The following is a 72,089-nucleotide window of genomic DNA, read 5'->3' as shown; positions in this document are numbered from 1 at the left end:
TTGGAAGGAAATACTAGATGTAATACAAAAAGTCACACAGCAATCAATCACAATGGATAATGCACCCACCATATTACTATATGTCCTACCGGAAAAAAATGACACATTATCAGACCCACTTACCTTACACCTCTTGCAGGCAGCAAAATCGCTGATTCCCCAGAAATGGAAGTCATCCTCCTCCCCAACAATCAAAGAATGGCTAACAAAAATAGAAGAAATTAGGAAAATGGAAGAGTTATCTCTACTAATACACAACAATAGTCATACTTACCGTAAAAATTGGTCACCATGGTTAGAATTTCTGAAAAAAATAGACCAATAAGGTATCAATGAACCACCCCCCCCCCAACATTATGCACTAAGACACCCTTTCTTACCCTAAAAACCTCTAAAACTGCTTAACAAGATCACTTTTGTTATTTTATGTGTTAAGAATTTTTATAAGGTTGTACTACAACGACTGACCAGAAGACAACACCATAGAGTAGCAAGAACCTACTGTTAGTCTAGGATTAAATGACTATGAATGTTAATGTTCAATGCAACCCCCTCCCCCTTCCCCTCCCTCTTTCTTTCTGTATCCCCTCCTTAAAGTTGAAATGCAAAAATAAAGAATATATAAAAAAAATATAACTAATGTACACTTCACAGTTGCAATTTATTCTCATTTAGTAAAATGAACTTTCACATGTGGCCATTATCATGCTACAAGATAGGAAAATAAACTAGCTAGCAGTTTGTTTTACTAAGTTCTTCCTTCTACCTTTTAAAGGTATTTAGTTAAATGAATAAATGTCTTGGCGAATGTAAGAAAAAGAATATCTGGTGTGCCAAGATACATTTTTAGTCCCTTTGATGCTATGGTAATTAAACTGAAGGTAAAGGGCCAGCACTAAAGGTAAAGGGCTAGTATACCCCATTTTCAACATGCAATAAACAGGGTTTTTATTGAACATATTATTTGCCTGTTGTTTTAGTTATGAAAAAGCTCTGTTGTTATTTCTTGAGCTACAGAAAAAGATGGATGAAAGATGCTTCCATAATTACAATGTAACTCCAGCATTACATACTATAGCATACTTATGTAACCCCTATTAGGCTGTAGTAGTCAAATTGTCCAGCTAGTGAAAGAGCATGGGGTACATGTGACTCTCTATCTTCAGGATGAGCCTTCGCAAAGTGGAAGCAACTACAAGGAAGGTGTTGTGTGACTACACCTCCCACTGACATGTGTATGTGTAAAGTGCTATAAGCAAATAAGTGGACGCCAGGAGCTCTTGCAAACTGTTTGTTTGTCCAAGACAAATGATGGTAATGCAGGGCAAATCAATACTTACTCTTGAGGAGGTATGACAGGATTTTTATCAATACAATTGATGATAAAGCAGATTAAGTAGTTAAAGTATGGTGTCCACTGGTTTATCCCTCTCATATAGAGTTTGGGCAGGGTAAAGACAACCAACAGAGTGACAGGAGGTAAGTCCACTGGTTTTTCCCTCTCTTGTAGAGTTAGGGCAGGGTAAAGACTAACCTATTCCCTGGCATATGGACACATTAACCCTATGGGTCCCTACATACATTTTTTGTTTTGTGTCTCAATCATCCCCACTCCTATAAATCATAAGCTCTTATGGGCAGGGCTTCCATTACTTACAGCTTGTTTGTATGTTAGTTGTTAGGTACCCCAAAGTACAGTACCATGGAATGTTTTTACTTTATACATTTATATTATAATAATAAATAAACAAAGGGTACCCGATTATGGATGTTTAAACTTCATTTTGTTTTGAATGCCTGTGTTTTAACACAAGAATTCCAGAGGTTCTATCTTTACTATCCACTTAAGTGCAACTTATTAAACCTCACCAACCTTAAACTGAGCAAAATCTAACTACAAAATATTGCACCTTTTGGCATAATGACATGTCAACAAAATAGTGGGGAGAATCTTTATGTAAAACATTGTGAGACTGAAACACATTTTACTATCTTCATTTAGAAATGTGTCCCTTTATATTATTACTTATCAGTTCTCCATAATATCCCATATTTTAAGAAATTACTTCTATAAAAAATCCTCATGGTAAAATCAACATTATTATGTCCTCATTACAATGAATACATGAATGTTAAGCAACTACTTAATTACCTTTTAGTTTCATTTTAGAAAAATCAATTACATCACTAATAAAATGTAATGTATATATGTCCCACATGGCAGATTGTGTTTTGCTTCCTTAAGGAAGTTAGAAATTTTAACCAAGGCAAATCATTGTATGTCTTTATTTTGTTTATAATCTACTGAATAATAACATTTGAAATATCATCTGTAATTTGGATTTTCATAATTTTCGACTATATATATTTTTTTTATATACAGATGCAGCCAAGATCCTTACCATGTTGTTGTGTTATGTCTCTAACTGGTTATCCAGTTAATGCATTGAAAAACACACCAAGATTCACCTGGTGGCACATGGTCTATGGCATGTTTTACTGTCTTATACTAGCAAGGTTCTGGATGGGGGCCTTGACTGTATAGGTTGGGGGTTCAATTCCTTAAAGGAATACTGTTATGGGGAAACATGTTTTTGTAAAAACACAACAGGGTGCTGTTTTCTCCGAACAGGGGCACCAGCCCCGGGTACGAGGTAAGCGGTTAAAGTCACTTGGGGTTGCCTAACATTTTGGCACCCCCAAGTGACTTTGTCTTTCCTTCTCCTTTAATAACACTTTTCAACTAATAGTACACAGTAAACAGTACACTACTCATGCCATTCATATAATTGATTGCTAATATAGTTTTGTTAGACAATAACTCTTATACTGATATATTCTTAGCCATAAAAGAACACAGAGTCATTTTGTAACAAAATAACAGGTTTCTTTATATCTTTGACATTTAAAAAAAGTCAAAATAAGCTGCACAGATATGTTTACATGAGGTAGCATTGGAGGACATGACTTTATGGAGATTGTATTGGGAAATGTTAAAGGAATACTGTCAATGGAAAACATGTTTTTTTCAAAATGCATTAGTTAATAGAGCTTCTCCAGCAGAATCCTGCATTGAAATACATTTTTTAAAAAGCGCAAACAGATTTTTTTTTTATATTTAATTGAAATTTCACATAGGGCTAGACATATTCTTCACTTCCTATGATGCCACAGACATGTGACCTGTGCTCTAATAAACTATTGTCACTTTTTACTACTGCACTGAAAGTTGGAGCGATATCAGTCCCCTCCTAGCAGCCAACCAGCAGAACAATGCTGCTTGACACCTGATTTCAGAACAGAAATCTATAATAAAAAATCCAAGTGTTGGGGCTCCTACAGTTACATGGGAGTAGGAGAAACAATTAGCGATGAGTGAATCTGTCCCGTTTTGCTTTGCCAAAAAATTCACAAAACAAAGTCAAAATTCTGAAAACGGCTAAAAATTTGCGAAACACGGGCACCGCCCACATGTTTTGACATGGATGCTGTGTGTCTTTTTTGATGTGTACGCCTTTTTTTACACAACCGCAACTGTTTTTTTTTTTTACGCAACCCTATTTGCCTATTTTTGAGACAAAATTTTGCTGAAGTTTTGCGAAACAATTTGCCAATGGCGAAATGCGAAATTCACTGTAAATCCAAGCCTGGAGAAAAAAATCACTCATCAGTAGAAACATGTGCTAATGTGTAGCACTGGCTCTTTCTGAAAACACATGGTACTGTCCAGGACACAAGCATGCTCAGATGACAGCAATCCTCTTACATATATAGATTTTTTAAAAGATTAGCTATAAGTCTAAATCTATGTAGACACTCTATTTTGTATGTGTGAATGTTTTTTTATAAGTAGCTTTTTGGTCCATGCATTTCAATAAAAGATTCACTTTAACACAAACTGTTTGCTTGTCATATAAGAAAATGCTGTACATGAATTGGCACTTTGGCAGTCAAAGATAATTTGGAGTCTGGTCTTCATTTTTTATTTTATTTTTTTGAATTTCAATAATAAATTTAGATTTTTTCAGTCTGGAATTTAAACTTCTGTCAGGTTGCCTTCATACCCTAGTAACTAGGTAATAGTCTAAATGAGAGACCAGAAGATGTATATGAGACTTCAACTCATTCAAATTGAATCAGTGAGCAAGGAAAGACTCATCTGCACTGTAATTTCATCAGTATTGATATAATGTGCTGAAGAACATTGAAACATTTAACACTGATGATAGCCTTCTATAAGAGTTGACATCTCAGTTGTTTTCTTGGCAATATGAGATACTCAGACATAGTTAAACAACAGTTTTGATTATTTTGATCAAACTGGCCCTTCAAAATCAAATTGATCAGATTCAATAAACAGCTTGCATAGAATTGCTAAAAAATTCTTAAAAACATGTCTGGAAAATCCTCTAGGATTTAATGAATTTGTACCATAGAGGTTCATTTGCCAACATTCTGATTCTAGTGTTTTTTTGTGGCAATTTAGTTAAATGTATTCTATTATCTGTCCTTCACCACAAGCACACACATATTGAGTAAGGTTTCATAGTTATTGTGTAAGACTCCCCATGCTGTTACTGATTAGGAGTAATAGCCTGTGGGGGGAGCGTTAGCTATTTAATATACTGTCTGGCGTCTATTTGCCTAATATTGGCAGACTTATGAACAGTGCAGGTCCTCCTCTGTCCTCAGCAGGCTCCCTTATAACATCTGACTTGTGCAGTCTCCTGGCATCAACACACTGTCCTCACATGCAGTACTTCAGGTTCCCCAAACAAAGCTGAACCCTACACTTTGTGGCTTCACCATGGGGGTCACTACATCATTCTTCCTCTGTACCATTCAGTCTCATAACCTTGGCCCAACCTTAGGGGTTGGGACATTTTCTGTACATAGTAGGAAAATGCAATTAACTATTTACAAAAAAATTATTTTATATTCCTTACATGAATGGCCTTGATGCTATTAAAACCTGAAATAGCCCTGACATAAGCCTTTCAACACTCTCTTGGATGTCAGATTAAGCTTTTTTTCACTCATTTAATTATGATATAAATTTATAGTTTCCTGTGTAATTCAAAAGTTACTCATGAAAGCAATACGTTGTTTTTGCCCATTACTGCAATAACCTGCCATGGTCTGCAGATTGAGCTATGTGACATTTGGCATGGGCCAATAATGAACAAAATAGGTCATGATTATGTATCTCTAAGTTTCCCTAGTACTGAAAAAACACAAAACACCAACACCATCATCAAGTTTGATCAAATTAGCACATAAAATTAAATATCACAATGCATCACTTTAATCACACTTAAAGGTATTTGCCTCACTAATTTTAAACCAATTTAAATACTAAATTGCCAGGTTCAAGAATCAAATAGTTCACTTTTTTATAACAAATATATATGAGAAGATACAGAAAAGTGGGATAGGTAAAGGAGATATATAGAGGAACAGAATTGAGGGACCTTATGTCAGCAACCTTATTTGAGGAAAAAAATGTTAAATCCTTTCCATCTGGCTTATGGCTGCCATTATGAAGATTATGCAATTTATGTTAGTATCAAATCAGCAATGGAATAATAAGTGTAAAAGCTTCTATTAGTCTTCAAATAAGCACTGAGCTGTGTAAGTCCCAGTGATGATTAAACTAAGCTTTCCTGTTAACAATGTGTGAGAACAGAATTTTAAGTTTATTTTTTTAAATGTCAAGGTTAATTATTACTTGTGAGCTGAAGAACAGCAAACTTTGAATTGAAGACCATTATTTATGGGATTTCTTTGAAGCCTGCTTCAATTACTGGGATGTTTAACAACTTTTGACAATTTCTGAAACTGTATAGAGGATCACTTTCCTATTAAATGATTAGTCTTGTAATTTCAGAAATTTTTCATTTGCTAAAACTGAAAGTATTTTGTTGGAAAAAGTGGCTTTGTACTATTTCAGGAATATTTTCACAAAGTAATGATTATCACCACACATTAGGCGTTATGCAATAAAAAATGAAAAGTTTGCTTTCAAACCTATAACCATCTATAGCAGCTAATCAGCAGGCAGTATTTACTGGTCACCTGTTTACTTCTTACTGTATTTATTACTATAGGTAACTGCACTTGGGCAAGTGCTGTTTAATACATTTGTTTTACTTCACATCTACACTATCACTTTGTACCGAGCATATATATACAAAATATATATATACAGTATATATATGTATATATATATATGCTCCATACAAAGTGACAGTGTAGAAGTGAAGTAAATAATAATAAATAACATATATATTTATATATTAATATATATATATATAAATATATAATATTTATAAATTTATATATAACCGTATATACTCGAGTATAAGCCGATCCGAATATAAGCCGAGGTACCTGATTTTACCTAAGAAAACTGGAAAAACTTATTGACTCGAGTATAAGCCTAGGGTGGGAAATGCAGCAGCTACTGCTAAGTTTCAATATCAAAATAAATACCAGTAAAATTACATTAATTGAGGCATCAGTGGGGTATATGTTTTTAAATATTTATTTCATAGAAAAACAGTAAACTAGCTCTGTAAGTGGAGAAGAGGGTTAACAAAAACAATATGAGTACTACCCCACGCTCATTGCACATTGGCAAACTGGCAGCAGACCCAGTGCCGGAGGGATGTAAGGGGAAATAAGTATTGCTAGTGGGAGCCTAGGCCAGGGCACTGGAGGGTCTGGTTGCGGGTGGCCTAATTTGCACACAAAGGACAGAGGGTGCTAGTCTAGAGGGACACATGGCACCCGACTCAAGTGTAAGCCGAGGGTGACTTTTTCAGCACATTTTGGGTGCTGAAAAACTAGGCTTATACTCAAGTATATACAGTAATATATATATATATATATATAATATAAATAAATAAGCTCTCCCTTTTAAATGTGGTCCTTCATTAAATAAAATATAGAAGAAAATCTATTACAGTGAAAATTTCACAATGATACAATATAGATATATTAATACAGGTGTGTATAATATACATTTTACAACAGAAAAAGGAGTAAAAGTTTGTGTATAATTATCCAGTGCATTTCTTTACCCCTTAAATATATCATGTATCCTGATCACCTAAAGTGAAACCATTATGTAACACATTTCTAGGCTGAGTGTTACTAACTGAGTTTGAGTGTAAGGCTGAGGGCACATGGGGCTTTGCCTCTGCTGCTCTTAGCCTGCATTTGTTTTTGGGTTTTTTTGTTTGTTTTTGCAAGCTGAGAGAAGCAGATCTGCTCCCATATGCACCTCAGTAAAACTTCACTGACACCAAGCAGAGGTAACTTTTAAATATACATTCATAACATATTTGTAATGGTTTTTTAGTTATTTGTATATATAATTGCTATTAAGGGACATGTAAACCCCACACACAAAAATGTAATCAGTGAACAGCCTCTTTGAAATCTTTCAATACCTGCCACACTGGTTGCCCAGAGGTTAATAGTAAGGCTGCAACATCCCCTTAATCACTTAGATTTCCTTCTCCTCCTGTAACCCACTCGGCCCCCTCCCTCTAGAATTTGCTTTAATTCCTGGTTTGCCAGACATGCTCAGTTGTTCTAAGCTCAGATTACTAAACATGCCCTCCAGTCTAGCAGCCAGTGAAGAGATGGCATTGCTGGTTCCCATAGAAACTCAACTTTACCATTACAGTGCTCAAACAAAGCAGAACTTTTATCAAAGACAGTTCTGCCTGTGTGAGCCTGTATTCTTGATGAAATGTATGCTGAATAAAGGTCTTTGTGTGCATATGCTACTTACAGATATAAATTTAACTGATTATGTATCAGAGGAAAAATGGCCACCGGGTGAAAGCTGCTATTTACTTTAGGAAAATGTGATGGTGCTGGCAAGTGGAGGGGATATATGCAGTACAAATGATGCCATTTAAGTGGGGGAGCAGTGTCTGCCTGTCCCTTCTATTCTCTGCTCTGGTGCTCTTTGAAACAATGTAGCAGATTTTACAGACCTGTCTTGCTGGAGGAGCCTGGCATTTGCAACATTGTTTAAAAAGTAACAACCAGGAGTTCAGTAAATGCTGCTTTCTATAGCAATTACATTTACAAATAACTTTTAAAGCACTAATAATATGCTTTAAGCGCAAACATATTGAAACAATGTGATGCAAGTGTAAAACTTTGCAATCTAAAAGCTTGCAAATTCATTGGGAATTGTCCTACGCAAAATGTAAGCTTTTTTTCAGTTGAGTTTTTTTAAAAAGATGAGTAAAATATGAAGTCGTGGCTTTCAAGTTTTTTTTATTACATTGTATTCAATTGTACTGTACTTTCCAACGCTTACTATGCTTTTTTATGTTGGAATTTTAAACATTCAGTTTGACCTGGCTAACGCTAAACCAAACTAGTCACCCGCTGTGACCTACAGCACTTATATTTGCCAATTTGTGTCTGTAAGTTACCTTCCCATCTAGACTGTAAGCTCTATGGGGCAGTGACCTCCATCCTCTTGTGTCTTTGACTCTTAACTTATTGCAACTGTATCTTGTATTTATTTGTATTTATTGTAATACTTTGTATTTATCTGTTATTATCTTAATAACCCCGTTTGTATTAATGTATTCTACTGTACAGCACTGCGTACATAAGTAGCACTTTATAAATAAAGATATACATACATACATATATACATACATACTAATAAAGGAAAAAAATCCATACACTTCTTATATATGCCATAAACAAGCCTGTTTGGACATTTTCCTACCTATTCTAAGTTAAAGAAATTTGGCAAAAAAAGTAAAAGTAAAAAAAAATGTCAAAACATTTTGCCTTAACATATTAAAAGACCAGAATATTTGGTCCAGATTATATTGCTCCTTCCATTATTGTTTCATTAGACCTGCATTTATACCTTTATTTATTTTAAATCAGAGGGTGGTTGTATCCTTCATATAAAAATATCAGTAAATATTTGTTTGGTTAATGGTGGGTGATATGAAAGCTTTATACTTTTGCCTACTAAATACTCTGTTTTCAAATATCCAAAAATCTATTTGTGTCCTAATGCCAATTCACCAGCCGCTCTGTTTGCACAGAATGTAAAAGAAAATCAAGTTAAATAGCAATTCCCCTACAGAGGATAGTTAATTAGCTGTAAGGTGTGGTCTTATGTGGCTTCATGATACTGTAAAGTGGTCTAGCTCAATTCAGTATAACAAAAAAAAATAACCAGGTCTGGATTTACACCACTGGAATTAGCCCAATTCTAAACTATAGAGAACTATAGAGGCATACATTGGCCCATGTCAGTCCATTCATATATTTTGCCATTATTCTGCCCACAAAAAATGTTAAACTTAGTACCTGTTCAATGTTAAATTAAAATATAAAAAATTCCTCCAAAAAAAAGTAATTCCCAACTGGAACCTTATGTACGTTTTGTCCCCCCAAAATTGAACTTTACTAAAGATCAGGTACAAATATTACAACCTATGTTATAAGATTCACTTTTGTATGACCATTTATTTCCATTTAAAGTTAATTTGGACTTTGCCTGAAGTAGAGGATGTAATAAATGGTGTACATTTTTTGCTAGTTTTAGTAAGACATAACCATTTCAAACAGGAGACTGATGACACCTGCAGACAGGTTGCACCTTGGTACATTTAGGATACATTGTTTGAAACACACAGCCTTTCATTTTTTCACCCTGCCATACTCTTTTTTTAGCTAGAAGATTGTGTACATATTTTTATATGCATTTTGCAGGTTGGAAACTATTTTTGTGGATTCAAGGCATTTTATTTGAATGATGCTATAATACACCAGACACTATCTCAGCCTACAAACGTCTGTATATTTCTTTTTGACATAGAAACTCTCCTAGCAGATACTGTTTTCTATCATATGGAATTACTGTGTTAGGAGACAGAGCATCTGTGTCTTAATATCTACTTTTGCACTTAATATCAGCATGGCACAATACTCCATATTTTCTCACCAGTTATAGGGAGAAATGGCAGCATAAAATGTAGAGGTTGTCTTGTGTTTAGTAAACTTTGATTTTCTAAAAACAACAATAACTGTAGAAGCTACAAAGACATTTCCAATGTAATTTTCCTGTTAGTTGATACACTTGTTGAAAATATTTTAATTTGTTAATGGAAAAAATATGTACAATGTTAAAAATTATTGCTTTGTATGAAAAATGTTACCTTTACTCAAATTTAATATAATGTATATTTACTGACCCCAGAAAAAATGAAAACAATAATTTGCTATAAATTTAATATAATGTGTATTTACTGAACCCAGAAAAAATTAAAACAATAATTTGCTATTAAGGATTACTCAATGGCACATAATACTAAAAAAGTATATTTTTCTGAAAACGGTTTATTCAAATAAAGCAGGGTTTTACAGTTAAGCTGTTTGATGGGATATATTTTTATACTGACCTATAGTGATGAGTGATTCTTTTCAGCAGGCATGGATTCTGCATTTCGCCATTCGCAAATTGTCTCGAGAAACTTCTGCATCATTTTGTCACCAAAAAAAAAGGCAAAGTCAAAATAGGGAGATTGCATCAAAATAGGTGTAGACATGTCAAAAAAAGGACCTGGTTACGTAAAAAAAAGGTACGGACGTGTTAAAAATGTAGCTTGAGTAAAAAATGTTGCACGTGTCAAAAAAGTCGAGCGGCTCAACTTTTTCCATGGGACAGATTTGTTCATCACTACAGGCTTACATTGTTTGGGGCTGTAGTTATCCTTTAAACTCATCTCTAAGTTTAAACTGAGTAGCCTTCAGATGGTAATATTTTAAAATACCTATAATTCAATAACAATTTAATGACAAGTAATATACTCATTGTAAATTTAAAGTACATTAAAAAAGCATCTCTGCAAGACTGAGGTTTTAATTACTTATTAAGGTACTTCAATTAATCTAAATCTTGTTTTCAGCTTGCAGTTAGTCAATTAAGACTGGCAACATTAGCATTTTTATTTAGGAAAGATCCCTTTTGAAAACCTGACCAGTTAGCAAATTTTTTTACTTCTTAACATTAGGGAGCTCAGTATATGACAATTTTTCTGACAACCCATGGATATAGCTACATAATGTACTGTATATAGACAAAATACTATTATATGATAGCAGAGGCAAATCCTCACATTATCCTCTGCATTAATTTTTCAATGTATTATTAAAATTCGCCACAATATTAAAATAAATCAAATAGAAATATGGTAGATATATGGTAGCATTATACTGTACCCAGCATTGCAATATTTATGCAAGGAATATTTATTTTGTTTTTTTATAGAAACTCAAATTGTAATTCACAAGTAATGTGAAATGTGTTGAAACTGGAGCAAGAGTGTAGGTTATGGAGTGAGACAAGTTTGTGACAGTCAAGGGGTAGTTGGGGATGGAAGGGTAGGGGGGCTGTTCCACAGTTTGTCTAATACAGTTGGGGTGAGTGGGAAGTAGTGCTAGGATGGGAAGACAGGCTATAGATATAGGGAATTTGATTATTAGGAAAGTGGATAAGGTAATTTGTTGCAAAGACCCTACATGACGAACTGTATGTTGCTTGCCTGGTGCTAGGGTTTGGCATGTGGTGGAATCAGTAGACAGATTATTGGGGGGGGGGTGGGAATGACCCGGTGGTCTTGGTACAAAAGAACGATTTTAAAAAAATTAAAGTTAAGGGCAAGGACTTTAAAAGTCATTCTCAGAGATATTACCTGTGCCGCGAGCAACGTTAACAAGGCAGCAGGAGCTTAGGGAGAATAATGCATGGCTGAGAGATTGGTGTAGAAAGTAGGGTTTGGGTTTCTTGAGAACTGGACTGATTTTTCAATGGCTACTGGCTCTTTGCAAGGGATGGGCTGCACCTCAATTAGTTACATAGTTACATAGTTACATAGGGTTGAAAAAAGACCAGTGTCCATCAAGTTCAACCCATCCAAGTAAACCCAGCACACCTAACCCACACCTACCAATCTATACACTCACATACATAAACTATAAATACAACCACTAGTACTAACTGTAGATATTAGTATCACAATAGCCTTGGATATTTTGATTGTTCAAGAACTCATCTAGGCCCCTCTTAAAGGCATTAACAGAATCTGCCATTACCACATCACTAAGAAGGGCATTCCACAACCTCACTGCCCTCACCGTGAAAAACCACCTACGCTGCTTCAAATGGAAGCTCCGTTCCTCTAATCTAAAGGGGTGACCTCTTATGATCTTATGATGGTGCTGTTGCTTTGGGGGAAAAGATGGCTAGATGGTTGCAGACATTTGACTATTTTTACTCGACAGTGACTTTTTTGACGTGCATCATTTTTCGGCGGCAAATTTTCTAGAAAGTTTAGTGAAAAAATTCAACAATGGGGAAATTCAGAAATTTGCTGCCAATCTATGCGTGACAAAAACATTTGCTCGTTGCCAATTGCAGATTTTAAACTAGGCATGGGGGGGGGGAGGGTGCAGTGAGTGATTCTGTGGTTAGATGAAGTAGTGGACATAGTAGGGGAAAATGGGGGAGGAGACTTGCTTGGGGGTACTGATAATGGACCATAAGCTGTTTATACAACATTCTTATGTTGGTATCAGAATTAAATATATGTTTACAAATGCAAGGAGTCTGACTGGCAAAAGTTGGAGGTGCTGGAGAGTATGATGTGCTTGGCATTGCTGAAATGTGGTTGAATAAGTCACATGACTGGGCAGTTAATATTGGTGGCTATACTTTGTTTTAGAAGGACAGAGGCAATAGAAAAGGGGGAGGGGTGTGTCCATTCATTTGGGGCAAGTGATAATAATGGAGGATTTTAATTGCCCCAATATTGACTGGCTCAATAGTACTGCCAGGACAGTAAATGGGAACAAGTTTATAAACCTGTTACATGACAACTTTATGTCACAGGTTGTTGAAGAGCCAACCAGGAACCATTCTATATTGGATCTAATGATCTCTAATTACCCAGAACGTATAGCAAATGTGCAAGTTGTTGAACCCCTGGGTAATATTTACCATAATGTTATTTCATTTGATGTTTGGGGCAAAAAACAAATTTACACTGGGGCAATGAAGACCCTAAATTTTAGAAAAGAAAATTTTAGCTCCTTAAGGGCAGTGTTTCAGAGCATATATTGGGGAATTATGTTTTCTGATAAAAACACAGAGCAGAAATGGTACTCATTTAAAATTTTATCAAATCATTACCTTGTTAACTTATTCCCTGAAGAAGTAAATGTAGAAACCTTCAGAATTAAGCCACCCTATGTGGCTTAATTCAGAGGTAAATAAGTTAATAGGGAAAAAAGGAAAGCATTCCAGAGGGGATGGAAGAGGAATAAATATAAACACTATAACAAGTGTTGTAAAACATCAATCCAAAAGGCAAAGATAGAAAATAAGGAGCGCATTGCGGAGGATAAAACTAACCCTAAAAAATTTTTTAAGTATATTAATAGTAAAAAGATGCAGGTTGAGAGTGTGCCCCCATTGAATTATGGTAACAATATGGTTATAACAGATACTGAAAAGGCAAATGTGCTAATCCAATTCTTTGTTGGCTCAGCTCATTCTAATCAGTGGTTGATGCAGGATATGGAGCATAAAGGTTTACTCAGATTTAATGTGAACAAGGCACCAGGGCCAGATAGAATACACCCTCGGGTACTGAGAGAGCTTTTACAATGACCTTTGTTTCTGATATTCTTAGACTCGCTTTCATCTGGTATGGTACCTATGGATTAGAGGAAAGCTGATGGCATTCCTGTATTTAAAAAGGTATTACAATCCCAGCCTGACAATTATAGGCCAGTAAGTTTGACATCCATGGTGGGCAAGTTATTTGAAGGCTTGTTTAATGATCACATAAAAAATTATGTTCTGAAAATGCCATTATGAGCAGTAATTAGCATGGCTTTGTGAAGGACAGGTCATGTCAGAAAATTTGATTGCTTTCTATGATGAGGTTAGTAAGAAGCTGGACAATGGGGGTGCATTTGATACCGTTCCCCACAAATGGCTGCTTTCTAAACTAAGGTCTATTGGTCTTAGTGAAGTCGTTTGCACATGGATAGGAAACTAGCTACAGGATCGGGTACAGAGAGTGGTTGTTAATGGAACATTCTCTACTTGGAGTAAGGTTCTCAGTGGGGTCCCTCGGGGTTCTGTACTGGGTCCACAGAAACCTTTTCCATACAAAATGCAAAATACAAAATACACAAGACACAAGTCTATGAGCTTTTTCGCTGCAACTTGATAATTTGCAGAATACATCAGGTCTATGGGGTTTTTTTGTAGTGTAAGTTTCGAAAAATATTTATTCTGGTATGGTCCCACCAATGCCGTGGCTATTGCAGATTGGTGCAACACAACATTGCAGATCACACATCTCTTCTATTTTCTTGTTATAAGAATATCAGCATGACAGTGGCAGCATAGGCAAGGTTTAACTGCAATCAAAGCAATTCTGTTAGATGTCTTGGAAGGTCAATTTATCAAAATTCAAGCTAGGGAAGAAAATGGGAGGAAAAAACAAAAATTATTATGATTATTTACTTTTTTCCCACCTGAATGCCAGATTATTTTTTTTAAACTCAAACCAAATAGTTGAGTTGCATTCTCTCACACAAATAAGAATCACACTGTTTCATTTGTGAAAAACTCAAATGTTTTAATGAACTGGAAAAATAAATAAATAAATTTGCTCCAAAGAGCTCCAGATGACCTCACCAGTGATGATTTATTAGACAAAAACTCCCTGGACCTATTTGGAAGCTAGTAGCAGAGATAAGAAAATACTGTGTTAAGGCTGTAGAAATACAATGTCCCTGGTATTTATTAAAAGCCACAGTCACGGTAAAAAAGGTTGTGCCACATTTTGTGAATTTTTTGCTGTTTTCGCAAATTTTTCTGCAGTTTCACAATTTTTTTAAGCCAAGTTAAACTGGACATATTCGCTCATCTCTATTCAAAAAAACAAAGTTTTCCTTACAAAAGCTTATTAATCAGTATTAGAGACATAACATCTAAATACAAGCTTTTTGGAAAAATACATATGATGCTTACAGTGTTTTGCTATTGTAGAAAAATGCTATTCAATGTGCATTCCCTGTGTGCTATAAGGGTCTCATCTTTGACATAGAGAATCTTTAACTGAATAGAAATTTCTTAAAGGTGCTGCTGAATTAGTCTTCAGTCTGTTATTATGTTGCTTTGAAAAACCCAACATACTGTTCTTTGACTTCAGCTTATTATTCCGGTTCTTCTTTTTCTTATTATTAGCGCCCCCCATTTTCTAAATGCTACTCCTCCTACAGTTTTAGAGGTGCAACACCCAGACCCTCCACACTTCTTTGTCCTATAGTTCTATAGTAACCAACCACCAATCAGATGTTACTCATTGACTTTCAGACACTAATAAAACCAGGGTCCCCAAACTTTGCACAGTGGTGTTTACTATATAACTGTGGTCCAAGGTAGAAGACAGGAGAACTAAGAAATAGCTAATCAGTTGTTCATAAACTCGTAGAGCTGGTAAGAATGCCAATATCAAGCTGTGTATTGATTTTAGGTGATCACATAAAATTACAGTATATAATGCAGCAGATTCATGAAAATGCTGTATAAAACTACTGATCTATTGTGTTTTACTTCATTATCCCCTGAGATTTTCCAATTAACATTAGAGGCTTATACAAAGTCTAAGATGGTGTCAAATAATGGCTTTGAATATGGCAATCAGACCACTTAAAAGTAGATAAACACCCTTATGGTTGCACTATTTTTTAACATAAATCATTTTACACCGTTTGATAGTGTTAAAGAAATAAAGAAAATAGAGGAAATAATATCCTCAGAGAGGGACAAGAAAGAAACATTTAGTAACATACCTTGGCCCTTAGTAAAGGCTGTTGGTGGCGCTATTGTTGTATATGATTTAATTTAGACAGAATACTATATAAACCATTTTGTATATATATAAATTAACAATACTTTAAATCATTTTACACAGGGATTTTTAGTTATAAGTTTATGATCATAAAATTCCCAAGCCATCATACCACATCAAGGTAAACCCCATATGGTGGAAAAAAAAGTATGGCTCTGGTGTAAACAAAACCGATTGTTGGTAAAATAGCGAACAGTTAAAGAATATACACAAAGATGCTATTCCAAGGAAATAAAGTTACAAGGATCATTTAGTTATTTTTACTTATATAGTGCTGACATTTTAAGCAGCACTTCATAGGGATAATTCATCATTCCTTGCCCTAGTGAAGCTACACTATAAGATCCCTGTCACGTTTACACTATCAATGGTCAGTGTTACCAAGAGCCAAATAAACTGCCAATCTGTTTTTTAAAACAGGAGTACCCCCCTAAAAAAAACAACGTAAGTATCAATTCTAGTACCATCGCTGGAATTGCTTCTGTAAGGCAGTATTGCTAACCACTGTGCCACTATTGATCTGTTCTTCTTTTACATTTCTGCCTTATTTTCTGCTGCTGCTGCTCTTTATATTTACTTGCCTGTAATGGAAATATACTCAAGCTGCCTTGTTAAAGCTGCTAGCTAATTTTAAGCTGTATGGCCAATGGTGACGCTGGCATTTGATTCACCCAATGAAATATATTAGGCTCCTGAAGGACATTCCAAATGTTTGCCTTCTTGTGTTAAACTTAATAATTTCACTATAGGTCACTACACAAGAAGACTGTTTATTGGAACATTTACTTTAACTGTGCACTATCCAGTGAAACAAGGAAAGCATTACATTTTCATTGTGAGCCACACTCAGATGTAAAATCTTGGTGAGCCACAAAAGCATAAAAAAGTTACTTGGGGATGGGAGGCTATTTGGTAGCATCATATAGACTGCTAGGAGTATAGCTCTGTGCTTTCAAAACTTGCCTCCAAGGCAGAAATAAAAAGTGTGCATCTACTTTGAGGCCACTGGGAGCAAATCAAAGGGGGTGATGATCAACAAGTTGCTCACGAGACACTGGTTGAGAATCACTGTCCTAGGGTGATAGAAGGAAACAAGCTTTTAAAATCTGTAGTCTATATATTGTGCAAAAGAAGCAATTTTTCCTACTCTCTTACTTTAAAAGTATAAGGACTGTCTATGTGGAATGTTAAGGAGACAGGTGAAGGTAAACCTCTTCCACAAAGCAAGAGAACCCCTGTCAGCACTGGTCTTCACCGACGCCCTTTTGGAGCCCTGGAACTTTCTGCGGCAGTTCTGACAAGGAACCTACAGGCTTCAGAGGTCAACTGGATAGGAAAGATATAGGCAATGGTGAGACAAATATCAAAGTCACCAACTGTATTGCCACTGTGCAAATTGTCTTTCTGTCCAACAGAAAAAAATAGTTCATTGCACAATTCTGGAATATGTAGCTGGGTAATATTTCCTTAAATTTAGCTTTGTGCTCAGCAGTAACACTGGCATTTAATGTACCTAATGAAATACTTTAGGTTACAGAATTATAAGGCTTAGACTTCTGGGAAACATTCAAAGTTACTGCCTTCTGGTAGGCAAAAATAAAACTCAACAGGGCACCATACCAAATGGGTTTGTTGGGCTATTCATGGTGATAAACTATGTGCACTGTCCAGACTGTAATTTCCTCCCAGAAACAATGGTATTTGAATCTGTACTCATTTCTTCAGCTTGAATTGAATGGAGTATATATTTACTCCTCATGCATTCATCTTTTTCAATCAATAATGGAAATCCATCCCAATCTCCCATCCAACCTCCCATTCTATTTTGAGTAGATTGCCTTAAATTCGTTTGGTACCACTAATCTTAAGCATTTCATGGCTCTGAGTGGAATAGTAACATTAGATGCAGGACAGACATGATTAGTGTTCATCCATCTTTTCTTTTGGTCTAGAAATGAAATACAGTGGTGAACATTATATTTCTTATCCTTTGCTTTTCTTGTGCATTCCTTTAATGATCTCGGTGAATATCTTTAATTTGCTGAGGAATCATCTTTTTTTTTCAGATTGTTCAGATCTGCTTGGATCATTTCTCTTTCTCCTCATTCCTTTTGCCCTTACCCTAAACCTTGCCATTATTACTGATCTGACTTATTGTACAGAGGTGCGGAATATGTTGGCATTTTATAAATAAATGTTAATAATAATAATAATAATAATAATAATAATAATCTGGGTGGAAATATATCATCTGATGTACAATCTTCTTTGCCTTGTACATTCTGTGGTTTTGGCTTTGTCTCTAGGGCTTTGGGATGTACCCTAGGTCCTTTGCCCAGTCTCAGCCTAAAACGCTGACCAAACGGTGTTCCATAAAGCTACATCTTCAGGGGTGGTGTCCAACTTTCTCTTCCTTGTTTCATGAATTGGGTTCCTACATATAGGGGAATCTTCAAATGGAGACTGTCTGAGATGTTCCATTTGTTGTTGTAGAGCCACCTGCTGCTGATGTGCTTGAATTCACATTCCCTATCGCTTAACTCTATATATTCAAATATTTCCCTGGTTGTAGTAGAAGGATTTCGAGGGGCTGTGTCATTATTTTGAACATTGCACTGGTTAGGTTTCATAATGTTATCTTGCAGTTGACCAGAATTATCTTCTTTTTCCACAGAAGAACTAATAGTTGGATTTCCAGTATCTGTTGCTGGTAATGGAATTCCAGCAATATTGCCAGTGTTTTAGAAGCGTATTTATCAAAGGCTTACTATTACCCATTGATAATTGCCCTTCTAAAAATCCCATAGGAATGAATAGAGGGTCGGGAATTTTTCTGTGGTGCGCTTTAATTTCACATTGTGATAACTATGTCCCAACGCACATAGCTTTCCAAATTATGAATAAACACTCAGATAAACCCCAGGTCCCAACCATTCCAGGTAATGGTACCTGTGTATATGTATTTTTAAAAACATTTAAATTAAAAGCAATATGAGACATTACACATATTGCACAAATGTCAAAGAAACTATAAACAATAAAGCTATCACATAAAATGGTATTTCAGAAGTGCCCTCTGCATATAGTGTCTCTCACTTCATGGAATGTGATTTCATTTAGTAACAGATATTGCCACTATTAAACTAGAATATGCACTTCAGGAAACTAAATTATTCTAATTAGGCACAAATGTTATTTCATATTCTTAGCGCCCCCCTTTTTCTAAATACTTCCTCCTTTTAGGAGTACAACACCAAAACTCTCCACACTTCTTTATCCTATAGCCAAGCAGGTTTCCTGTACCTTTCTAAGCGATTCCGCCCCCATCTTTTTGTGGAGCCACTCTGGGTAGTATGTATCCTGCTATCCAGAATGCTCAGGACCTGGAGTTTTCTGGATAAGGGACCTTTCTTTAATTTGGATCTCCATACCTCAAGTCTACTTAAAAATAATTTAAACATTAATTAAACCCAGTAGGATTGGTTCTCCACCAATACTGATTTACGAAGCTTAGTTAGGAAGTACAAGATACTGTTTTATTATAACAGAGCAAAAGGAAATCATTCTCAAAAATCTGAATTATTTAATTAAAATTGACTTAATGGAAGATGGCCTTTCAGTAATTCTGAGCTTTCTGGATAATGGGTTCCTGGATAACAAATCCTGTATTTAGATTTGAATTGTAAGATTCATGGGACAGGGATCTCGTTCCTTTAACTCTGAGATCTTAATCTTAGGGGCACATTTACTAACCCACGAACGGGCCGAATGCGTCCGATTGCGTTTTTTTCGTAATGATCGGTATTTTGCGATTTTTTTGGAAAAATGTCGCGACTTTTTCGTTACTAATACGATTTGTGCGAAAAAACGCGAGTTTTTCGTAGCCATTCCGAAAGTTGCGCAAAATCTGGCGATTTTTTCGTGGCGTTAAAACTTGTGCGAAACGTCGCACCTTTTAAGTTTTAACGCTACGAAAAAGGCGCAACTTTTCACGCAAGTTTTAACGCTACGAAAAAAATCGCCAGATTTTGCGCAACTTTCGGAATGGCTATGAAAAACTCGCGTTTTTTCGAGCAAATCGTATTGGTAACGAAAAAGTCGCGACAATTTCCGAAAAGTTGTAAAGACGCCGAAAAAATCGCAAAAAATACGAAAAAGTCGCAAAATGTTCCTTTTCAAATCGGAATTTTTCCAATTCGGTTCAGATTCGTGTCTTAGTAAATGTGCCCCTTAGTGTTAACCACCCGAAATGAGTGCTTTCATGAATGGAAAAATGCAAAAATGAACCTTACCCGCACTCCCTCCGCTCTCCAAAATCCACTCACCACTCGGTGCACAGTGCTTAGAGGGATCGGCACCCTCCCCACAACTTCCAAATAGATAGTAATGGCACTCAGGAGCTTAATACGGGACTCAGCCCTTCAAAAAGTTTTATTGCAGAAAATGCAACGTTTCGAGGCAAAGACAGCCCCTTTGTCAAGCATGCTTTCATGAATGGGCCACTTAATGTGGAACAGCAGAAATGAAATAGTATGTCCAATCTAAAATATTTATAGCATTTCTTTAATTCATAAAGCAGCATAATAAATGAATGTATACTGTGCAAGAGGAAAAAGGCAGAAAAAAACATAATCAAGACATGGATATAAACAGGAGATATATTGCATATTGTAATAGTTCATGGTCAGTTGGTTGTTTGTGTGTATAAAATAAAAGGCTTTTCATATGTTTTTGTATAGGAAAAAAAATGTTAACTTAAAATATGTCCAACTTTTACCAGTTATTCAAACTTGTTTATGAATAATATCTTTATGTAGTGATTGATGTTGTGTCTAAGACTATATGAGTATAATTTGAAACAAACATTCATTATGCAAAATACTTTATTTGAAGGTTTAATAGTCTTCACTTACAACAAATTTCTAAAGCAAATTTGCATTTTAAAATAATTATGTATCCTTAAATGACCACAACAATGTAAATAACTGATTTAAATCTTTACACTTCAAATAAAAGCAATAACTTTTCTCATGTAGAAACAAGAGGTCCAACATCAGATATGGGAGAGGCTCATTTATCATCATTTTCGTGTTAATTTTCTATAAAACCATGAATGCCAACCGGTTTATTAAAACAACCTTTAAAAACAAAAAAAGCACAAAGGAGATTTTTTTTTTTGATGTTTTTCAACAAATGGAGTATCAAAAAAATACAAAAACCTCTAATACCATGAAGCAAGATCTTTCAGTTTTACATGGTTTCGACAGCTTTTAGATTTATCATGTTTCTTTCTACGAAAAAAGTCATTTAAGGACAAAAAAAATACGAATCACGAAATAAAGGAAATAGGAACAAAGTTTGAATGTGTTTAATTTTTGTGGATTCTTCTACTATGAAAATACTCACAAATTAAAAAAGCATACATGTTAACTTAATGTTGACTTATACAATCTGAAAATAAAAAGCAGGAACAAATAAAAATGTAAAGTGAATAAGAATATGAAAACCTCAAATCCTCATTTTTGTAAGAATTTCCAAGAGCTTACAAATGAAAAAAATCACAAAAACCTCTAAAAAGATTGTTACAATTTGCCCAGGGCAGCTTTCTTTCTTTTTAAGCGCATAAAAGTATGATTCAGGGAAATGAAATAAAAAATTAAAATAATAATAATTGTGGCCCTTAAAGTTAAGGAAGACTGGTCTGATCTGCATTTCTTCATTTTTACCCAGGATTTTCACAGGCCCCATCATGAAAATCCAGTAATTTTATATCTGAATTATTTTTTATCCAAATGACCACCTTGTCCTCACACTTACATTTGCTAAGCCAAAACCTGTAAAACATATGTAATACCATACTAAAAAAAAATGTAGAGGTGGTTGTATGTGTTTTAAGAGAGCAAATTGTTTTTTTCCCCAACATATTTCTTTACACAATAGGATTGTTTTGGCTCCAATAAGGATGAATTATATCTTAGTTGCAATCAAGCACAATGTATTGTCTTATTATTATCCTGAATGGGAAAAATTCGGATTGGATATGATAATTTCTGAAGATCGCAAATATCACGAAAATGCTTATGAAAAAATCGTATTAGTCACGATAATATTGTATTGGCGATCTGAAAGTCAACAGAGGCAGAACCTTTCGGAATTTTTTGCGCAAGCGTACGAAAAAGTTGTGCAAGCTTACGAAAAAGTCACGTGGGTGTACGAAAAAGTCACGCAAGCGTGCAAAAACGGTGAAAATACACTTGGAGCGTTCAAATGAACGCTCTGAGTGTTCGTGTCTTAATAAATCTCCCCCTATATGTATACATAGGACTTATCTCTAAATGGCATAGGGTGAACAATAAGCTTTAAACCCCCAAGTTTAAATATTGTGACTTTTACAGTATGCAGATTTAGCTTGGTCCATATTAAAACAGAAAATTATGCAAAATTCTAACAGAAACAAATACCAATTCATTATAAAATACTTACTTTTAATGGTCCTATCATTACATAAAGCTTGTCTGCTTTTTGCATTCAGTAAAAAATAATTGATATATATTCAGTAATTATGAATTACATAACTGTTCATGCTCGATTTAAGATTAAGATTAGGTTTGTAGGCTGCTAATTTGGGTAGTAAATTTTATGGTGATTTACTTTCACCGAAGGCATGGGAGGTTGTATTATTGGATTTAGATTGCTAAAATGTGCTGATCTCAACACTATTAAAGTATAATATCATAAAACTATAGCTAGTAAAAAAACAGCAGGTCCAGTATGGCAAACTTAAAAGGTTTTTGTTTGTTTCTTTAACTAAAAGGTTAAAGAGTTTATTTACAAACTGAAGGCAAAGTGCAAAACCATGTTTTTTAAACAATTATGTGCACAGATGGGTGCAATTTGTATTTTTTGGACACTTCTCAGTAGCATCCCATGCCGTAGACATGAGCAGCTGCAGGTACATTGTGCAACCTTTGCTCTGCGCCATGCGCCTTGCTTCTGATGCCCCAAAGAAGACAAAGACAAGAGTAAATATAGAAGAACAAACTGAAGAATATGGCAAACTGGGGAGTGAAGAATACATTTGGCCCATATTTCTAGGTGCCTAGTAATTCTTCTGAAGTAGATCTTATGACTAGGGATTTTTTTGTCACTCAAATTCACTTCGAGTGAGGAAAAAATTGCGATCGCATCAAAAAAAGTTGTGGTCGTGCCAAAAAAGTTGCAGCCCTGCAAAAAAAAGTTGCGTGTGTCAAAAGAGTTGTGTAGTGGCTGCATTTAGTGATTTTTTTATTGTTTCTCAAATAGTTTTTCTTATTACCCATACTTTGTATAAACCACCATCTTACTGTTTAATGTATTACTCTAAATCCTAAATGAACTAAAGTTAAACTGAGTGTAATGCTTTAAATTGCAGTGCACAATAGTGTATATCATTAATCTCTTAGATTGTAAGCTCTTTTGGGCAGAGCCCTTTTTACCTCTTTTTGGCTATTGGTTGTATCATAAGTGCTGCTGCCATGAGGTAAGTGGTAACTTTAAGAGCCTAAATTTCAGTTTTTTCAATTGCACTCTTTGTGATAGAATTGTGACTCCTGCCCCCCCCCCCCCCCGACCTTCGCCAAAGGCTTAAATGGTAGACACGGGGCAAAGGCGCATTGGAAAGCCGGCTGGGTGTAAAATGACATTCAATTTATATTATCAGTCATCATGAAAACAGTATAAATGGCCACACTCCTATTCATTTGGACAGACTCTAGGGGGTATATTTATCATCAATGGTGCATGTAATTGAAGTCTTTGGCAGGGACACCTGCTTGGGTGTTTCCTAATCTGTTCGTTTTGTTATTTGTATATACACTTCATTTGCACATTATCCGGAGGTTTTTATCTCCAATTTCCCTATCTCTTGAGTTACACATTATGAACACTTATTTAGGTTCAACACTAAAGGGCTCTGGCACACGGGGGAGATTAGTCGCCCGCGATTAACTCCCTGTTTGCGCAAATCGCCCCGCCGCGTCTGCCATCCCGCCGGCGACTTACATGTTCGCCGGAGGGATGGCAGGGGTAGGCAACTCGGGGAGATTAGTCGCCCGCGAACAGGGAGTTTTATCGCGGGCGACTAATCTCCCCCGTGTGCCAGAGCCCTAAGTGTGGGAGGTGCAGCTACTTTTTCTATTTATACCTGTGCGGTATATTTATCATACTGTGTAAAAAGTGGAGTGAAGCATTACCGGTCATGTTGCCCAGGGCAACCAATCAGCAATTAGATTTCAACAGTTAGAAAATTAAAGCAAACCATCTGATTGGCTGATAAAAGTAACATCATAGGTGATATTCTACTCCACTTTTTATACAGCATGATAAATATACCCCTAAAGGTAATTTGGGAGCAGAAAACAGAATCACCGCATGGGCATGGCATGGTTACAATTGCAACCATTGTGCTAGTGTTGCATGTATGAACACTGACAAGATCAAGAAGTACATGGGTAAAATGTTTCACAATTCTGTTTATTTTATTTTAAAGGCTATTGGCCTGTCTGGTGTATCATGCACTACACTATGAACTACAAAACTCACCAGCAGACCCTGACCTTTCCAGATATATTCTGTGTGTTTATCTAGTGGTAACAATATAACGTTTCTGGCACACCCCTTTGTCAGATATACTAGACAGTGAGGCAGTGCAATTCTTGTAGGGTAGCAAAAATGACACTGTGAAATTAATTAACATATTCATTGTTTAACTGCATAAAAGAAAGAAATTGTTCAAATGTATCAGGCAACATTTTACAGTTTAAGAGAAACAACATACACCTATAAGTAAGGAACATGCACATTGGATATACATTTGAAAATAACTTACTATTTACATTACCCAACAGGAGGCGGAGATGGTCCCTGAGTAGTTCTATGGCCTTGAGAAAGGCTATAGAGTATCACAAATGCGGTGGCAGATACTTGAGAAATTGAGATGGAACTGGGCCAGGTGAAGAAAAAGGTTTTACTGCAATGAGTCTTACTAGATTTGGGCTCTTCAATCTAAGGTCCTTAGTTTGTAACAAAGAGTTGAATTTGGTATGTTTTTTTCTAAAACTTTTTAAAGATTTACTAATTATTTAGTTAATTCAAATAAAGTATGTTGCTCTGAATTGCTAGTCATTTCATGGGATTTAGACAGCTTTTTAACTTTTTTTCTGGCCTGCCTTGTGTAGGCAGGGTTGGACTCCTAAGAAACTGGTGCCAAGGACCCACTAGGTCCTATCTATACTAGTCCCTCTTCCTCTGGATCCCTAATCTGGTCAGGTACTGCCAGGATACTAGTCCTTCTCTCTCTCTCCTTGTTGGAGCTCAGCTTCTTTCCTGGCTTTTTTCTAGCTACAACAAGCTAAACTCATCTACCCTTTTATTAAATAACCTCACTACTACTTTTCCTTGGTATCTCTCTGAGGTGGCAGACCTCAGACTCTCCATCTTCTTATCAACCAAAGCGGAGGTAGTGCCCTGCTCTCTCCAATTAGAACTAAAAACACTATAACTTCTAATATAAACTTTATAACTTTCTATATTAATATAAATTAACTTTCTAATATAAACACTATAAACTTCTATATTAATAAGATGAAAATTATATTACCAGCTGCACAATTTGTATTTCAAGATATTAAAAGTGACCTTTATCCTCAGACAGTTCACTGACTAAGACTTTTTTTATTGTGGCATATATGGTCTGCAGCCACTTAGTGGGCTTGCAAAGTTTTAAATAACCAAAGATGGCATCTGGAATACAGTGTCACCAGGAAGAACAAAATTATATTTTATATCTCACAGAAGGAGAAAATGTTTTTGAGAAACATAAAACTGTTTAGTTGTTCATCTGCTTTTTGAACTTTTTTATTAAATATTTATTTGAACAAAAATGTCATTTTTATTTGTAGAAAGAAGAAATAATAGAAAAAAACAGACAATGCGCTACATCAATATTAAATAAGAATAATACATCTCTCTGGTTCAGCAGGTCAGTCGAGATGCAATCCATAATCCTTCTTTTTATATTGCTTTAAATGATAAGGAAAGTTAAAAATCAATATGAGCTCAGTAGTAAGGGCACTTTAAATTACTTTGCTTACAGTCACTGTGCAGCTTTCTTATGTATCTCATGCTGCACTTAATTTTTTTCCCTGCAACATTTCAGTGCCTTTCATTTATTGTAACTAAATGCCCCCTCCAGGGCAAGAGCATGCACAGAGAAATCTTCCTAAACCCTGTGCATGCTTCCTGACTCATAGATTTTTCAAATTTTGAGTGATAACCAGCAATGATTTGCATGTCACATTAAGACTCACGGGCAATGACATAGCAGGCATTAAAGATGGCAGCTGCAGTCTCTGCAAAATAAGCTCGGGTTTGGGTTGTGGAATTAGGTAGACAAAAAGAATATATGGAGTTTTAAGAGAGGATTTTTAGGCCTATGATTGTAAAGTAGCTTTCATACTACTTTAAAAGACTTTTTCCATTCCAAAGTGTTTTTTATGAAGTTTGCCAAAATTGTTGTTAAGGGGGTGTTTCACCTTTAAATTAACTTTAGTATAATGTAGAGAGTGGTATTCTAAGACAATTTGCAATTGGTCTTCATGTTTTATTATTTGAAGTTTTTTAAATATTTTGCTTGAAATGTAACAGCTCTCCAGTTTGAAATTCCAGAAGCTATCTAGTTGCTAGGGTCTAGATTACCCAGGCAACCAGGTACTGATTTAAATGAGAGACTGGAATATGAATATAAGAGGGCCTAAATAAAAGGTAAGTAATAAAAATTAACAGTAACAATAAATTTATAACCACACAGATAGTTTTTTGACTGCTGGGGTCATTGACCCCCATCTAAAAGCTGGGATAACGTTTGTTTAGCGGTAAGAAAGACAATTTTAAACAAGAATGAGGCTGTAAAACCAGAACATGGTTGTATGCTTAAGATACACCACCCACTGGCATCTATAAAATTCAAATGCAAATTCAAATATATCTAAAATTGTTTTTCTCTGTTTTCTTGTATTGTGGAAAAAATGTGGATTTTAATTAAGTTTTGCAATAGTGTCAACTGTTGGAGACCATTTTTAGACCCCTAAAGAGGCAGTGTTAGAGTGAGCGATGTCAGTGAGACCACATGGTTTTTAACTTCATGGCAGCCACACAATGTTGTAATGTCAGGGCTCTTTTAAGTTTCTGTCTGCTATTCTGTTTTTTACTCTTGGCTTATTCTTGAACATTCCTACCATGCCATTGGGCTTTTGCCTGTTTCAGTATGCCCAGTAAAACTCTCATTCTGAAATCCTGACTACCCTATGGCACTGACAATATACTATATGAATGCCAGGTAGAAGCAATATTATGCTACAATTTGTAGATAAAATAGCCTTGAACTTCTAAAGGGATAAGTAAGTGCAGAAATGATTTCAATTAATCACTTGACGTAGGGTATATACTTAAATATTCTGGTCAAAGCAAGGCACTTACCTATATACACGCACATTTTACACACAAGTGGGGTCCAAAACATTGGTTCCTATGCATTAATTATAAATAAACTTTGTCTTTTTTTTTCAGTCCTGTGAAGTTTTTTTTCTACGTGTGATATTTTTCATGCACCCAGGCATTTGTCTCATTATAATAAGCATGTGCTGCTTTATTTTACACATATATTTCTCTATTTCATCTATTAAACTGACTGATTTCTTTATTTTGCGTACCTCTTATGCCGAGTGCTGCAGACAGCAATGCAATTACTACAGCTTTCTCAAGTATGCTGTACATTATGAGATATTATGAAGGTTTCTTTCCTTTTTTTTTGTTTAAACATTTTATGTTATGTTATAGCAGACAAAGATTTTGATTTCTGAAGACAAAGTAAAAATTGAATGAGGCGTGATGCCTCATAGCATATGCTATCCTATAGTGGGAATTCTGATACTACCATTTAATCTGCGCAAGAACAATTAAAGCTGATGTGTCACTTCAGGTGGCTGGGTCAAATCCAGGATGCATAACACATTGGAGTACCAACCAATAATGGAAACGGTAGTCATTTAGTCATTCTAAGATACCCAAGAGTGCACTGGACTAAAACTTTAGTAAATTAAGTAATTTTTCAGTTGTATTGCATTACAAACAACTGAAATCTTTTTATTGATAATTATTTATTATAATTGAATCTCTAAATAGAGATTTTGTGCATGTGCATTAGTTAAACTATAAATGTCCTGCTATGAGCAATTTTTTAGTTCACCTTGAGTCTCAGATATCATTTCAATTTTAAGTATGGGGGGTGGCTATATTTTTGTACTGCTGACCTCATACATTGACTGAAACATGCCATTGTTTGTGTAGGGGACCTACTGTAGTAATATTGTCACCGGCACAGGAGCCGGTGGGAAACAGTACTAATTTTTGTATGACAATATGGCCACCCACACAAGCATCTTCCTTCCATTGGAGATAATATATCACTCTCCATGGGCATTTTTGTCAAAAGTAATATGGTTTTAGTTTTCTGTTTTAGAATTGGGTGTACATATGGTCTTTATATGCTCAGCAAAACTGACTCACACATCTGCACTGGCTATTTTTAAAATAAACAATTATATAGTTCATTAACCACGGTATATCTGCCACTTTTCTCAAGGAATATAACTTTCATAGCAAATAAAAATAATAAGCAATGGAAAAATACAACCAATCACATTAAAGAATGGATTATGTTTTGATTATCTATACGGTCATAAAATGTTGTGTATAAAAGTGAAGCATACAGTACTTAGTCAACATCACTCTCGTTATTAAGCCATATGCTTGACTATCCCTGGAGGGAAAAAAATGAGAAAACAGCTGACTCACAAAATGAGCAAACTAGAATAATATATAATTGAAACCATATGGAATATATCATGTGACAGAAAAGAAATTAGAATTTATTTTGTTTCTCATTTTTGTCCATACATTTTAATTATTTTGATTTGTCGTCTATGCGCCACATGCTGCACTTTTTCTGCTCAATGTGATTATTGTCATAAAAAGCTTACTATTGTTATTATCTAGCTTGCATGGGGATGTTATTATATTTGCAGACACAGCATTGCAGAATAAGCATTTCCGTCTACTAACAACTGTTCAGTATTTTAAAAAGTTTAAAGAGCAAGTAACTACTTGCAGGGGTATGTAACATTCAGAACTCTAGCTATCATTCAACTACAAATTCGTACAAAGAAGGAGACTATCTAGGTCTGGAGCTATAGATACAGAAAGCTGTAAAGTTAAATATAAACAACCTGAAATCGCCATGGGATGTCATGAAAGTGCAACAGTGTATCCTGATCTCCTGTGTTTGCATTATACATTTTTGCACCCTATTGTGAAGAGGAAAAGACATGCATGTGTCAAGGAAAAGCACACAAATAGAGGCAACAGGTCCACATGAATGGCCCATGACATCCACATGCAGGTGGCCCCTGTCGTGGCTCCTGCACCCCCTCAAAGGACCCTCGCTGCCCGCCAACCCTGTCCCCCAGGCGCTTGTATAATATAGTTACTTTTGGGTGCACAGGGGGAGGGAGAACAGCAGGCATCAGGAACTTGGTCTGGGTTCTGGTCTGGGCTGGCAGGGCCCACTGGGTTTTTTTTCCTGTGCCTTGTCATCCCAGTCCAACCCTGCATACTACTATGTTATTCCATTAAAAGGAGGTACATTAAGTGCCCTGTACTTACTGATTTTTGAATCCAGGAATGTACATGGCTCCCTTGCAGGGTACTGCACTTTGTACTTTGAGGTGAATGAGCTTACAAACCACAGATCAGGGGCAGGGCAAGGCAAGGCTTGATTAGAACACCAGCTCACATATTCTTTCATAAATTAGCCTTATATTCCAAATTTACTAGGCTTAAAATAGATTGCAACAACATGCATTTAGATGTAGAAATTTCTGTTCCATTAAAGGAGAAAGAAAGGTAAAAACTAAGTAAGCTTTATCAAATCACTTTTATTGTCACATCATATTACTGGTGCACTGGTACAGTACATGTGAGTGAAATTCTTGTGTGCAAGCTTCACAAGCAGCAGTGGAGTACAATATATAGAATAAATATGCCCATGAGTAGGCATGTATAATGTATGTACAAAATATAAGAATGAGTGCCCATGAATAGTGTCGTAGTGTTGCTCAAGTGTCTATGAAGTGTCTATCAAGTGTTAGTGGTCAGTGTTCAGCAGTCTGATGGCCTGATGGAAAAAGCTGTCCCAGAAAAGGGGCATGTAAATCATAAAGGTCTATGTAAATACAGCAATAAGCACTCACAGAAACGCTGCACTGACTTCTCTGTCAAACGATTTCTTGTGTCTGTAATTACTGTGCCAGAACTCAGCTCTCTGCTCTCTCCTGCTCCCCCCTCCCTCATGAATGCTAAGAACTCACTCCCCTCCTTAGGAATGTGGATCTGATCCAATCAGCAGGAAGCTGACTCATAGTCTAACTAACTGAGCGTGTACACTTGGGGGTATATTTATCATGCTGTGTAAAAAGTGTGGAGCATTACTGGTGATGTTGCCCAGGGCAACCAATCAGCAATTAGATTTCAACAGTTAGAAAACCAAAGCAAAGCATCTGATTGGCTGCTGTGAGCAACATAACCAGTAATGTTTTACTCCACTTTTTACACAGCATGATAAATATACCCCTTGGTTTCAGTCTTGGTGCAGGAGTGAGGCATTATGGGAACTTTCTTTACACAGCTCAGCGTTTTTTCTTCCTGTTTGGCTTCTGATCATCTGAACAGGTGAAATATGGGGAGACTTAAGGGCACTATTGAGACAACTGAAGGTATGCCTGCAGTTTGAGATTAACTCTTTATTAGCCTTTCCTTCTCCTTTAACTGTGTTACTGAGCTGCTACTGAGAAACAGGTGGAGGGGGTGATGAAACCAATTAGTTTTTAAAACTGTAGAAAATGTAAAATAGAAAGCAGTTTTAAAACTGCAAGTTTAAGCAACACTTTATACAGGTATGGGATCCATTATCCTGAAACCCATTATCCAGAAAGCTCAGAATTATGGGAAGGCTATCTTCCTAGATAAAACAGTAACTCATACTTAATCCCAACTAAGGGAAAAGGGAGAAATCTTTACAAATTTCCGCATGTAAATCAAATAGAAATAAACCTGGATTCACAGACAGTTGAAAAAAGCAACCCCTCACTTTCCCTTGACCCCTATAGGTTATTAACACCCTTGTTAACTCCCTTATCGCCACCCAATAAAAAAAGTTGCTTAGGCTTATAAACTAAAAGAGGGCCTTTGATATCCATGCTCTTCCTCACAACCAGTTGGATAAGTCCAGTACACTGCAACAAGAGAGTGGTTTCTATAAAACCACATAAATAAATAAGGAAATAAGAACTAGTGTTAATATAACCATCTTTCTTGTCATAGACTTTTATGTCATTTAACATCTGTCAGACAACTGAAAACTAAGCCAGTTGGAAAACAGTGTTGTCTGACAGATCTTTTTGACTGATTTGATTATAATTTGATTTTGAATGACAATCCACTGTATATATTATGATTAAGACAAAAAATATGCACATTAACATTTGGGGTTGTTTTACATATTCAGTGTCTCTAGAGATACAAGCTTACAAGCAAATTATTTTTATCTTTGTGCTATTGTTAGCCTATTTTTGTCTCTAAAGCTTGTCTTGTCTAATTATATCTAATAACATAATTTTCTGGGCAATTTACTGTAGTTAAGACTATTTATGCACGTACATAACATAATTTTCTTTGTAAAATGCAGAAATTCTCAGTGATCCATAGCACTATTATAATATAAGTTATAGTTTAGACTGTTAGGCAAAGCAATATTTTGCATCTAGAATGTATGCTAGTGATGAACAAATTTTTCCCCAGGCATGGATTTGCAGTGAAATTCAGAGCATTCAGAGGTTTTTTTGCGAAACAGGTGCATAATTTCACAGCAGAAAAGTCGCGCCCATAAAAAAAGTCACGTTTCACAAATTTTTCATTGTTTCGCGAATTTTCTGGCGAAGCGAAACAGGACAGATTCGCTCATCACTAGCGTAAGCTTGTATGCCCTAATCATGTAATGACTCAGCTGATTTATAGAAAGATCTTTGTCTTGGGGTGCTGCAGGGTCATAAAATGTTCTTTAAATGTTTTAAAAAAACAGTTTCTAATGAAATCTGGTGGATTCTTTTGACAAGCTTCTAAGAAAGTTCCATTTGCTACGTGGAGCCCAACACAAGAAGTCTTATTTAGAATTGTGAGCTAAAAATATACCATTCTTAAAATGGGTTGTTCACCTTTCAGTTAACGTTTAGTATGTTGTAGAATGGCCAATAGTGAAAAATTTGCGAAACGCATAAAGTAATTTGAACCCTAGCAACCAGATAACTACTGATATTCCAAGCTGTAGAGTTGCTGAACAAAAAGTGAAATAATTAAAAAAAACCTGAATAATAAAGAATGAAGAACAAAAGCAAATTGTTTCAGAATATTACTCTATACACCATACTAAAATTAGACTCTTTTAACATTCAAGTCTACCTGCACAGCATACCAGAGAAACGTTACTTAGCTGGACATGTGCTTCCCTTTGAATGCCCTACTTTTTACCTTTGTACCATATTTTTAATTTCATTGATTTGCAAAGGAAGATCCGAATATTATCCCCAAGAATATCAGTGCTGTTTTTTTGTTATCCTGTGCCGGAGAGAATGCCAACAGGCACAGGATAACAAAAGGACAGCATGGATATCCTTGGTGATAATATTTGGATCTTCCTTTGCAAAACACTTCTGCATATAGAGACATTGAATATCCATGACTGTAATTACCTATGAACTTAAGATATATGTACACCTGCTGATACTTATTGATACGCAAAACGGGGGTAATTTACATCGAATGTTTATTTAAGTTTGATGTACTGTGTTATGCTTTTTTATGAATTGTTTTTTTGCACTTTATTTAGTATTACTTTGGTACATTTCTTTCTCTTCTCTTTGGGTACCGATCTGTGGTGTCCGTCTGTTTATACGTCACGTCTCCACGTCACCGTTCTGTGTTTTCCACCACACTTTAGTATTTAGGTTTGTTCCAATGTTTGATTTGTAACTTTGAGAAAGGCTGGAAGAGCAGCCGAAACATCAGTCTTTGCTATACTTCTAATAAACAACATTGTTCTGCATAAGTCCTGTGTGAAGCTGTCCATGTGTTTGAATATCTATCTATCTATCTATCTATCTATCTATCTATCTATCATCTTTATATATATAGGTAAAGACAGTCTTTAAGCTGCACACCAAAAACGTGGGATACTACCCGTGTGCCAGTACAATGTTGCAAATGTAGATACAGAAGTAGTAACGACACCCACAGGAATTTTCACACTTGGAGACATCAGATATATTTATAGGTATTCTGAGTTTAAATATGAAAACTAACACATACTGTCAGGTAAAAAATAAAAGCAGTGACTTAAAATTAAAAAAAAAAGCACTAAGCTTTTATGACTCTTATGGTGCATCTGCCATATAAAGGGATCCCAGGAAACCACTGCATTTTTTACATCCCACCACCACCATACACAGATGTAATATTTCACAGAGAGATCATGCTCTGTCCTTCAACCTGAATATAAGGGCATTAATGCAGAACAAAAACAATGTGCATTTTCCAAATTTAGTGAATTCATTCTGCATCTGTCCCAGGCAGATGAATTGTAATTCCATCAGCTTTCATCGAGCAGTTTAACATATGGCTGAATGTATTCACGGAACAGTTCAACTGTGTCATATTGCTAAAAGTGTCAAGACCTAATACCGTATACATTCATTTTATGTTCATGCATAAGTTTTAAGGCAAAACTAGTTCAGGTAAGTATGAGGTTATCCGAATAATCATTTGAAGCACATACATACAAAATATACTTTAATTATTCATTAAATTTTTTATTGTGTCTTTGAAAAGTCACATATTTTTAGGCTCATGATAGATGACAAACACCATTGCTTTTTTGATCCAAGGCCTTTTTCTAGAACCTATTCCTTTTAATCCTTTTATGCCTTTAATAGCTACAATGTTGAAAGTGACATCAAAGAAACAAGACAGAGAGCAAGAAAATGTTGATGGATTTACCTGTAATTCAATCATCAGGTGTCAGAAAATGTGTCACAAATAAATTGGTGATTAAAAGGTAAAACTTCAATCTTTCATACTTATCTTCAACAGCAAGAAAACATAATGACTGAACTAGTTTGATTTTAATCACCTTAAATTCAGTCAACAAAAGTCTTGGCTGCTAGGCGCACCATAAAATGAACTTTTGATGTTATGCGCCCAAGTAGTCTTAATTTGTTTCTTAAATATATCTGTTTTTCTTCTAAAAATATTAGGCTTGTAATTTCTACTTATATCTGGTTAATGAGGCCTAATAACAAAGCATCTTGGCAGTAGTTACAATGGAAAGAGAAGGTCTGAAAACATAAATAAAATGGAACACTAACATTTGTTTTTGGTTGCCAGACTCACCAGCATTTTCATTTGCAGGAAGATACAGTAAGAGCAGAATGAAGAATATACATTCCAAAAACATGCACAATGTATAATAAAATGTAAAGCATAGACCAAAAGTGTCTCAGAACTGATCAATCTATAACATACTAAAGGATTATTTAAAAGTGAATATCCACCTATTGTTGTGTTGTAGCACAAAACTGAAAATGATTACATGTACAAGGTTTGGAAAACATTTTAGGGCAGCTTATCAAATGAGCAGTGGTTTCCTGTGCTGGAAGCGTAGGAAATAATGCCATGTAAATATTTCAACTTATTAATGACCTAGACCCTATACTTTGATGAAGGGCAGTGGTCTGCATCTTAGAAAATGTCATTTAAATGGTAAAAGATAGTAAGGCACTACCCTCTGTTCAGTTATGCTGTACAGAACAAAATAACTGAATTCAACTTAACGTCATAAATTATTAAAGTTTAATAGTTTTTGATTATGCTGTTTTTAAAAAAAGGGTTAGGCTTGTATTGCTTTGTTCTTCTCTTCAATACAATCACTAGCCCAAGTAATGGTGATAGCCTTGTAGGAAAGGTTGGGGATTCTTGTTGGAAATATCTTTTTTTTGTTAAAGGTCAGTTTATAGTCAGGTCAAACTTTTCATATCCAGAGCTACAGTGACATTACTGCATCAAAAGCCTAGCCATTATTATTTTAATATCCATCTTAGGCAATATAATAGCACAACAAAAATTCATGAGCATCCGATACATTTATCACAACACAATATCACAACATAAAAACTAGGACCTCAAATATATATATTACATTTAATTATGATTGTTTTTTCCCACCCACGTAAAATTTAAGATAGCGTTCAAAGGTTAGCTAATTGGTAACAGGTTAAACCAGGTATTACATTGTACTTCATCCTTTAGTCAGCCTTCTGCTGCAGTATTTATGCAAGAATATCCTTAGCTAATGCACATAATTCTATAATCTATGTATGTTCTTTCTTAAATGAGCTAGCGTGATTCATTTTGTTTTGCCACAATGACAATAATAAGATAACTTAGGATTCATCTGTATTTAACCTTTATGTAATTGCAGTGTGTAAAAATAATAAAAGAAAACAATAACATTTTCTTCTATAAGGCAAACAACATGCTGCTCTGAATTTTAATGCACAACATAATAAAACCTCCCAATATGTGTTACCCAACCTCTCCTCCTGGATTAAATTATTCCCTCAAGATACATTCAATATAGATGAGAAGAAAATGTAAAGATGAAAATATGAACAAAAGTAGCAAAAATTATGTACAGGAACCCAAGTAAGCATGAGGAAAACAAATGCAGTCCTTGCAGATCGTGCCCTGGCTGGAATCAAACCTGGGATATATATATATATGGCTGAAATTGAAGCTAAATCTATAGGGCAGATTTATCAAAACACAAGTTCGAATCCCGAATGGGATATAATTCACATTGGAAACAAAAATTTCTAAAGATTGCAAATATCCCGAAAATGCTTATGAAAAAAATTGTACTATTCATGATAATATCGTATAGGCAAAAACAGTGGCAAAACCGGTCCGATTGCGAAAGCACCAAAAAGTCGCTAAAAAGTCATGCAAGCAATGAAAAAGTCATGCAAGCATCGGAAAAGTCACGCAAGGTACGAAAAAGTCGCGGAAAATACTATTGGACCGATCGAACGAACGCTCGGAGCGTTCGTGGAGATGTAGCGAACCTCACAAAAAAAGTTCGCGAACCCGTTCGCGAACTTCTGCCAAAAAGTGCGAACTTTTGCGAACTTTGCAAACCCCATAGACTTCAATGAGAAGGCGAACTTTAAAACCTAGAAAAGCCATTTCTGGCCAGAAAACTGATTTTAAAGTTGTTTAAAGGGTGCCACGACCTGGACAGTGGCATGCAGGAGGGGGATCAAGGGCAAAAATTTCTCTGAAAAATACGTTGTTGACACAGCGTTGCATTTTGTGCTGTAAAGGGCAGAAATCACACTACATTTCTAAACTTAATAATAAACTGCTTTTACAAGGACTATTGGGTTACAGCAGATGAGATCAGCAGGACAGCTGTCCCCAGCAGCTACATACAGAGCAGTAGAAAGTAGATTACTAGTCAGCAAAGCTACCTAAACTGCCCTCAAACCCCTGCACAGCTCTCTCCCTATGCTAACTCATCAAGCACACACAGGCAGAATGTAAAATGGCTGCTGGGCTTCGGTTTATATATGGAAGGGAGTGGTCCGGGGGTGGTCCAGGAGGGAAAGCTGCCTGATTGGCTGCCATGTAGAGAGGTCAAAATTTGGCTCCAGCTAAGGCGAACCCAAAATTGCGAACATCGCTAAAAGTTCGCGAACCAAAACTTTAGGCCAGGGACTCCAAGTGCTAAACCTAAAACAAAACAAAAAAAAAACACAAGTCTGATTTTTAATTCATGGGGCAAAAGTGCACTGTTTTTTGCAGTTTGCTCCATGGGTTGTTTTTTGAATGAATAAAAGAGAATACAGTGGTATTCAGTAGTAGTGTCCTTAGATAGCATAGAGGGGGTAGGTTGTAGGAGGCATGTTAGTGCTCTTGGGATGCCGTTTAGAAAAGTCATTGCCCCAGTGACAAGTATCCTTAGCAATTGCATCTGGGTACATGCATTCTGGAAAATGTGCCAGCTTCACAATTCATAAAAAAAGAAATCATTAAAAAAAAAAATAAAAAGCTCTGTAATATCACTTAAAATAAGTAGACCAGACCTGAACCTCCTAAGGTACAAGAAGGCCCTGAGCCACAGCATGAAGGCCCATGACTAGGCAGGAAAATACTTCCATACAGAAGTTAATTGGTTTGAATGATTAAATAGATTGGTGGGAGGTTGTTAGAATGGCAGGCAGTTGTTATTGTAAAAACACCACACATTTTAGAGCACTTTGTTCCTCTTACTAAGATGCACTTCCAAAACACACATGCATGCAGACATACATTCTTCAACTTCAAATATTTATTTTCACTTTAAACCAGGCCTACATACATGCAGGCATGTTGTTGTTTTGGACCACAAAGAATAACTCCAATTTTCAATATGATTTTTACAAATAGAAATAACTTCTGTTAGTATTTCACTCTTCTCTCCCAATCATATCAATATTTTTTTCCCTGAAAAAGCACCCCCACCCCAACTTAACAGCCACCCCTTTTACAAGGAGCTGAGGAAGAAGCATTAAATAAATAAAAGTAGTAGTTTTGGCTAGGGATATCTAAAGGTTTGGGTTACTGTGAGTTGACATTTATATATAAGGAATTATTTACTTGTTGTTGAAAAAGATGTTGCTCTTTAAAGGAGAACGCAAGTCAAAATTTAAAAAGCATACTGCCCAATAGTCCTCCTTTTGTTTAGTAAAAACGCCACACTTTTGGCTCACCTAATCAAATATTTACTCAGTCACACTTACTTCACATTTTCTAGAACAGGCAGCCATCTCTAAAAAGGTATTCTCCCTTCCTTTCCCTCCTTGCTTCATACTGCACATGTGTTTCATTCCCTCCCCTCTGCCAGATCCGCTTCTGATTGGCTGGTGGGTATGTGTAGCTTAGAACAAGAGAGAGGATCAAATCACACACATGCTCAGAGAATAGGAAGGCTGCCGCTGGCAGCCTACAGGAAGGACAGAGAGATTTCAGTGATGTCACTGTAGTCTTCACACTGCTGTAGGCTGCCAGCACCATATCTCAGAGAAGCAAGCATGGATCTGGGAATTTAGATATGCAGTAAGTACTGTGAGAGATGCAATGGGAAAGAGCGTTATTTGGTGTATTTCCACCAGTGTTTAAGGTGGGATACAAATGGCCCAAGGTAAAATGCCTGGTTTTACAGCAGGTAATGCTGTTTTGGAGTAAATCTCCTTTAAGGTTTGATTTGGCCAGCTGTAGGGAGCTGCCTGATTAGGCTGCAGGTGAGCAGCCAATAAAAGGGCTGTATGATTTACACAGGGAGTTGGAGTTGGAATTGAACGCTGACTGAGTGAAGGTCACTCTCAGAGCAGGGCACAGAGCAGGAGGGCTGCCTGTGTTAGGAACTCCCAGAGGAGCTGGGGGTGCCTCCTGCCACTGATGAGTGCTGAGAGGGCTCAGCAAGGCTTACTGTGAAGCCTGAGGGTTCCAGAGTGTGGGACCAACCCTGGAAGGTGAGAACCCTGAAGGAGGGACATATCATAACACTGAACTGTTTATGAACTTATGTCTTTATGTTTCTGTTGGGAAGAACTGGCCCTAAATAAACCTGAGTTTTGCCTGAAGACTTGGTGTCCCTGTCTCTATGCTCCAGATCCTCTGCATGCCTGCCTGCCTACCATTGCTAATTCCCCCAAAATTGCGTGTACAGGCATTCAGCATGTCACAGTACTTAAAAAGAATGCCTTTAGATTTACTTTTAATTTATATTAACCTTTCATTGTCCTTTAAGTAGATGGTTTTGATCCATAATGATCTGATTTTGTCTTTTGAAGAGAAACGTTTTTTCTGCTGTATCATGTATTGTTTAATTTAATAAGATCAGATCCATATGAATTAGAATAAAGCCTCTGATTTGTTGAATGTTTTTTTTTTGTTTTGTTTTCTATAGTCCTTGATGAACATGTGAAAGCCAGATGATGAAACGATTGGTAATCTGTGACATTAGGAATAATTGTTGTTGTTTCCTGATCCTGTTGAGCAGGTTGGATATTGGAGTTCCTCTGGTTCAACAAATTCTGTTGCTGAAAGGTCCAGAATCAACGTCACTTGCACATCCTCTATGACTGTATTAGAATAAAGATTAAATAATTGTTACTAGTACAAAAATAAAAAGTCTTATCCTAATATGCATACAACATGCAATAACAATAACAACCCTCAAAAGATTTATACAAACATTTTATGTGTATTTAAAATATATAATTAATCCATATTATAGGCAAAACCCCTGATCCTGAGCATTTTGGATAAGAGATCCTATAAATGTATTCACCATTGTGGGGTCCTTGGGATACAAGTATCAGGCATGTCCCTAGAAATAAAAATTGTTTTTTCATACACTGAGAGTAACAAGTTATTTTGTTTGATATTACTGAATTTGAATTTCCTCCCAAAAATCAGAGGTTTACAGCAATATAATTATTCTGGCGACGTTCAGAAGTAAGGGCCACATCAGTAGTAGTATTTGTCCTATATGCACAATGCCAATGCTGCCAATGCTGCCAATACTGCTGTTTAAAGAAATAAATATATTTGTATTTAGATACTAACCCCTTCAGTCAATTGGAGAAAACATGAGGCAGAATAAGGAGAGAAATTAGCTTATTTTAATTAAAAGACCCCAGAGCCAAAGGGGGGTTTAACTCTGGTACTTTGTAGTAAATTCCACATGCAGCCGATAAATATTTTGTAGAGTCGCCACAAGGTTGTGCAGATTTTACATATATTATGCTTGAACCACTGAAATACACAGCATGCTGTGCAGAGATAAAGCATCTGGTGGCTTGGCATAGTTATTGTTAAGTAATGGTAATCCATTGTGAAGTTACATTAGTTATGTTCTACTTGCTATATAACAATTAATATATAGTTGTGTTTACATATAAATGAATTATTACTCCTTGTCATCAGCTTTAATACACTTTAATATGTTAAAGGTTGTGAAACAAGTAGATTTCTATATTACTGGCCTATGCAGACTTGTTGGACAAGGACTGCATCAGCTCATCAATGCAATCCACATCTGATAGGATTTTCAAACCACATACCTGATAAATATTTGGACAGATATTGGTCAAGTAGGCTGATGGGAGGACTCCAAACACAGGCCAATTAGCTGCAGGCTTGCTCTGGAATACTCAGTCAGCTTTTATTGTTTTGTTTTTTTTTATTGTATCCCTACCTTTATTAAAGATATAAAGTCTCACTGGTAATAGGAAAATGGTTTTGTGCAGCCATAGTATATGCAGTGAAAAAGGGTGTGTGCATAACATATAGGGGCTTATTCACTAAAGGATGTTAACGCTTATCGCCTACTTTTTTGCTTTAAAAAGCATGCAATAAATAAGTACCGATTCATCAATGTAATTTCGCATGCATTATCACTCATATTGTATGCGTTAAATAGCGCATTATCACTAAGCGTTATTTTTATCGATTTGCAGTAATTATCGCATAGAAATAATACTAACGCATGATTCACAAACACATATGAAGTGTTAAACGCATAAAATGTGGCGATAATTACTGTGAAACTTAACGCCTCCCAAGAGTAGGCGTAACTGAACAAAATTGCAGCTGGTGATTGTCTGTGGTGACGATGGAGTTTGCAGTCGGATTTTTTTAAGTATGTGATCTTCCTAGAGTGATGCATGCTTGTGTTTTCAGGGAAATGGTAATTTTCAGAACAGTAGTTTTCAGAAAGTAACTGCTACGTGCGTAATAGCATGCGTTAATATCAAGTGCAACGAAAAATATCACACGCGGCGGAAATTATCCCACATGTGTTAAAATATCGCTTAAAATCGCTTATCACCAGATAAATAACGCCAAGAACATCGCTTCTTTATTCAGACAAGTGTCCTTTTAGTGAATCGATAATATTTTTAACGCATGCTATAAATAGCACTCGTTTTTTCAACCTCTAGTGAATCGGCCCCATAGACTTTTGTTCTAATCAACTGTATGTATGTTGTACATTATGCATCTAATTTTATAAAGGACTACTACACTGCTCTGCTTTTTATTCTGGGTTTTTACACTCAGTTTAACTAACATTTTTATGCATGTTCTTTTAAACATAGATTAAAAGAAGGTATTAAAGCAGGTCTGACTTTCCATTTTCTGTTCTGTGCTTACAATACTGTACTACTTTACATTCACATGCTTTTTCATATTTTCTAATTTCATTGGCTTGTCAGAGTTCATAACACATATTTTTTGCCTCCTTTACTTGCTTTAATATTGCTGCTTCCCAGCTTTGCCAGTTTTGCTATTATCCAAACATTCACAACATCACACGCACAAACTCAATTATGCATTGGCTTATCGTATCAGCATCCAGTTTTCTATTACTTACTTTTCATCACCGATCTTTTCACATTCCCTTAACTTTAAGGCAGTGCTTTAACACTGCGTTTTTTAACATACAACAACAATATTTTCAGGGTTCATTCTTTTCGGGAGATTCTCACTGTAGTATTTCTGTCTTTATTATCTTTATCATTACCAGCACATTAAGGTAGAAAGTTTTTAGAAGCAAAATTATAAAAGTTCAAACTGGAGAATCCACAAAGATTTTTTTTAGGATTAATCAAAACTTTCCTGACTGTGAGACAAAAAGATGTATTTACTGTAAAAGTCTCCATTTGTCAGAATGTGTCAAACTGCTCTGAGTAGTAGAACTTTCCCATTTTCTAAGGGGATTTAGTGCACAGACCAGCTCAGCAGTACTAAGTAGCTAACCTGTAGTGTAAGCTGTAGTAGGCTGTATGAGTTTTCCTAGGCAAATGTTCATTTAACAGACTGGTCATTAATGTTCATAACTGTTTGCAGAAGTGCTTTTTAAAATGAGGAAAATAATATAGGGCTTATACCTGTAAATATATGGCAAGATAAATTTGTAAAAAAAAACAGGTCTTTGCCACTGTTTTTTTTGCGCTCAGTGCTGCCAAGCAAAAATCTTCATATCTAATAGTGAAGGGCAAGAGCCCATCTGACCCTGCCAACATATCAATTAAGCTTTATTGGCTGAGACGAATGGTATCTGTATCCTGGAGGTTGACTTGTTAAGCCAACTTTATTCCTTTTACACATACAGTTTTGTAGATTTCAAGTTATCATTTTTGTCCATCAAAATCTTCATTTTGCAATACAAAACAAAAAAAAATACTAAAAGGTAATATAACAAATTTGCTTTTTCAGTGAATTATAGCAAAGAATGGTCTAGCCAAGTTGGATGCGAGAATTGCTATTAAGTGAACAGAAATCGGGCCATAAAACATCATCATGTCACCTTGTGGGGTTGGACTTATTTATGCATAATCTCTATACTATTAATAGATAGCCTAGAATTTGCTTAGATGCACTATGCCCTATATGCCAAAATTAAATATGTTATGCTCTTAGCACTATTTTATTGTTTTGTTGCACCACCTACTGGTTTAGTTAATGTCTTTTAATGTGATTGCCTTTAGAAATGTCCTTTCTAACCTACCATACTTTACCATGTGTAAGTTCAGGAAATGACCAGTATAGCTGCCATTTTAGCAGTTACATATAGTTACATAGTTACAAAGGAACAGTAAGATCAAAAAATTAAAGTGTATAAAAGTAATTACAGCATAATGTACTGTTGCCCTGCACTGGTGCAACTGGTGTTTTTGCCTCAGAATGACTACTAATATAGTTTATATAAACATAGCTGCTGTGTAGCCGTGGGGGCAGCCATTCAAGCTGAGCAACCTGTGCCTTTTCTCATTTTTTCCAGCTTAACTGGCTGCCCCCATGGCTACACAGCAGTTTATTTATGTAAACCAGAGGTCCCCAACCTTTCTTATTCGTGAGCCACAGTCAAATGTAAAAAGACTTGGAGAGCAACACAAGCATCATAAAAGTTCATAGAGGTGCCAAATAAGGGCTATTAGGTAGCCTGTATGCACAATATCAGCTGACCGGAGGCTTTTTTTGGTAGCAAATCTTCACATCTTCAACCACAACTTGCCACCAAGTCAGGAATTTCAAATTAAAATTCCTTTGTTAAATTCCTTTAACAGCTTAATATACAATCTTCATTAATACCTTCCCTGCCAACGACGTATGGCATACGTGATTGCAGAAATATGCGTTATCTGTCAACCACGTATGTCATACGTTATTTGGCAGATCTAGGTTTCTCTCTGCACATGCAGCCTCTGCAGAGAGAAACCTAGATCTGCCAAACAATGTATGGCATACGTGGTTGGCAGATCTGAGTTCTAAACGATGACAGCCCCCTGGGCAATGAGTCAGGGGGGCTGTCATGTCGGTCCTGCGATGCGATCATCACAGGATCGACCTCCAAGCAGCAGATGCAACCACATCTGTGCTTTTCCTTCAGCTCTCCCTGCTTTCTCCCCCTCCCTCCAGCGATGCCCACTCACTATGCATATTGGGCATCAAACTGTTCAGTAGACCTCTGGTGTTCCTATTTGGGGTGAAAAATTGAAATTTAAATTGTGTGAGATAAAAGCAGCAAATTGCAACATTTTTAGATGATTTTCTGAAATGTCATAAAAACCACTAATTTTAGGAAAGCTTTGCAGATTGGTACTTTGGTGTAGAAAGGACTCTTTACCCATGTTGGATTTGTCAGAATGTGTACTTTTCTGGGGGTCTCTGTATAGTTAGGCGGTGTTACGGCACATAATACACAGTCATTGGGCTTATTTTGACAGCTGAGAAAACTCATATGCACTATTTTTATTTGGGTGCCTTTGTATACCACATATCTTTGCATATTGGGCATCAAACTGTTCATTAGCCCTCTGGCATTCATATTTAGGGTGCTGTGTCATTGTATGTAAGAAATTTGTAGGCGTTTTTCAGAAAAGTCATGACAGAAATGATAGCTTGCATGGGGTATGTTCAATTGGGGCCCCTACATGACACATAGTTAGGTAAACCTATACATATTGTGTACCAAACTGTTCAGTGGACCACTGGCGTTCAAATTTAGGGTGTTTTATCTTGGTACCTAATGCTATGTGGGAGATATGATGCTGCAAATGGAAGCTTTGAGGGGATTTTTGGAAATTTCATCAAAATCGCCAAATTTAGGAAAGCTTTGCTGCTTGGTACTTTGGTAATGTGCACTTCCCAAAAATATATGGCTTTCTGGGTGAGCATACTTTTTTGTAGCTTTATCCCACATAAAATGATGTAAATGTGTTGATTTTGCAGGAGCTGAAATTACAGAAATGATAGATCATATGGGGGTATCTACACATTGGGGCACCTACTTGCCACATACTTAGGTAAACCTATACATATTGGGTCTCAAACTGTTCAGTGGACCCCTGGCATTAAAATTTAGGGTGTTTTATTTGGTTACTTTATCACCTGTAGGAGATAGACTGGAAGCTTTGAAGCTATTTTTCAAACAATTCACAAATTTTGATTAAATCCAATACCTTTAGGAAATCATTGCAACTTGGTAGTTTGGAGTAGACAGACAGTTTTACCTATTCTGGTCCCAGAATCTGTTCTTTCCAAAAATGTATAATTTTCGGGGGTTAAACTTTCTGTTAGTGGAAGTTTTGGCCTTGAAATCTAAAGTATGGTAGTGTACTGCCAGGAGTTTTTGACCTATACAAGTGAGAATTCTCCATAAAACTATATGAAGACATAGTACTTTCCAAATCAGTTGTATTTTTGTGCATTATATTATTTTTGTTTCTGGTATATGTGTTTATATTATGGAAAATGTGATTTTCTTTTCATTTTTTAGACATTTAGAAGCCTATATCTTGTTACAGAATTGGAATTACAGAAACATTCTACCATATTTTAAAAACTTAAGTTGCCCTGAAAAAAACAATATATAGTTTTACTGGGTAAACTAATAGTCCCCCCCAAGGAAAGGCCCCTAAATTGAAAGAGTGCAAAATGTTCAAAAACTGACTGGCAATACATTTTCCGCTTTGACCAAAATGGCTGGCAGTAAAAGGGGTAATCCTACCCCATTCAGCCCTATGAAAGCATCTTTGGTAGGTATTATGTACCCCTAGCCCCTGGGTTATTAATACAAGCAGTTATTTTCTTGTTATGCCTTTATTCAGGTTTATGACTTATTATGTGCAGTACCCCCATGGCACATCTGCTCAGGCATCTAGGTATTACTCCCACTCAGATGCCTCTCTTCTCTTCTGACCTCGACTAACACAGTCTTGACAGTACTCCTATGCTACTGCAGAGATCCCATTGCCTTCATAGCCGATATCAAGCAAATGTTTCATAGCTTCCTTGTGAGAAAAGATCATAGGAACTTCTTGAAATTCTTCTGGTTTAGAGACAATGATCTAGATTCTAGATAAAGATGTCCTAGAGAACAGTATGAAAGTGCATGTGTTTGGAAACAGCCCTTTACCAGCAGTGGCCATATACTGTATGGGCTCAGACGGTCTGCACAGGAAGGAGAAGCAGACTATGGCAGAGATGTTTGTGGAGAGAGTATTTACATAGATGATGGGCTGAAATCATCACCCACTGAAGAGACAGCAATCAATCTACTTAAGAGAACACAAGATGATTGTAAGGTTGTGGCCCTAGAACTAATACTCAGGCCTTAGATGGATTTCTATGTTTCATCTAGTATATCTTTAGAATACATAAACCAACTTAGTAGCCTCATGCTTACACTGTTCTGGAACCGTGTCTACAGCTCCCAACTAAACATGGACTACTGGCAGCTCCTGATCTATTTCTGTATTACCTGGCGACACAGTTTACAGTAGCAGAAATGGGGCCACACCCTCACTAATAAATGCTACAACCACCCTAAATAAAAACCTACTATATAGGGGTGCTAAATACATTAAGAAAGCCTCCCCATAGATGAAAGCAACAGTAAGGGTATGGCAAATGGCACTCCAATTCTACCCAAGACCTCAACAACACTATTCAGAATATACCCCACTGTGGTGTAACCCTCATCCGAAACACTTAAACATGATACTGGATCCATAGTTATGGGCGCACCAAAACATTAAGTACCTTGCTATTATAATGTTGTCTTACCAAAATCTTAAACTAAAAATGTCACTTCCTAACAAAATGTTCTTTACATACTTGTAATTGAAGCATGCCATAGAAACCCAGTTTGGGCACACACCAATAGACACAACCCTAAGAGAGGTGGAGTTAGTGATACATAGTGAGAATCTTGATAAACCTCTTTCATTCATCTTTCTCTCTTTTACACACAATTAATACAGGTGTAAGTGTATCCCTGAATAAACTATACAACAAGTGGCAACATGTTTTTTCCTCAGATTACAGCTGAGAACTAGGGGGATATACTAAACTCCACTTTTGAAGGGATAATTTGTAGCAAAGACAGGATGATGCTATTTAACTACTGGGTATATCTCACCCCCAAAGACTACACAACATGGACCACAGTTTAAGCCAACATGTTAAAGGTGCCAACATTCCCCTGCAGACTTTATACACATAGTATGGGAATGACCTTGAATCAGGTCATTCTGGGAGCAGTTAACACAGCCAATCAGTACAAAAACATCCCACTCCCGATGAAACCTTAAGAAGATTTTTTTTTCTAGTAGGTAGCAGCGCACATTACTGTCCAGGTAGGGGCTCAGCACACATTACTGTCCATTTATGCATGTATGCTAAAAAAGTGTTCGTAATGCACTGGAAATCCAGCGCGGGGCCATCCATACATTCATGGGAGCAATTGATAGAGGAATCCATTTTTCTATATAAGCTCACAGATATGAGAAGAGAAAATTTAATAAAGTTTGAACTGTGGATAGGCATAGACCCAGATGCGGACTAAAGCTTTTCTGTGGGTGAACCAGCATTAAACCAGAGGGTTATAGATGGGTAGCACTCCTGATGTCTCCCTATAAGTTAAAGTAACTCACTGTTAACCTTGCTATTTACAATATAAGACTGTAAACACTGAGATAAAACATTAAGAATCAGGGCACCACTGCTGTTAAGTCGTTTGATATATTTTAATGTTAAAATTCAACAACTTGTACAACTGACATCTTATTATGTATGTAATACAATACATATTACATACAGTTGTTTAATAAAGGAATTGTTAAAAAAAATGTACAATGATTTTTAGATGTTGGAGTTCTAGTCACTTTCTGTAGTGAAATACTTCATTAGAAATTTTCAGTGTATGATTTCCATGACAACAGAATTTCATAAAATCAACATGTATATTACATCAATGTTTATTTAATTGAAATCATTTTTCACAACTTTATACATTTGTTCCCATAGTCATGGATTGCTTAGGGCATGGTAAAGACAGCTGAATGATGAATCAATTAGATGATGCAGTAACTGTTACAGATATATCGACTTTTTCGTATGTCCCGCGACTTTTTCATCGCCGTCTCAACTTTTTCGGTACCAGGGTACCAGGCTGTGTGCTCCCGAGATCCAAGGCTTTAAATTCTGCCAGGCTAGAATAATGCTCTTAAAACATACAGGAAACATACAGGTTTCTAATGAAGACTTTACCCTTATGCCTTATGAAGCACTGTTCAACACTCTCTCATTTCCCTGGAGCAGTTGATTGAAGAAAAATAAAACATGCTAATTTCTCCTTGACAATCACCCACAATTCAGTGGTATCTGGCAAAGACCAAGACCAGCACATGAGCAATAAATCCTATCACTGTTTTGCTTCTCCATAAAATTTGCGAATCGGCAAGAATATTCGCAAAACGGCGAAAAATTCACGAAACGCATTTGCCGCGCAATTTTTTTTGTCACCCACGGCTATTTTTTTGTCGCCTGCGCTTTTTTGACGCGACCGCGTCCAATTTGAAGTGCAACAAGAAAAATTATGCGCGTCATTTTTTTGAGTGCCAAATTTTCACGGAAGTTTCACAAAACAATTTGCCAATTCGCTGCAAATCCATGCCTGCCAAAAAATTTGCTCATCACTACATATCACTGTGGTGATGCATACACAAAAGTTTGCCTTGAGACTGAGTTACTTCTGGTTGACATCACTACTGACTTCCCCAATCCCCACCCTGTGTGCAGAAAGAGTGAATCGCAACTTTGCTGAATGGTTGCTATAGCAACAAGCCAGCTTTGCTAACAGAACATCACTGATCTGCAAGCTTTTACTTTTATTCTGTCTTCTGCTGCTTCCCAGTTTGCCTGCCCTACAAGCACTTTTATCCCACTGGACTGCAGTAGCATAAGATCTAAACCAATTATGACTTTTTCATGCAATGTAATGCCTTTGTGTGGTTAAGTAACAGGGCAGTTGGATGCTTGGTGATGTAGAAGGGTCTGGGGCAGCTAATCGGCCCGTGTATGGGGAGAGCAGAGCAGCCTGGCCGACCGATATCTGGCCTGAAATTGGCCAGATCTCGATCGGCCAGGTTAGAAAATCTGGTCGGATCGGGGACCGCATCGGCTCGTTGATGCGGTCCCCGATCCGACTGCCCCATTGCCGCTCACATAATCCGATCGTCTGGCCCCAGGGCCAAACGATCGGATTATTATTTTTTTTACCTAAATGGTCCCCGATATCGCCCACCCGTAGGTGGGGATATCGGGGGAAGATCCGCTCGCTTGGCGACATCGCCAAGCGAGCGGATCTGCTCGTGTATGGCCACCTTAATGGTGCATGGGCAGAGAATGCCGTCAGGCAGGAAAACATGGCGGCATTGTTCTGATTCATGGACAGCATACTCCAAGTTGTGACTGAAAGTTGGTGAGGCACTTCTTATAAAAAGAAATCTAGCGATTAGGTTCAACACCACATTCTTTATACAGGGATAGAGACTGTATAATAAACTTGCTTTGTCCTTAATATTTTCTATTTGCTATACCAACTGGCGAGAGTATTATTTATCTGTTGGCTATGTTCTGTTCCCACTGCATGTTGACAAAAGTGTTTATTTCAATAGTGAGTTGAAAGTTTTCAATTTAGTTTTTTATTGATTTGCTAGTTCTTTTTTTACAAACTATTTTTATATTGCAGAAAACAGAAAAGCAATTGATTTCCTGGGCTTACCTTTTTTTTCTCCCAAGCCAGGTAAAAAAAATAAAAATAAAATAGCAACATTTGAAACATGGCAGACATTTTATCAGATTTCATAGGTTTGTAAAGTATAAACTGTACTGAAAAATCCCAATAGACTAACTGGGAAATTTCTGCTTTTCTCAGTAGAAAAAAATGCATATCTGTTGCTGTGCAATAGCAGAGGAGATAACATAACCTTATTTTAATGAGAGGGTTTCACCCTTACATTTTCTTATGTTTCTTACATTAAATAAATGGGAAAAAAGTTAAAGGGCATCTGTCACCCTAAGAAATAATTCCAAACTGTTTTCCATTTGTTTGTCAAGCAAAAAAAAAACTTCACTTAAACTATATAAATTCTTTTAATTTTTTTTCCCTTAGCCCTGGAAATCACAGTCACAGCAAGCAGGCAGGGGCCATTTTGTGGACACTGTTAGAAAGGCAAGTTTTGCATCCTGCCAAAGTCTTGTTTATGTGCCACAATGGGGGATCTAATGCCCATGCCCATGCACTGGTTACAAAATTAGATGCTGAGGAAGAAGGGGGAAATTAAGGGATGCAGTGACATCTAAGAAGTTCTGAATGGAAACTGAAAGTAACTGTCTGCCCCACCTCTATGCCTTGACTGAAATACATGATTGACAGCTGGGATTTTTAAATAATATAATGGGTATGGATGTGTTAATAAAAAATGAATTTGGGTTTCATGTTTAATTTGTAAAGGGCTTTTATTATACAGCTTTTTATGTTTATATGATAGATCCCCTTTAAGGGCTTCAATTGTAGAGAGTCAGCTGATAATTAACTCAACAGGAACTCTGGCCCATCCGCAGCACTACCTGTAACAAGTGACATTTTTCAAAATGTGCCTAAAAAGGAGTGATGCTGGGGAGCTTAGCTTTAGAGAATACTGGTATTTAAGGCAATGCTGGAGAAAAGGGAGATTGTTAAAACAGTAAGTCATATGTGAATTCACTGCAGCAAGAATTAACCATTTAGTGTGTTTTCTTTCTCTCCTTCCTTCCTTCCTTCCTTCCTTCCTTCCTTCAACAACATACTGCTTATAAAGCTCTCCCTTCATATATCCAGCCAGTAATGCACAACAATAATATTTGCCAAGCCTGTGATACAGATCTATGACATATACACAGAAACTCAGAAATCAGTTTGATTACAGGACTACAAGAGCTAGCTGTGTGGCAGCCATAATATGCTGGTGGGACATTATGGGGTAGAGCTATCAAATATCGAATTAGCCTGTTTTCAATTTGAAAGAAAACACTGCAAAGATTTTCAGCTTTATTGAATATTGACAATGAACAGAACAATGGAAAATAAGTTACCATAGTTTAAGGCTTATACTATAAGGCCCATTTATCTAGATTTCCATATTTGTGGTTTTAGAAGTTTGGGAAACTATAGCTAAACTCCTTTCCAGTAAAACCACGGATCCAAATTGAAATAGCACAAATAAAAAAAGACCAAAAAAACTGTGAAACCTGTAACTTTTATGTATTATTACACAAATGCACACAAAAAAAATAAAAACCTCTAATAACATAAAGTAAAGAAAAATCTTTTCTAGTTGAAAAAGGACACTTGCCATTGACTTCTACATGATCTCGACAGTTTTTAGATGGAGTATTTTTGCTTTCAGATGTTCTGCAGATTTGTCAAATAATAAATTGTGAAAAATTGTGGGTTTTTTCCACAACAAAATTGTAGTTTGTAGCAAAAAAAAAATAATTGTGAAAAAGAAGTCAAACATTAGTAAATGCCCTCTATATAACGTTGTATGTGCAAGGACACATAAGATACATAATCTACCAATCTAACTAAACAACAGACTATATCAGCTCATCTCAGGTATTATACTTTGGCAGCCCAGCAACATCTGGATTGCAGATATATTAGCACAAGCCTGTAATTCATGAAACAAAAGTAAAGTTTTGCATTTTAAAGCTGAGATTTTCTTAATGAACTCTCTTTGTGTCTCTCTGCAACCCCAATATTTGTTTATGTTTTAAGGCCAACCTGTTATGCAATTACAGAAAGGCTAACTTCACCACTCATGATCTGCAAATGCAAATTTGCACATTTGTAGGCCAAAAATCAGCAGTAAAAAGTGGTGAAAGGTGACTGAATTGTAAAAATCACGTGAATTACAAAACCACATTGTAGTATGGAACATTTCTGGCACATAAACATTATTGGTAAACATGTGGGTGGAGAGAGACGCAAAGAGATGTTGCATCTGAAATTTACTGATATATTTGTTTTTTGTTCCCAGCTCTGAACTGAATATATTTTCTTTATATGAAAATAATAATCTATTTCTTGTGAGTGCAGAAGCAAAATGTTCTTCTGCTTAATAAGGAAATATCAGCTGCATACTGCAGAACTACCCTTTTGTCTCTTGGATTACAGTATATGGCTGCATTGGAACTTAAACTATGATTTTGTATGTGTCGAGACATTGTTTCTTTTAGGTTAAAATGGAAAAGTTTATCCAAGTGTTAATGCTGCACAAATTGTTTCTCCGTAGGCTTGTGTACATAAAAGCATTGTGCAGAAAAAATCATTTTCATTTTCAGTAACAGACAAAGGTAACTCGGCTACAGGACAAATAGCTAACTTGGCTCCTACAAGGTTTTGGAATTTAATGAAATGCAGTATTATAAAGCTATGTTTTACAAGAATGCCTGTTACCAAGGCATGCATGAGGCAAAGAAAGAACTAAGAGCAGTGCGTTAAAGATTGTAGACTTAGCCAGCTATAATTTCATCTTGTGATTATGTAATGTTTTAGTTTGCAGTTATCTAATTATTATTAAAAAAAAGACCATATCATAAGTGTAATTCAGTACAGTATAAAGCCCATTAAAGGTGGCCATATATATGTATATAAAGAAAGAGAAAGAGAGCCTATTAATTATATCAAAATGTATATACTGTATACTAGCATGAGCAAAACCTTTTGTCTCCCAAAAAAAAATGTAATTGGAACCAGATGTTATAATTGTATGATCCAGTATATCATATAGCTGTTAACAGTCAACTTCCTATTGTAACTCAAACAGAAAAAGATGGATGAAAGATGCTTCCATAATTACAATATAACACCAGCATTACATGGCATACTTATGTAACTCCTATTTGGCCATAGTAGTCAAATTGTCCAGCTAGTGATAGAGCATGGGGTACATGTGACTCTCTATCTTCAGGATGAGCCTTCGCTTTGTGGAAGAGACTACAAGGAGAGTGTTGTGTAGCTACACCTCCCACTGACATGTGTATGTGTAAAGTCTTTAAGTAAATAAGTGGACACCAGGAGTTCTTGCAAACAAAGATAACTGTTTATTTGTCCAAGACAAATGATGGTAATGCATGGAAAATCAATACTTACTCTTGAGGAGGTATGACAGGATTTTTATCAATACAATTGATGATAAAGCAGATTAAGCAGTTGAAGAATGGTGTCCACTAGTTTATCCCTCTCATATAGAGTTTGGGCAGGGTAAAGACAACCAACAGAGTGACAGGAGGTAAGTCCACTGGTTTATGCCTCTCTTGTAGAGTTTGGGCAGGGTAAAGACTGACCTATTCCCTGGCACTCCTGTGTCTAAGGCAAGTAAGCCTGTTGGAGACTACTACTCGACTCTCCTCTCCTGGGTGGAGCAAGAAATCTGCTCTTTCTAAATACAAACTGATTCACTTTCCTAGAAAGTGTTCTGATATTATTTAACCTGTTCTTTCTTTACCTCATTCATGGGGTCCCTGCTCCCCGACTTCACTAAGGGTACTTGTCCCCTTAGGGCCTATTCTTCTTGGCCTTGTGGATACCAGGCTTCCTGGAGACATCCACTTAGGTCAGATGCTGCAGGCCAAGAAGAAAGACCCACCCCTTCCCTAACACTATATTAAAGTGTGGTAGGGTGTGGTCTAGCCTTGGGCCAATAATAAGGTATATGGTAATACCAAGTAGATACATTCATCCTTGCCTAGTGACAAGGAGAAAAGGAAAGGTAGGGTTTAAAGCCATAGGGGCATAATTACCCTATAGATCCCTACATTTACTTTGCAAAAAAAACCTGTTCAGTAAATAAATAATTCCTGTATTTTACAGTTTACTAATAGTACTTACTTGACTGAGGTTGAGTAATACACAGATATTTAAAAGAAACACAGTACAATTCCTTGAAAAAGCTAAAGTAATATTTCAAAGTGTACCCGTATTGAATGCTTACAATGTGATTTTAAATGGTACAGGAAGTAAAATCCTGGAATATCATGACTAATCTCCGGTAGCAAGTTAATCATCTGTATCAGTGAAAAAGTACCTAATTAAGAATCACAAACAGAGGCCGACAGGAGGTCCCGGTATTAATTATACCCAATTTCCATGTTACTTATAAATGTCAGGCTAGGTGGATATTGTAGATGGCTACATTTAAGAAATGCATTAATGTAGTTTTCTTCCATATGAATGAGAAACACAGTATCTGCATACATATTCCTTTGGATTAAAAAAAATGAATAAGAGAAAGTAGATCACCACGTTAAGCCAATTTACAGACCATTATAAATATTTTAAGATTAAAAGGCTTTCACACCATTGTTGTTTTGTGAATAAATGTGATTGCTTCTATAAGCATTGGCAAAAGGACTGGATGAATAGCTGTTTTTTCCCCTCCAGAAGAAGTGGCAGAAGATTCTAAAATATTTTAGGTTCCTATGAATACATTTTCTTTTGTCAAATACTTTCTTTTCTGTTTCTTTGCAGGTTTAATGCATCTTATATTTAAAAGCTTATAGACCATTTTTATTTCCTGGTTTTAATGATCCTATAATTTTCAAATATGTAAAATTTTAAATTTCAAAGGAATTATGGTGTAATCGACTGACTAAAAAAAATTCAAAATGGAGCATCCTGCTGGATTCTCATTTGACATATTATCATATTTATCAACAATTTTGTGACTGTTAAGAACATTTTTGATGTTCGCACGTTGATTGTGTGGTTTTCTTCCATTAATTTGATTTCCTTTCATGCTCCATACATATGAAAGTCCCCAGGGGCCAAATTGAATGATGCATAATTTATGTAATGTACTTTGGAATACGTTAACACAGTTTAAATAAAGGATACTAATGTTAATTTAATTGCATAGTTTCTCCTCATCTGTGTACTATTAATGTATGAAGAGAAAAATATATACACATATACAAACAGTGCACAGGAGTAGTTTCAATTAATGTTTAAATCACCTATTTACAGTGCCATGTATTTTTTCACCACCTGAAATTAACATGGGTATATATATATATATATATATATATACCATTTGATTTTCAAAATAAACTGCACATTGAATGGAAATAATATTTGCTACAAACACAGCAAAAAAAAAAAAGGTCACCAAGACCAAAAAGGCAGAAAGACAAAACGCCCATTAACTTAAATAAATTTGGAGTGAGAAAAAACACCCATTGCATTTGGAGTAAGAAAAAAGTTGCGTCTAAAAAATGTCAATCGCGTAAAAAAATTGTCACACATAAAAATTGTTGCATGTAAAAAAAGGTGCCCATTGACTTTGCCAATTTTTCAGCGAAGCAAAATGGGACAGATTCACTCATCAGTAATCATAACCTTCAAAGCCCTATATTCCTCTGCACCTCACTACATCTTTTCTCTTGTATTTCCAGAGGTTCCTTTCCAACTCCTCCACTCCTGCTTTTGTGCACCCCCACTACTACTGCTGTGTCCCACCTTAGACCTTTAGACATTTCTGTATTGTTGCTCCTTACATTGTGATTGCCATCTCTGAATTCCTCTTGAGAGAATTCTCCTTCAGTTTAAACTCCTCCAGAACTAAATTAAAAGACTACCTCTCGGGCAATAACCTAGCACCTAAACTGGGAACTAGCACATATATTGCAGTCAGCTACTGTTACCTGCAGCACTTAATATTCTCCTATTTGTGTCTGTTAGTTACCCTATCATTTAAATTGTGAGGTCTACATGGCAGGGACCTCCATCCTCTTGTCTCTTGGACACAGCTCTGGTATGCAAAAAAAAAAAAAAGTTAAAGAAACAGGAAACAACCTGTGGTGCATACAGTTATTACAAGCTTCAGCCCCCCTAACATCAGATTAATTTCTCCACACCTTCACACTAAACTGAATACACAACTGAAGAATAGTAATCCCACAACATGTACTATTTAATAAAAAAACATCAATAGGCACATGTGTGTTTCCAAACAATATGCAGTACTAATCCTTTACAGTGATACCTACAGGGAAGCCTCAGGCAAAGTGCAATCCATATGGTCCCACCCTCTTGTCTATGACCACAACCCTGGCACATTTCGCCATATTGCTTCTTAGTGGGGGATAATATGCTGAACTGTTTGGAAATCCTATATTTCATTACATTTTCTCACCAAACTAATCTGGGTCAATTAAAGCAGGTATTGTGAAGGGAGCTTTGTGCCAACAATGGCTCAGCTCTTGATAAGTTTATACTGGTTAAGGGTTTTAGCTGTTCTGTCATAACCTGGTATTGAAGGCCAGCCCAATTTACATGGCGACATGTTGCCACAGGTTCCAGAGATAAAAAGGGAGACAAATTTTGATGGAGTTATTGCAAGAAAATGAACAATGAGAATCTGATGAAATCCAAATATATTCCAACATTGTTTAAGTTCCCCAGCATTTTCGTCCTTTTTAATTTGATGTTGACTGAGACTTTAAGCATATTAGACAGACTGGCTCTGAAGGAGCTACAATCCATTAAAAGCCTTGTGTTTTAAACAGTAGACAAGTGGGCAACATAGAAATACAGACAAAGTATCAATATCTTGACAATCGTCAACTTCTGCAAATTACAAGTCTTTGGGATCAAATCCCACGTGGGTATATATTGACCATTGGATGCCTTGATCAAGCAGGCTCATTCTGAGGGCTTTACCATGGATAAAGAAAGAGACTTCCTGATGGTTTCTAGTCCTGTCATACCCACTTTTTTTTGTAACTTATATTTTTATTGTTTTTCACAGATTTTCACAGAATAGCAAAAATAAAAGACAATGGGCCTGATTCACGCCTTTTTGCGTTAAAAAAACGCAAAATAATTTGCGCGTGATTCACCATAGTATCATCGCGTGCGAAAAATCACCATTTTCGCATGGGTTATTTCTCGCACTAGTTTTACCGCATGCATTAATTTCCGCGCTGAAAAGAATATGATCGCATGATTCGCTATAACTTTTGCGTGCTAAATATCGCATTCGGCTATGCGAAAATTAACACCTACTACAGGCAGGCGAAAAATTATACAAAAGTACAGTAAATGATTTTTTGCAATAAAATATGGACTTACAGTGTTATTTATTCAAGTATGTGTTTCCCCTAGAGTGACGCAGCCGCCAGTTTGCAGCAAAATGTTCATTTTTAATACAATAATTTTCTGCAAGTATTGGTGTGTATGGCTAACATGGCATGCGTTCATTTGCGCGACTATTTATATTTGGCTACAAGTGATGAAATGCTTCGCCAGGCATGGATTTGCAGCAAATTTTTGGACGTGCGATGAATTTTTTCGCAGCGGATTTTTTCATGCGTTTCGCAAAACAATCCGCCAATGGCAAAACGCATGAAAAAATTCGCCAGGCAAAAAATTCACCGCACATACAAAAATTGATACAAGCGTCAAAAAATAATAGTCACAGCAACAATTTTTTTGCCCGCACAACATTTTTGCCGTTTCGTGGATCTTTCGAAAGATTTGCTAATTTTTCACTAAAGATAACCAGAACACATTTGCTCATCACTAGTGGCTACTATTTATAAGCATCTACTATTTATATGATACCATTTATATGCTACCATTTATATGTGGCTAATATTTATATACACCATTTATATGCGGCAACAATTTTTATACACTATTTCTAAGCTACCATTCATATGCGGCGACTATTCGCGGGCGTAATTTAGCACATGTACCAGCAAATACCGCATTGAAATAGTCTTCGCGAGTTAAATAACGCATGCAATATCGCGCGTAAAAAAGCGCGAGTATGCTTATAGTGAATCGTGCGAAAAATCGCCAAAATTAAGCCGCGGTAAAAATTTTAGCGCACAATAAAAATAGCGCACATTTTATCGCCCTTTAGTGAATCAGGCCCAATGTATATAACAAATTAGGGAAAGAAAAGGAAATTGGGGAAAGGGAAAGTTACAAAAGGAGATATGAAAATGGGGGAAGATAGAGAGAAAAACAAAGTAATCCACTCGGGTACTCAAAGATTTTTCTGGTTGTTCATGGATCCGCTTTTTATTTAGATATACAGCTAGAATTTTATGTAAAAAGGAGCATGCTATACAGTCATGTACTGAAATTCTTAAGGAAGGTTTTCGGTATTCAGCTTTATCTGGTTTTAGTTTCTTATTTTGGGGGGGTTCAGTTTTGTCCTCTTAGGTTGCCTGGGTAAGAGTGTTGGGAGGTTTTGCCAGGAGCTCGTAGGGGGCCCAGATATCCATGTATTTTGATACCTTATTTTGTAATTGTGCTATTACACTTTCGAAGCTCATGTTTCTGACTAATCTTTTGTGAACTTCTGCAATTGATGGGTCTATTGGTTTTCTCCAATTCGCCGCTATTGTTATGTGTGCTGCTGTCAGAACATGGTTTATCAATTTGGGATGCCTTTTAACGGTTTTCCCAAAAGGGGTCCCTGGGTATAGATTTGCAAGTGACCCGCTCCATTACTTTGCACATTTTCTCCCAAAACTGGGTGATACAGGGGCAGGTCCAGAATAAATGGTATAAGGTGCATAAGTCCTGGCATCCTCTCCAACATGTATGGGGGAGTAGGGGAGAGAATTTATTCACTCTCACCGGGGTTTGGTACCATTGCATTACGATCTTATAGATGCTCTCTTTTTGCTTTACACAAGTGACCATTTGTTTTGCATTATACCATATCGAGTCCTATACCTCTGGCTCTATGGTTATGTTTAAGTCTCGCTCCCACTCCTGCATTTATTTATGGTTCAGAGTTCTCATATCTGGGGGGGAGTAATATCTTATAAATATTTGATAAAAGAGCCCTTTGAGGCCAACCTTTTTTGGACAAATTCTCAAACAGAGATAAGTATGAACCCTCTCATGCTCTCATAAACGGTTTATGAAGTGCCTTATTTGTAGATTCTCGTAAAATTTGATCTTAATATCAGGATTCTTGTTTAATATATCTTCATATTGCAGGCATTGTACTGTACTGTGGGTCACAAAATCCAGTATTTTAAAGAAGCCTTTGGCTTTCCAATTGTAATAGAAGGATTTCTGAGTTCCTGGGGAGAATACCGGATTGTGAAACACCGGGGCCAATACCAGAGGCCAGCTTATGTTTGTTTTTGAGTCTCTTCCAAACTTGCAGTACAGTTTTGGTTGAGCTCAAAATTGTTTTGGGGGGTTTGTATGTGGCCTCAGGCTAAAAAGTAGAGCTCCCATGTGTAGAGGCTGTAGGTGGTCATTTTCAATCTGAGACCATAAGGGATTGTTATTCGGGGATGTCCACAACAGTAACAGTAGACCAATCACTACTTTACTTCTATGAAGGTATGGGTCAATAATGTAAAAGCGGACCTGTCACCTTAAGAAATAATTCCAGATTGTTTTCTATTGTGTTTGGCAAGCAAAATAAAATTTAACTTACACTATATAAATTATTTTAATCTTATTTTCTTCAGCCTTGGAATTCACAATTGCAGCAAGCAGGCAGGGGCCATTTTGTGGACACTGTTATGAATGCAGGCATTGCATCCTGCCAAAATCTTGTTTCTGTGCCAGTATGGGGGGACCTGATACCCATATCCATGCACTGGTTAAACAATTACATGGTGAGGAGGGAGGGGGAATGTGAGGAGAGCAGCAACATCTAAGAAGTTCTGAATTGAAAGTGAAAGTAACTGTCTGCCCCATCTCTATGCCTAAGACATAGAGGCGGGGCAGGCATTATAAGATTGACAGCTGGGATTTTAAAATGCTTTTATAATGGGAATGGATGTGGTAATAAAAAAATTATTTTGGGTTTCATGTTTAATTTGAAAAGGGCTTTTATTATACAGCTTTTTATGTCTAGGTGACAGGTCCACTTTAAGTGCTCAGCATAACAAAGTAATTGTCAATTTCTCAAAAATAACCATGTCTTAAGTTTGCCAGTAAATTATGTGTGAGACCCATCTGCAAGATGGAATACTGTTTTGTGGTCAGGAAAAACCAGGATTATGTTTTTTAGCAAAAGTTCATAGAAGTATGCAAATCTATTACGCCGAACAAAACCATACCTAATGTAAAAGTGACAGTAGAACCCCATCCCTTTGATGTGTCTCCCAGTGGCCACAAAGTAGGTGACCATTTTTACAATTGTGGACTTCAAAAAAAGTTCTTAGTACAGTATATATACAGTATGAGGTAGAATTTGTCATTTTACTGCAAATCAAGTTTTTTCAGCAAAATTCTAGAATTTGAGCTTCCTGTTCTCTAACTTTTGAGATTTAATTAGCGCAAGAACATTGCAAACTCAAATACATAAACATTTGGCATCTTAAAGCTGGCAATTTCATGTGGAAGTCATGGAAATTTTTCAAATACTTTTGATAAACACGCATCTTTGTGTGTCTACATATAGTACTGAGTTTTAGTAGCTATGTCTGTTTCTATGCATGTTCACAAGATTTTCTTTTACACATACTATTACACAAATAAATATTCTCTTAACACACCTATGAACTGTTTTAAGAATCTGCTAACACCTTGCTTTTATTGGAATATATTAATTAAAATACCACAATCAACATCATCTGCTCCAAGCACACTGATATTTACAAAACATGGTTGGTTGTTTGTAACAATTGTTTTTATATTTTGCATACAAAAAAAAATGTGCAACCATAAATATGCCAAAAAAAGATCCATTTATCTATTGTGAAGAGTGAATTTTTTTGCCACGCATGGATTTGCTGCAAATTTCCGCATTTTGCTATTGGCAAATTGTCAAAAAAAGTTGTGTGTTTCGCAAATTTTTCCATAGTTTCACCAATTTTTCAGCAAAGCAAAATGGGATAGATTCACTCACCACTATGAATCTGTCTATCTATAGTGAGGACGTGTTCAAGCTGGTAGTAGCAGTTTATAGCATGTTATCATAAACAGTTTAGATTTCAAACAGAAGGACCCTCACTCCTTGTGGTCTATATGGTTTTTTTCCACCAAAACATGCTAGATTTAGCTGCAGCTCTCCAGAGGGAGTCTCTCTCTCTCACCTTAATCAGCTGCACTTAATTAGATCTAAACTAGGCAAATCTTTGCATCCCATAAAATGTATGTTAAATCTACATATTTTTGTACAATTCTATTGTGCCCTGCCTCTATATATACAGTATATAACTCTAAAGACTGTAAATTGATAGTATGACCAGGTTTTATAAGAATGGAAATAAAATGTAATCAATGCATTTATTTTTGTGATCTGGCATGACATGATGAAGAACAGTGCATGACTTATTTCTTAGGCTGCTTCTAATGTAACCAATCAACTGATAAAGTAGGCAAGAGTGCATGACTTATGTCTCTGACAATGTTTCTTTTGTAACCAATCAACTTCTTTCATTTAAGGACTTCCATCGCTGTCAGCATGAAAAGAAGTGATTGAGAAAGGATTACAAAGAGAAAAAGTTTAGCAGTATTTTCCTGCTATCAATATTCATTATATTTTAATTTCCTAATCAGTTCACTTTTTCTTTGATTTATAGCTCAGGTACTTTCATTTTCCTGCCTATAAATTTTGTTCATTAGCATAGTTCCCAAAGTGTCAGTTTTATTTAATGTTTGAGATTATTATACCAGTGCTATGTCTGTGGTGTTACAGGAGACGGTCATGCCTTGCAAATTTGTTACTGCTCATTTGTTACACTGTCAGTAGAACTCATTTGTTCTGCTAGTAGGACCAGTGCCGTATCACATGATCAATGAGACATTAAAAAAGGGCTGATTTTATTGTTAACTACTTTTGACTAATAACATGCAACCATGAATGAAATGATGCAGTTCTATTTTACAGGGTGGTTCTTATATATGGATAATGAATTTTATTCAATTAAAAAGAAGTACCAGGTTGTAAAAAGGCATATGAATACAAATATTTTGTGTTCTGTATAAGAGACAAAATAAGGATTTCATTGTCTTGTATGTATCATAAGAAAAGTGTATTTAATTTAAAAAAGGTACTTATTAGTAGCAAATTTGTATTCTGTTTACTGTAACTTTAACTACTTTCTAAACCAATGTTAAGAAGTTGTATAGATTGAAAACGGCAGGGGGGCAAAGACAGAGCCTTAAGGTGGAATTAGAGTTTGAGAAAGCAACTTTAAAGGAATGGCCAGAAAGGTAAGATTTAAACCAAGAAAGAGCCATGTCACATCTATCAAGTTCAAGTTTTATTCTAAATGTAACCTGCCTAACTGCTAGTTGATACAGAAGAAAAAGTTGAAAAACTCCATCAGAAGCCTTTCCAATTTGCATCAGAGTGGAAATAATTTCTTCCTGACTATGAAGAGTCACATGATCAACTTTGCTTTAAGCATCCAGCCCATGCACCCCCCCCCCTTGTGTGCCCCCATCTGTCTGGCTGCTGTGAGTACTTACCTTTGTGTAAGCTTTAAATGGTATCAGTACTAAGTACTTACTGGCCCCTGCATTGTTTGCACCTTAGATTTAGGATGTAACCCCTTGTATTATTCACACCTTTAAGAACCTCTAAGGCCTTAGACTAAGGGGCTGATTTACTAACCCATGAATCCGACCCGAATTGGAAAAGTTCCGACTTGAAAACGAACATTTTGCGACTTTTTCGTATTTTTTGCGATTTTTTCGGCGTCTTTACGAATTTTTCGTTACCAATACGATTTTTGCGTAAAAACGCGAGTTTTTCGTAGCCATTACGAAAGTTGCGTAAAATCTGGCAATTTTTCGTAGCGTTAAAACTTGCGCAAAAAGTTGGGCTTTTTTCGTAGCGTTAAAACTTACGCGAAACTTCGAACCTTTTAAGTTTTAACGCTACGAAAAAGGCGCAACTTTTCGCGTAAGTTTTAACGCTACGGAAAAATCGGGCGATTTTACGCAACTTTCGTAATGGCTACGAAAAACTCGCGTTTTTACGCAAAAATCGTATTGGTAACGAAAAATTCGTAAAGACGCCGAAAAAATCGCAAAATACCGATCATTACGAAAAAAACGCAATCGGACTCATTTCGACCCGTTCGTGGGTTAGTAAATGTGCCCCTTAGAGTGTAAGCTCCCACATTGCTCACCTGCTCACACATGAGACAGACTGTAGGAGCAGAACTGGCATTATGTCACTGTATGTACTGCAGCACAAACTGTTCATCTTAGAGTGGTCATGTTCAGTTATCAGTTACTTACATAGACATGATAGGTTTCCCTGTATCCTTCCATACTCTGCCTGCCCTGCTCTACCTTGCCTGTATGTGCCATATTTTGACTACCCTATGCTGCCTGCCTGTGTGCTATACTCTGCCTGCCCTACCCTGCCTGTGTTTGCCATACTCTGACTGCCCTATGCTGCCTGTGTGTGCTATACTCTGTCTACCCTACCCTGCCTGTGTGTGCTATACTCTGCCTGCCCTTTCCTGTCTGTGTGAGCCATACTCTGCCTACCCTATGATGCCTGTGTGTGCAGTGCTCTGCCTGCCCAATGCTGCCTGTGGGAGTTGAATCTGGTAGGGGTTTTCTTTTGGGCATTTGTTAGCATTTGAAAATAGTTACTAGGGCGTCTCTAAGGTGATGTGCTGGGGTTGCTGTGCTATCCACAGGGGAGAATTAAGGAAATATGACATAATACATTTCTTGGGAAAAGAATGATGAGTCATATCCCTGCAGTGAGCACCAGTTATTTGGGGTTTTTTTTGCATGTGTGCTACCACCATTAAGCTGGGTATGGTCTTAAAAGCTCTTACGATAACATAGCTGTGGTTTGAAGTGGGTGTCGTTTTAAAAAGGGAGTGGTCAAAGCTGCCTTATGTATTTTTTAGTACAACAACTTCATGAAGAATTTTGAAAAAACTGTCCAAAGGCCTATGGTTCCATGGCCTTTACTGTTGTTCTTTAACATCCTACCAATAGTGTATGTACAAGTAAAAAGAATCTATAGGAACAAGGTTCATCCGCAGGACATCATTCCTTGAAATTGTGCATTTGTTATGTCATTCATTATGTCATGTTTCCTATCCACTGTACTACAACTGTTCTTTATAGACAAAAATGAAAGATCCCATGTTGCCAGATTCTTTTATGTGATTCTACATGTGATTCAAGTGACTGAAGTGAAATACAAATCTTTCCTTTCTTTAAAGGACATGTCATCCCCAAAAATACGTTTTGCCTAATAAAAGAAAACATAATTCTCAGCAACTTTCCAATATGAGTTTATTAAAAATTTGCAGTGCTTTTAAAGTTATTTGTAAATGTAATTGCTATTGAAAGCAGCATTTGCTGAATTCCTGGTTGTTACTTTATAAACAATGTTGCAAAGGCCAGTCTCCTCCAGCAAGACAGGTCTGTCAATCTGCTGGCTTGTGCTACATTGAGTCAGAGCCACCATGCAAAAATTATATTCTGGGTTGACTTGTCTTTTAAGGAATGGTGATTTATTTGGAATAAAAATAATAATGCCAACTTCTGTTTCGCATAGCCAGTTATTCTGCCCTTTTGTTAAATATTTTTAAACATTGTATATATAATGAATTTTATAAAAGTATGGCATTTTCTTCTATTTCACACATAAAATATACATTACCAATTTTATTATCAATCTTTGCTTGATAAATTTTCTAAACATTCAGCATTTAACTTTCCTGTTAAAATGTATCAGCACAGATGGAATATGTTGTATATTTTGTTCCCTTATTCTGTCTTCTATTAGAAAAAAGTGGTTGTTGGGTTTATTATGCAGAAAATTAAAATTGTGCGAAAACTTCAGGAAAGAGGAGCGGAGGTGATGGTATAGCTACACGTATGTTGGAATTTAAATACAAATCAGAGCAAATAATAATATGAGACAAAGTGGCACAGGATATGAAAGAAAGATGCATAAAATGTATTTTATAACACAATTAAATCAGCCTTTGAGAACACAGAAGTATTAAAATCAGAGGTGTGGGACCAATAAAATCTGTGCTGGTTTCACATCTCTACTGGCATAAGTTTTACTCATGTAAATTTGTCTTTTATTATCTGCATTTATAATAAGTTTTGAATAGAAGCACCAGCATGTGCTATACTTAGAATTTTATCATGTTGTGTCAGATCACACTTAAGTATGTTTAACTTCAGCATTGTTGGTTTTTAATATTAGGGTGGGGGTATTTATTATGGTAATTTTATACTCCTATATAAAGTGAATGTCACATGACACATTTTGCTCACGTTATTTTGGGAACACAATTAAATCTATGGCCATTATTTCCCTAATAAATATATTTTCCTGGCCACTACTCATGTCAGCAATATTATGGGTATTTACCCCGCCCCCAATACCCCAGTTAGCCCTGTCCCTCCCCCACCAAAGCAATAAATGAACCACATTCAATTACCATTTTGTCTAATAATTTAGCCCAAACAGGGTAGGTCTGCTGACATGAGTAGTGGCCAGGAAAATAAATGTACGGTAAGAATGATGGGAAATGTCCTTTTTTCCTGGCCACCTCATGTCAGAAGTACTATGGGATGTACCAAAGCAATAAGACACATGAGGGAGGGAACAAATATTTTAATCAACAGAAACGGACTGAAAAACTGTGGAAGCAAAATTAGGTTGAAAATGGTTCTTCACATTCAAACGATAGAACTTAAAGAAAGTTTGTGTGGATGACCATGCTGCTGCATCACAGATCACAAATTCCGGAACCTTCGCCTCCGCTGCCCAGGAGGTGGCTACAGCCCTTGTCGAATGAGCCTTAATCCCTGTAAGTGCTTGCTTGCCCTGGAGAATATAGGCCTACTGTATAAGGATCAAAATCCATCTTGCAATCGTGGACTTGGCCGGAGGCTCTCCTTCACGAGGGCCCCCCGGAATAATGAATAGTCTTTCTGTCTTCCTTGAAGACTGCGTAATTAATAGGTAATGTTTCAGTATTCTGACTGGGTCTAGCTTTCAAAGTTTTTCAGGAACTTGGAGACCCTCCGGCAACACTGGTATAACCATTTCATGTGCAAGTTGAAAAGTAGAAACCACCTTTGCCAAAAAAGAGTCTACTGGTTTCAAGACTACTTTATCCGGCTAGAAAACAATGTCTTGATCTTTCATAGACAAAGCGTGTAGATGGCTGGTCCTTGCTGCCGACACTATTGCCACTAAAAATAATGCCTTTAGAGTGACCAACCACAATGATGCCTCTTGCAAAGGCTCAAAGGGAGGTTCGCAGAGGGCTTTCAGCACCAGAGGGAGATCCCATACAGGAGATAAAGACCTCTTCAGAGGACAAATCTTAATGATGGCTGAGTAGAAACGTTTCACAATCAGATCTTCTGCCCATTTAACTAATTTAACATTTAAACTCTCCTGCAGAAAATCCAGAATTTGCGGCAAAGAGGAGGAAAAGAAATGATTGCAGATTCCTTCTGCCAAACAAGAAATCACTCCCATATTTTGTAATAAGTACTCGAAGTGGAGCGCTTTCTAGTTTTAAGCAGGGTTGCTACCACCGAGTGAGACAGAGCCAAATCTAGATCTTGTGACAGTAGAACTTTTCTCACTGGAAGGGGCCATGGGTCCGCTATCACTAATCTCCTCAGCAGCGGAAACCATGGGCGACGGGGCCAATGAGGAGCTATCAGAATCCCTTCTGTGTCTTGAATAATCTTCAACAAAACTTGCAGAAGTAAAGGGATTGGTGGAAAGACATAAGCCAGATGAACAACCCATGCCTGAAGGAGAGTGTCCGTCCCAATGGCCAAAGGACTGAACCTTCTTGTATAGAAAACCAGCAGCTGGGCATTCTCTGGGGTCGCCATGAGGTCCACCTCCAGAAGACCCCATTTCTCCACCAGCATGTGAAAAACTTCTGGATGCCGTTTCCACTCATGCTTTGACAAGACTATTCGACTAAGATAGTGTGCTTGCTGATTGAGAACCCCCCGAACATGAACTGCTGTCAGATGATCCAGATTCTCTGATTCTCCAGATTCTCTCACTGTCGAGGAATTGTCTATTTTTAGCTTTATTGCCATACCCTTCAAATCTGGGGCAAATGCCTTCAGCGCTTAAAACACTGCTTTCAGCTCCAGAATGTTTGACTGCGTGCTCTGCATTGGGAGTTCCCACACCCCTTGCACCACACTGTTCTTTAGAAGAGCTCCCCACCCTCTGGAGGAAGCATCTGTTGACAGAACCCTCCAATTGACTGGAGTAAGGAGAAATGCCCTGGACAAGTTCTCTGGGTCCTGCCACCACCGAAGACTGCCTTTGAGCTGAGTAGACAGGAAATTTACTTGATTCCAATCCTTCTCCCATCAATCCAATAGTCTAGAAAAAAAAAGTTGGCCCTCCCTCATATGGAATCTGGTCATCGGAATGGAGGCTGCTAGCAGACCCAGGAGAGACATGAATTGCCTTGCTGACACTGAAGTGTGCTGACAGAAACCCTTTACTTCCTTTATAATGCGAAGCACCTTCAGCTGTGGCAATCTGAACACATTGTCCACTGTATTGAACTGAGCCCCTAGGTAAATTAGGGACTGAGATGGTTGCAACTGACTCTTATTCCAGTTTATTAGCCATCTGTGTAATTTAAGAACCTTGCTTCTGTAATTCTGCAAGCAGTGTGACAAGAACTTTGGTGAAAGTCCTCGGCGAGGTTGAGAGGCCAAATGGTAGTGCCCGAAAATGAAAATGTCTTTGACCATTTGAAAATTGAAAAGCGTAAAAAACGTTGGTGCTGCTTTGCTATTGGGAGGTGGGGGTAAGCATCTTTTAGATCGATTGATAAAAGCCAGTCTCCTTCCTGTACTGCTGCAATAATAGTGTTGATCGACTCCATCTATCTGACAAGTTACCCACGCGCAGAACCATGTGATTAGTTAGTTAGTTAGAAATCACTGAGAACCCGTTATCCAGAAAGCTCTGAATTACAGAAAGCCCATCTCCAATAGACTCCATTTTAATCAAATAATTCAGAATTTTAAAACTGATTTCCTTTTTGACTGTAGTAATAAAACAGTGCCCTTGCAAAGCAATCCTATTGAGTTTAATGAATGTTTTATTAATTTTTTAGTAGACTTAAGGTATGGAGATCCAAATCACGGAAAGACCCCTTATCCGGCATACCCTTGGTCCCGAGCATTCTGGATAACAGGTCCTATACATGTAATACATTTGATGCAGTATTTTTTTGTATTAAAGTGATATTGCCATGATACAGAATGGACACCCATACTGTTCTTAGGACCATATTTCCTTTTTCACCTGAACTTCCTGTCCTGACTCACTTAAGATTTTAAGAAAGCTTAGGGGAATGTGGGGCAACAATTCTAATTCCTAAGTGAATGTGGCCAGGAAATTAGTGTGACTGTACAACCAAAAATACTATGTTTAATAAGTTAAAAGATGGCATCCCCACATGGGTGTAAGGCTGTTTATTGGGTTGAAACACTTTCTAGTGTGTGCAGATAGCACAATCTTAGCAAACTTGTACATATGTGCCCTTACGCTTGCATGAGTTGTGAGGTGCATTGGTATGAATACTCTGGATTAGTGATGGGCGAAATGTTTCGCCAGGCATGGATTTGCGGCGAAAAATTCGCCGCATGGGCAAAAATTGTCACGGGCGTCAAAAGAATAGCCGCGCGACTAAATAATAGCAGCGCAACGAAATAATAGCCGCGGGTGACAAAATAATAACCGCGCGACTAAATAATCGCCGCTGGCGACGAAACAATAGCCGTGCGACGAAATAATAGCCGCGCGACAAAATAATAGCCGCGGGCGACGAAACAATAGCCGCACGACAAAATAATAGCCGCGGGCGGCAATTTTTTTTTTCGCACGACATTTTCGCCGTTTCGCGGATCTTTTGAAAGATTCACAAATTTTTCGGCGAAGCAAAACGGAACAGATTCGCCCATCACTACTCTGGATACAATAGTGTGTGGCAATGCCCATGCATGCATGCTGATGTTAGGCTTAAGAGACATACTGCCATCTGCTACATTATATTGGTGCATCCACATGGTAAAACCACATTTTTATAGTTTCAAAAAACTTTTAATGCATCTAATGTAGCCATATGCAAAGTGATTGTTGCAAAAGGCTACAGAAACTGTATAGTAGGCTATATAGTACTGCTTTACTGCATTTAACACTTCTTGAACACAGGAAAGTATTTCAGAGAAAAAACTGGTTCCATTTTTTTTCCCATGGGTACATGTGATTTCAAATTATCCCCCAGTTTTACACCAATTTTTTGGGGGGGGCATGAAATATGTAAAATGGGGTTCTATAGTATGCTCCTAGTTGTAACTACATTGTCCTTGTTTTATAACACCATAACATTAGCCATTTTTTTCTTTTCCAAAAAGCGTATATATGCTTCTTCAGTGAAAATCAGATTTATCATGCTAGCATTTAGCATTTAGTGCACATAAAAAAATAACTTTTATCCAACTGAAACCATGTATTACAGTGTATGTCAATGTTATAGAACATTTAATCTTTCACATATGATATTGCTCTTTAGAGATCCATAATCTGCTCTTCTATAAATAAGTATGAAGCAAATTCCAGTTTTTAATCAGATAAATAAACAATCTGACACAGAAAAATGACGCCATACTTTTTCCCATCCAGGGCTAAGTCAATTAATTTAAACCATACTGTCTATACAAAAATGCACTCTGGGGAAAGATAAGATATCAATGTAAAAAATAAAATGTGTCCCAACAGAGTGCTTCATTTATTATTTGAGGTCTGCAAGCCAACCAAGATAAACTATAAAAGCAAAGGGGAAAAAAACAACACAAGCAAATGAAATGCTTTTCCTGGAGCTCAATAATCTTATTTAATTTCAGAAACAGGTAAAGGTTATATATTCTAAAAAGAGAGATAAGTGAATGTGCTGCTAGATTACTAATTAAACACTTTGGACTTGCCAGATGTTTCCCATTACTTCTCTTCGAGCAATGCCAGGGGCGATGTTCACAATTAATCTTCCAGACTCCTTTAAAGTCTCTATAGGGTTCATTTACAACTACAAAGTGCAGTTGCAGTCACACAAGGGTAATTCTCATTTTTCTGACCAGTGTATTCGCTTCTTTGCACTTCTCTTGCCTTAACTGCCTGCACTTTAATTGGGTGGTATGTATGTATTGTTCGTACAATTCAGAAAAAGTGTATTACTTATGCAACTCTGAATGGGGGGGAGGAGCTTAAGGGCTTTTCACCTATTACCTAGCTGATTTACTTTTATAAATTACAAATTATAATAGTGTCCTCCATTGATTCATATTTTTGATTAATATATTTGTGGTCATGCAAGTTTGACGTAGTCGATTGAGGTCTTTGTCAATAGAAGCAATAGGAAATCTGAACAATGAAGATTTTTATCTTAAGTGCTTCTGCTTTGTGTTGACATTCCATGAATTTTACTGCACTGGCATACAGCAATTGCATCAGATGCATCATCTCTTCATGACTGATAATATGCTGAAATTTAGGGGAACATGCTAAGTGGTTGGTAAAAAGCATGCTGAAATTGCACTTTTCCCAGTGCACTCAATAACCATTTAAATTATAAATAAGCCCTGTTTTAATATATACCTTTGCAGCCACTCCCACAGCCAAAATCCAATGTTAGCCCCTATCACCGATTGATAAACCGAGTGGGGAAATTTCACTCTCTAATACATTTGTTCCTAGGTGTCATATATTTATGCCCTGGACATAAATGCAATTGTCAATGTGTACCCTTTAGTGCTTATTTACATAGTACTGGCATCCAGGGCATTGCTAAACTCTGCATCTCATGCAGGATGAAAGAGACAAAATATGGTTTCCTATACCCTTTTATGAGTTATACAATCTTAATTCGCCAGTATAGAAATTCCACTTTAATAAACACAAGTCCACAGAGAAATGTTATGTGTTTGCAGAGGTCTCTTTTAAAACCTCCATTACAGTTTTAGATAATTCCTACAGCTATGATGGTTCCCTTGAAGGACTTTTAGTTAAGAAGCTTAAAGGAGATTGCTTGGTATTAAACAATATACAAACTGAGCAAACTGTAATGTTTCATTTGGCACAGGGAGGTTTAACTTAACACATTTTTCCACTATAAGTAAAGCAAAACCCTGGAGCTATAAATGCAGGGGATGCACGACAAGGGATCCGAATAACCAGCAGCCAGATTACACTGGTTTATGTTTAAAGTTTGGCAGAATCAGATGTAGCTGTGATTGGGTGAGAAGCAATGAGTTAAGTAGGGGGAAAGCTGGGCTGGGGGTGGAGGCAGAGAGGGATGTGAACAGGGGAAGCAGCTCACTTCCTATCTTCTGAGCAGGTAGAAATATAATGCTGAGTTTTTCTCTTTTATGTAATGTTAGTAGCTGCAGTGTATACATACTAACGCCTCACTTTACTGCTGGCTTTGGGGGGTAGAATTATTTGGGAAGGCTGCTTGTTAGGCTTTTGCTCTTTATTTGCAGTTTTACAGCAGTTAATCTCACTGTAGTCACTCAGGCAGCATGAAAGTCAGCCTGGGCCCAAAAAGGTCCTCTCTCTATTATACAGAAATCCAGGATGTGACACTGAGCTGCAGCTACTGCAACGCATTAGTTTATACAGAGAGTTGTAGTTGGAGTATACAGAGAACTGTGTATATCATCTACTGTATATATACATCATTAACCCATGCAGAACCTGCAGGCTAGCCATATATTTGTTTGGACAACATTCGAGCTGCCCTGTTATCATATCCTGTAGAGGCTACACACTATTATTCAGGCTGTGTGCCTAGGGCATAAGTAGTTCTACTGTGTTTAGGCATATATACATACCCTTGGAGCTGGGGTCTCTGAGCTGGATCTCAGCTGGAAGGGCTGCTACGGATGCAGCATAGTAGAGTGGCCGTTTGCACTTTTCCATTATTATTATCACTGCAAACACGTTTTCTTTAGTTCATTACATACCATTTAAGAGCTGAAAGTGGTTGCAATGCATGCACAAAGTCTTAACTATGTAGAATGCAACTTACACATTACACAGGGACACTCCCAGTATCACAGCAAACTGACACAGTGTATGTAAATAAAAAAAAGAAAGCTAAGAAAGCATTACATTGAAATGAGCTTGAGAACTTCAATGCTTCATGCTTAGGTTTCAGTCAATCTTAGGTTCTAATCATACTTGGAATGTTATTTAAATCTGTTGAGTAAAGTATACAGATTTTATGCTGTCCACCAAATGCTGTAGATTATATCATTAGTTTATTAAAAGAATTAAGGGAGGTTTTAGGTTTCAATTATTATTATTGTTGTTGTGCACAAAGTATTTAACAGAAACAAAGAAAACATCTTGGCTACAGTTTGTATAAAACAGCTATGTGCAGCTATTTAGTAATGTGCAGCTAGTTTAGTAAATT

General features: G+C 36.7%; 1 long non-coding RNA gene across 1 annotated transcript in view; it reads right to left on the bottom strand.

Moving 5' to 3' along the window:
- The window catches only part of LOC116411714, a 1,067-nt gene extending 643 nt beyond the window's left edge, over positions 1-424 (bottom strand). The window contains exons 1-2 of the long non-coding RNA XR_004223309.1: positions 275-424; positions 124-202 (exon numbers count right to left, since the gene is read on the bottom strand). This is a non-coding gene — a long non-coding RNA (uncharacterized LOC116411714). The remainder of the gene's footprint in view (positions 1-123; positions 203-274) is intronic.
- Positions 425-72,089: the final 71,665 nt, after the last annotated feature.

Source organism: Xenopus tropicalis, chromosome 6 (assembly GCF_000004195.4).
Source record: "Xenopus tropicalis strain Nigerian chromosome 6, UCB_Xtro_10.0, whole genome shotgun sequence".
In the NCBI taxonomy this organism is placed as follows: domain Eukaryota; kingdom Metazoa; phylum Chordata; class Amphibia; order Anura; family Pipidae; genus Xenopus; species Xenopus tropicalis.
Note: the sequence above shows the minus strand (reverse complement) of the source record. Positions and strands in the feature narration are given on the sequence as shown.